Source organism: Anabrus simplex, chromosome 4 (assembly GCF_040414725.1).
Source record: "Anabrus simplex isolate iqAnaSimp1 chromosome 4, ASM4041472v1, whole genome shotgun sequence".
In the NCBI taxonomy this organism is placed as follows: domain Eukaryota; kingdom Metazoa; phylum Arthropoda; class Insecta; order Orthoptera; family Tettigoniidae; genus Anabrus; species Anabrus simplex.
In genome coordinates, this window is record NC_090268.1 from 465477 (window position 1) to 536448 (window position 70972).

Consider the following 70972-nt stretch of genomic DNA (forward strand, 5'->3'; position numbering starts at 1 on the left):
ATACTGCCGTGTAGTACAGAGTGGAGTACAGTACCTGTACTGCCGTGTAGTACTGAGTGGAGTACTGTGTGTATAGTGCCGTGTAGTACCGAGTGGAGTGCCGTGCCTGTACTGCCGTGTATTACTGAGTGGAGTACAGTGCCTGTACTGCCGTGTAGTTCTGAGTGGAGTACAGAGCCTGTACTGCCGTGTAGTCCCGACTGGAGTACAGTGCCTGTACTGCCGTGTAGTACAGAGTGGAGTACTGTGCCTGTACTGCCGTGTAGTACTGAGTGGAGTACTGTGTGTAAAGTGCCGTATAGTATCGAGTGGAGTACCGTGCCTGTACTGCCGTGTAGTCCCGAGTGGAGTACAGTGCCTGTACTGCCGTGTAGTACTGAGTGGAGTACTGTGTGTATAGTGCCGTGTAGTACCGAGTGGAGTATATTGCCTGTACTGCCGTGTAGTACTGAGTGGAGTACAGTTCCTGTACTGCCGTGTATTACTGAGTGGGGTACAGTGCCTGTAATGCCGTGTAGTCCCGAATGGAGTACTGTGTGTATAGTGCCGCGTAGTACGGGTGGAGTACAGTGCCTGTACTGCCGTGTAGTACTGAGTGGAGTACAGTGCCTGTACTAACGTGTAGTCCCGAGTGGAGTACTGTGTGTTTAGTGCAGTGTAGTACTGAGTGGAGTACAATGGCTGTACTGCCGTGTAGTACTGAGTGGAGTACAGTGCCTGTACTCCCGTGTACTCCCGAGTGGAGTACTGTGTGTATAATGCCGTGTAGTACTGAGTGGAGTACAGTGCCTGTACTGCCGTGTAGTCCGGAGTGGAATACAGTGCCTGTACTGCCGTGTAGTCCGGAGTGGAATACAGTGCCTGTACTGCCGTGTAGTCCTGAGTGGAGTACTGTGTGTATAGTGCCGTGTAGTACCGAGGGGAGTACAGTGCCTGTACTGCCGTGTAGTACAAAGTGGAGTACAGTGGCTGTACTGCCGTGTAGTACCGAATGGAGTACTGTGTGTATACTGCCGTGTAGTACTGAGTGGAGCCCAGTACCTGTACTGCCGTGTAGTACCGAGTGGGGGACAGTGTGTATACTGCCGTGTAGTACTGAGTGGAGTACAGTACCTGTACTGCCGTGTAGTACCGAGCGGAGTACTGTGTGCATACTGTCATGTAGTACTGAGTGGAGTACAGTGCCTGTACTGCCGTGTAGTACCGAGTGGAGTACTGTGTGTATAGGCCGTGTAGTACTGAGTGGAGTACATTGCCTGTACTGCCGTGCTGTCCCGAGTGGAGTACTGTGTGTATAGTGCCGTGTAGTACTGAGTGAAGTACAGTGCCTGTACTGCCGTGTAGTACTGAGTGGGTACAGTGCCTGTACTGCCGTGTAGTACCGAATGGAGTACTGTGTGTATACTGCCGTGTAGTACTGAGTGGAGCCCAGTACCTGTACTGCCGTGTAGTACCGAGTGGGGGACTGTGTGTATACTGCCGTGTAGTACTGAGTGGAGGACAGTGCCTGTACTGCCGAGTAGTCCCGAGTGGAGTACTGTGTGTATAGTGCAGTGTAGTGCTGAGTGGAGTACAGTACCTGTGCTGCCGTGTAGTACCGAGTGGGGAACTGTGTGTATACTGCCGTGTAGTACTGAGTTGAGTACAGAGCCTGTACTGCCGTGTAGTACCGAGTGGGGGACTGTGTGTATATTGCCGTGTAGTACTGAGTGGAGTACAGTGCCTGTACTGCCGTGTAGTACCGAGTGGATTACTGTGTGAATAGTGCCGTGTAGTACCGAGTGGAGTACAGTGCCTGTACTGCCGTGTAGTACTGAGTGGTGTACAGTGTGTATAGTGCCGAGTAGTACCGAGTGAAGTACAGTGTGTATAGTGCCGTGTAGTACTGAGTGGAGTACAGTGCATGTACTGCCGTGTAGTACTGAGTGGAGTACAGTGCAAGTACTGCCGTGTAGTACTGAGTGGAGTACAGTGCCTGTACTGCCGTGTAGTACTGAGTGGGTACAGTGCCTGTACTGCCTTGTAGTACCGAGTGGAGTACTGTGTGTATACTGCCGTGTAGTACTGAGTGGAGTACAGTACCTGTACTGCCGTGTAGTACCGAGTGGAGTACTGTGTGCATACTGTCATGTAGTACTGAGTGGAGTACAGTGCCTGTACTGCCGTGTAGTACCGAGTGGAGTACTGTGTGTATAGTGCCGTGTAGTACCGAGTGGAGTACAGTGCATGTACTGCCGTGTAGTACCGAGTGGAGTACTGTGTGTATAGTGCGGTGTAGTACCGAGTGGAGTACAGTGCATGTACTGCCGTGTAGTACCGAGTGGAGTACTGTGTGTATAGTGCGGTGTAGTACCGAGTGGAGTACAGTGCATGTACTGCCGTGTAGTCCCGAGTGGAGTACTGTGTGTATAGTGCCGTGTAGTACCGAGTGGAGTACAGTGCCTGTATTGCCGTGTAGTACCGAGTGGAGTACTGTGTGTATAGTGCCGTGTAGTACCGCGTGGAGTACTGTGTGCATACTGCCGTGTAGTACTGAGTGGAGTACAGTGCCTGAACTGCCGTGTAGTACCGAGTGGAGTACTGTGTGTATAGTGCCGTGTAGTACCGAGTGGAGTACAGTGCATGTACTGCCGTGTAGTACCGAGTGGAGTACTGTGTGTATAGTGCGGTGTAGTACCGAGTGGAGTACAGTGCATGTACTGCCGTGTAGTCCCGAGTGGAGTACTGTGTGTATAGTGCCGTGTAGTACCGAGTGGAGTACAGTGCCTGTATTGCCGTGTAGTACCGAGTGGAGTACTGTGTGTATAGTGCCGTGAAGTACCGAGTGGAGTGCTGTGTGAATACTGCCGTGTAGTACAGAGTGGAGTACAGTACCTGTACTGCCGAGTAGTACTGAGTGGAGTACTGTGTGTATAGTGCCGTGTAGTACCGAGTGGAGTACCGTGCCTGTACTGCCGTGTAGTACTGAGTGGAGTACAGTGCCTGTACTGCCGTGTAGTTCTGAGTGGAGTACAGAGCCTGTACTGCCGTGTAGTCCCGACTGGAGTACAGTGCCTGTACTGCCGGGTAGTACAGAGTGGAGTACTGTGTGTATAGTGCCGTGTAGTACCGAGTGGAGAAAAGTGCCTGTACTGCCGTGTAGTACTGAGTGGAGCACAGTGCCTGTACTGCCGTGTAGTACTGAGTGGAGTACAGTGCCTGTACTGCCGTGTAGTACTGAGTGGAGTACAGTGCCTGTACTGCCGTGTAGTACTGAGTGGAGTACTGTGTGTATAGTGCCGTATAGAACCGAGTGGAGTACCGTGCCTGTACTGCCGTGTAGTCCCGAGTGGAGTACAGTGCCTGTACTGCCGTGTAGTACTGAGTAGAGTACTGTGTGTATAGTGCCGTGTAGTACCGAGTGGAGTACATTGCCTGTACTGCCGTGTAGTACTGAGTGGAGTACAGTTCCTGTACTGCCGTGTATTACTGAGTGGAGTACAGTGCCTGTACTGCCGTGTAGTCCCGAATGGAGTACTGTGTGTATAGTGCCGCGTAGTACGGAGTGGAGTACAGTGCCTGTACTGCCGTGTAGTACTGAGTGGAGTACAGTGCCTGTACTAACGTGTAGTCCCGAGTGGAGTACTGTGTGTTTAGTGCAGTGTAGTACTGAGTGGTGTACAATGCCTGTACTGCCGTGTAGTACTGAGTGGAGTACAGTGCCTGTACTCCCGTGTAGTCCCGAGTGGAGTACTGTGTGTATAGTGCCGTGTAGTACTGAGTGGAGTACAGTGCCTGTACTGCCGTGTAGTCCGGAGTGGAGTACAGTGCCTGTACTGCCGTGTAGTCCTGAGTGGAGTACTGCGTGTATAGTGCCGTGTAGTACCGAGGGGAGTACAGTGCCTGTACTGCCGTGTAGTACTAAGTGGAGTACAGTGGCTGTACTGCCGTGTAGTACCGAGTGTAGTACTGTGTGTATAGTGCAGTGTAGTGCTGAGTGGTGTACAGTGCCTGTACTGCCGTGTAGTACTGGGTGGAGTACAGTGCCTGTACTGCCGTGTAGTACCGAGTGGGGGACTGTGTGTATACTGCTGTGTAGTACCGAGTGGAGTACAGTGCCTGTACTGCCGTGTAGTACCGAGTGGAGTACTGTGTGTATAGTGCCGTGTAGTACCGAGTGGAGTACAGTGCCTGTACTGTCGTGTAGTACCGAGTGGAGTACTGTGTGTATAGTGCCGTGTAGTACCGAGTGGAGTACATTGCCTGTACTGCCGTGTAGTACCGAGTGGAGTACTGTGTGCTTACTGCCGTGTAGTACTGTGTGGAGTATAGTGCCTGTACTGCCGTGTAGTACCGAGTGGAGTACTGTTTGTATAGTGCCGTGTAGTACCGAGTGGAGTACACTGCATGTACTTCCGTGTAGTACCGAGTGGAGGACTGTGTGTATCGTGCGGTGTAGTACCGAGTGAAGTACATTGCATGTACTGCGGTGTAGTACCGGGTGGAGTACTGTGGGTATAGTGCCGTGTAGTACCGAGTGGAGTGCAGTGCCTGTATTGCCATGTAGTACCGGGTGGAGTACTGTGTGTATAGTGCCGTGTAGTACTGAGTGGAGTACAGTGCATGTACTGCCGTGTAGTACCGAGTGGAGTACTGTATGTATAGTGCCGTGTAGTACCGAGTGGAGTAGAGTGCCTGTACTGCCGTGTAGTACTGAGTGGAGTACAGTGCCTGTACTGCCGTGTAGTCCCGAGTGGAGTACAGTGCCTGTACTGCCGTGTAGTAGTGAGTGGAGTACTGTGCCTGTACTGCCGTGTGGTACTGAGTGGAGTACTGTGTGTATAGTGCCGTGTAGTACCGCGTGGAGTACAGTGGGTGTAGTGCCGTGTAGTACTGAGTAGAGTAGAGTGCCTGTACTGCCGTGTAGTACTGAGTGGAGTACAGTGCCTGTACTGCCGTGTAGTCCCGAGTGGAGTACATTGCCTGTACTGACGTGTAGTACTGAGTGGAGTACTGTGTGTATAGTGCCGTGAGTACCGAGTGGAGTACAGTGCCTGTATTTCCGTGTAGTACTGAGTGGAGTACAGTGCCTGTACTGCCGTGTAGTACTGAGTGGAGTACAGTGCCTGTACTGCCGTGTAGTCCCGAGTGGAGTACAGTGCCTGTACTGCCGTGTAGTACTGAGTGGAGTATTGTGTGTATAGTGGCGTGTAGTACCGAGTGGAATACAGTGCCTGCAGTGCCGTGTAGTACTGAGTGGAGTACAGTGCCTGTACTGCCGTGTAGTACTGAGTGGGTTACAGTGCCTGTACTGCCGTGTAGTCCCGAATGCAGTACTGTGTGTATAGTGCCGTGTAGTACCGAGTGGAGTACACTGCCTGTACTGCCGTGTTGTACCGAGTGGAGTACAGTGTATAGTGCGTGTAGTACACAGTGGAGTACAGTGCCTGTACTGCCGTGTAGTACTGAGTGAAGTACAGTGCCTGTAATGCCGTGTAGTACTGAGTGAAGTACAGTGCCTGTACTGCCGTGTAGTACTGAGGGAAGTACAGTGCCTGTAATGCCGTGTAGTACCGAGTGGAGTACTGTGTGTATAGTGGAGTGTAGTACACAGTGGAGTACAGTGCCTGTACTGCCGTGTAGTACTGAGTGAAGTACAGTGCCTGTACTGCCGTGTAGTACTGAGGGAAGTACAGTGCCTGTAATGCCGTGTAGTACCGAGTGGAGTACTGTGTGTATAGTGCGTGTAGTACACAGTGGAGTACAGTGCCTGTACTGCCGTGTAGTACTGAGTGAAGTACAGTGCCTGTACTGCCGTGTAGTATCGAGTGGAGGACAGTGCCTGTACTGCCGTGTAGTACTGAGTGGAGTACAGTGCCTGTACTGCCGTGTCGTCCCGAGTGGAGTACAGTGCCTGTACTGCCGTGTAGTACTGATTGGAGTAATAGTGCCTGTACTGCCGTGTAGTACTGCGTGAAGTACAGTGCCTGTACTGCCGTGTAGTGCCGAGTGGAGTACTGTTTGTATAGTGCCGTGTAGTACCGAGTGGAGTACAGTGCATGTACTGCCGTGTAGTCCCGAGTGGAGTACTGTGTGTATAGTGCAGTGTAGTACTGAGTGGAGTACAGTGCATGTACTGCCGTGTAGTGCCGAGTGGAGTACTGTGTGTATAGTGCAGTGTAGTACTGAGCGGAGTACAGTGCCTGTACTGCCGTGTAGTACCGAGTGGAGTACAGTGCATTTACTGTCGTGTAGTCCCGAGTGGAGTACAGTGCTTGTACTGCCGTGTAGTACTGAGTGGAGTACAGTGCCTGTACTGCCGTGTAGTGCCCAGTGGAGTACTGTGTGTATAGTGCAGTGTAGTACTGAGTGGAGTACAGTACCTGTACTGCCGTGTAATACCGAGTGGAGTACTGTGTGCATACTGTCATGTAGTACTGAGTAGAGTACAGTGCCTGTACTGCCGTGCAGTACCGAGCGGAGTACAGTGCTTGTACTGCCGTGTAGTACTGCGTGAAGTACAGTGCCTGTACTGCCGTGTAGTGCCGAGTGGAGTACTGTGTGTATAGTGCAGTGTAGTACTGAGTGGAGTACAGTGCATGTACTGCCGTGTAGTGCCGAGTGGAGTACTGTGTGTATAGTGCAGTGTAGTACTGAGCGGAGTACAGTGCCTGTACTGCCGTGTAGTACCGAGTGGAGTACAGTGCATTTACTGTCGTGTAGTCCCGAGTGGAGTACTGTGTGCATAATGCCGTGTATTACTGAGTGGAGTACATTGCCTGAACTGTCGTGTAGTAGCGAGTGGGGGACTGTGTGTGTACTGCCGTGTAGTACTGAGTAGAGTACAGTGCCTGTTCTGCCGTGTAGTACCGAGTGGAGTACTGTGTGTATAGTGCCGTGTAGTACCGAGTGGAGTACAGTGCCTGTACTGCCGTGTAGTACTGAGTGGAGTACAGTGCCTGTAATGCCCTGTAGTACCGAGTGGAGTACTGTGTGTATAGTGCCGTGTAGTACCGAGTGGAGTACAGTGCCTGTACTGCCGTGTAGTACTGAGTGGAGTACAGTGCCTGTAATGCCGTGTAGTCCCGAGTGGAGTACAGTGCCTATACTGCCGTGTAGTACTGATTGGAGTACAGTGCCTGTACTGCCGTGTAGTACCGAGTGGAGTACAGTGCTTGTACTGCCGTGTAGTACTGAGTGGAGTACAGTGCCTGTACTGCCGTGTAGTGCCCAGTGGAGTACTGTGTGTATAGTGCAGTGTAGTACTGAGTGGAGTACAGTACCTGTACTGCCGTGTAATACCGAGTGGAGTACTGTGTGCATACTGTCATGTAGTACTGAGTAGAGTACAGTGCCTGTACTGCCGTGTAGTACCGAGTGGAGTACTGTGTGTATAGTGCCGTGTAGTACCGCGTGGAGTACTGTGTGCATACTGCCGTATAGTACTGAGTGGAGTACAGTGCCTGAACTTCCGTGTAGTACCGAGTGGACTACTGTGTGTATAGTGCCGTGTAGTACCGAGTGTAGTACAGTGCATGTACTGCCGTGTAGTACCGAGTGGAGTACTGTGTGTATAGTGCCGTGTAGTACCGAGTGGAGTACAGTGCATGTACTGCCGTGTAGTCCCGAGTGGAGTACTGTGTGTATAGTGCCGTGTAGTACCGACTGGAGTACAGTGCCTGTATTGCCGTGTAGTACCGAGTGGAGTACTGTGTGTATAGTGCCGTGTAGTACCGAGAGGAGTGCTGTGTGCATACTGCCGTGTAGTACAGAGTGGAGTACAGTACCTGTACTGCCGTGTAGTACTGAGTGGAGTACTGTGTGTATAGTGCCGTGTAGTACCGAGTGGAGTGCCGTGCCTGTACTGCCGTGTATTACTGAGTGGAGTACAGTGCCTGTACTGCCGTGTAGTTCTGAGTGGAGTACAGAGCCTGTACTGCCGTGTAGTCCCGACTGGAGTACAGTGCCTGTACTGCCGTGTAGTACAGAGTGGAGTACTGTGCCTGTACTGCCGTGTAGTACTGAGTGGAGTACTGTGTGTAAAGTGCCGTATAGTACCGAGTGGAGTACCGTGCCTGTACTGCCGTGTAGTCCCGAGTGGAGTACAGTGCCTGTACTGCCGTGTAGTACTGAGTGGAGTACTGTGTGTATAGTGCCGTGTAGTACCGAGTGGAGTATATTGCCTGTACTGCCGTGTAGTACTGAGTGGAGTACAGTTCCTGTACTGCCGTGTATTACTGAGTGGGGTACAGTGCCTGTAATGCCGTGTAGTCCCGAATGGAGTACTGTGTGTATAGTGCCGCGTAGTACGGGTGGAGTACAGTGCCTGTACTGCCGTGTAGTACTGAGTGGAGTACAGTGCCTGTACTAACGTGTAGTCCCGAGTGGAGTACTGTGTGTTTAGTGCAGTGTAGTACTGAGTGGAGTACAATGGCTGTACTGCCGTGTAGTACTGAGTGGAGTACAGTGCCTGTACTCCCGTGTACTCCCGAGTGGAGTACTGTGTGTATAGTGCCGTGTAGTACTGAGTGGAGTACAGTGCCTGTACTGCCGTGTAGTCCGGAGTGGAATACAGTGCCTGTACTGCCGTGTAGTCCGGAGTGGAATACAGTGCCTGTACTGCCGTGTAGTCCTGAGTGGAGTACTGTGTGTATAGTGCCGTGTAGTACCGAGGGGAGTACAGTGCCTGTACTGCCGTGTAGTACAAAGTGGAGTACAGTGGCTGTACTGCCGTGTAGTACCGAATGGAGTACTGTGTGTATACTGCCGTGTAGTAATGAGTGGAGCCCAGTACCTGTACTGCCGTGTAGTACCGAGTGGGGGACAGTGTGTATACTGCCGTGTAGTACTGAGTGGAGTACAGTACCTGTACTGCCGTGTAGTACCGAGCGGAGTACTGTGTGCATACTGTCATGTAGTACTGAGTGGAGTACAGTGCCTGTACTGCCGTGTAGTACCGAGTGGAGTACTGTGTGTATAGGCCGTGTAGTACTGAGTGGAGTACATTGCCTGTACTGCCGTGCTGTCCCGAGTGGAGTACTGTGTGTATAGTGCCGTGTAGTACTGAGTGAAGTACAGTGCCTGTACTGCCGTGTAGTACTGAGTGGGTACAGTGCCTGTACTGCCGTGTAGTACCGAATGGAGTACTGTGTGTATACTGCCGTGTAGTACTGAGTGGAGCCCAGTACCTGTACTGCCGTGTAGTACCGAGTGGGGGACTGTGTGTATACTGCCGTGTAGTACTGAGTGGAGGACAGTGCCTGTACTGCCGAGTAGTCCCGAGTGGAGTACTGTGTGTATAGTGCAGTGTAGTGCTGAGTGGAGTACAGTACCTGTGCTGCCGTGTAGTACCGAGTGGGGAACTGTGTGTATACTGCCGTGTAGTACTGAGTGGAGTACAGAGCCTGTACTGCCGTGTAGTACCGAGTGGGGGACTGTGTGTATATTGCCGTGTAGTACTGAGTGGAGTACAGTGCCTGTACTGCCGTGTAGTACCGAGTGGATTACTGTGTGTATAGTGCCGTGTAGTACCGAGTGGAGTACAGTGCCTGTACTGCCGTGTAGTACTGAGTGGTGTACAGTGTGTATAGTGCCGAGTAGTACCGAGTGGAGTACAGTGTGTATAGTGCCGTGTAGTACTGAGTGGAGTACAGTGCATGTACTGCCGTGTAGTACTGAGTGGAGTACAGTGCAAGTACTGCCGTGTAGTACTGAGTGGAGTACAGTGCCTGTACTGCCGTGTAGTACTGAGTGGGTACAGTGCCTGTACTGCCTTGTAGTACCGAGTGGAGTACTGTGTGTATACTGCCGTGTAGTACTGAGTGGAGTACAGTACCTGTACTGCCGTGTAGTACCGAGTGGAGTACTGTGTGCATACTGTCATGTAGTACTGAGTGGAGTACAGTGCCTGTACTGCCGTGTAGTACCGAGTGGAGTACTGTGTGTATAGTGCCGTGTAGTACCGAGTGGAGTACAGTGCATGTACTGCCGTGTAGTACCGAGTGGAGTACTGTGTGTATAGTGCGGTGTAGTACCGAGTGGAGTACAGTGCATGTACTGCCGTGTAGTACCGAGTGGAGTACTGTGTGTATAGTGCGGTGTAGTACCGAGTGGAGTACAGTGCATGTACTGCCGTGTAGTCCCGAGTGGAGTATTGTGTGTATAGTGCCGTGTAGTACCGAGTGGAGTACAGTGCCTGTATTGCCGTGTAGTACCGAGTGGAGTACTGTGTGTATAGTGCCGTGTAGTACCGCGTGGAGTACTGTGTGCATACTGCCGTGTAGTACTGAGTGGAGTACAGTGCCTGAACTGCCGTGTAGTACCGAGTGGAGTACTGTGTGTATAGTGCCGTGTAGTACCGAGTGGAGTACAGTGCATGTACTGCCGTGTAGTACCGAGTGGAGTACTGTGTGTATAGTGCGGTGTAGTACCGAGTGGAGTACAGTGCATGTAATGCCGTGTAGTACCGAGTGGAGTACTGTGTGTATAGTGGAGTGTAGTACACAGTGGAGTACAGTGCCTGTACTGCCGTGTAGTACTGAGTGAAGTACAGTGCCTGTACTGCCGTGTAGTACTGAGTGAAGTACAGTGCCTGTAATGCCGTGTAGTACCGAGTGGAGTACTGTGTGTATAGTGCGTGTAGTACTGAGTGGAGTACAGTGCCTGTACTGCCGTGTAGTACTGAGTGAAGTACAGTGCCTGTACTGCCGTGTAGTATCGAGTGGAGGACAGTGCCTGTACTGCCGTGTAGTACTGAGTGGAGTACAGTGCCTGTACTGCCGTGTCGTCCCGAGTGGAGTACAGTGCCTGTACTGCCGTGTAGTACTGATTGGAGTAATAGTGCCTGTACTGCCGTGTAGTACTGCGTGAAGTACAGTGCCTGTACTGCCCTGTAGTGCCGAGTGGAGTACTGTGTGTATAGTGCCGTGTAGTACCGAGTGGAGTACAGTGCATGTACTGCCGTGTAGTCCCGAGTGGAGTACTGTGTGTATAGTGCCGTGTAGTACCGACTGGAGTACAGTGCCTGTATTGCCGTGTAGTACCGAGTGGAGTACTGTGTGTATAGTGCCGTGTAGTACCGAGAGGAGTGCTGTGTGCATACTGCCGTGTAGTACAGAGTGGAGTACAGTACCTGTACTGCCGTGTAGTACTGAGTGGAGTACTGTGTGTATAGTGCCGTGTAGTACCGAGTGGAGTGCCGAGCCTGTACTGCCGTGTAGTACTGAGTGGAGTACAGTGCCTGTACTGCCGTGTAGTTCTGAGTTGAGTACAGAGCCTGTACTGCCGTGTAGTCCCGACTGGAGTACAGTGCCTGTACTGCCGTGTAGTACAGAGTGGAGTACTGTGAGTATAGTGCCGTGTAGTACCGAGTGGAGTAAAGTGCCTGTACTGCCGTGTAGTACTGAGTGGAGCACAGTGCCTGTACTGCCGTGTAGTACTGAGTGGAGTACAGTGCCTGTACTGCCGTGTAGTACTGAGTGGAGTACTGTGTGTATAGTGCCGTATAGTACCGAGTGGAGTACCGTGCCTGTACTGCCGTGTAGTCCCGAGTGGAGTACAGTGCCTGTACTGCCGTGTAGTACTGAGTGGAGTACTGTGTGTATAGTGCCGTGTAGTACCGAGTGGAGTATATTGCCTGTACTGCCGTGTAGTACTGAGTGGAGTAAAGTTCCTGTACTGCCGTGTATTACTGAGTGGGGTACAGTGCCTGTAATGCCGTGTAGTCCCGAATGGAGTACTGTGTGTATAGTGCCGCGTAGTACGGGTGGAGTACAGTGCCTGTACTGCCGTGTAGTACTGAGTGGAGTACAGTGCTTGTACTAACGTGTAGTCCCGAGTGGAGTACTGTGTGTTTAGTGCAGTGTAGTACTGAGTGGAGTACAATGGCTGTACTGCCGTGTAGTACTGAGTGGAGTACAGTGCCTGTACTCCCGTGTACTCCCGAGTGGAGTACTGTGTGTATAGTGCCGTGTAGTACTGAGTGGAGTACAGTGCCTGTACTGCCGTGTAGTCCGGAGTGGAATACAGTGCCTGTACTGCCGTGTAGTCCTGAGTGGAGTACTGTGTGTATAGTGCCGTGTAGTACCGAGGGGAGTACAGTGCCTGTACTGCCGTGTAGTACAAAGTGGAGTACAGTGGCTGTACTGCCGTGTAGTCCCGAGTGTAGTACTGTGTGTATAGTGCTGTGTAGTACCGAGTGGAGTACAGTGCCTGTAATGCCGTGTAGTACCGAGTGGAGTACTGTGTGTATAGTGTCGTGTAGTACCGTGTGGAGTACAGTGCATGTACTGTCGTGTAGTACCGAGTGGAGTACTGTGTGTATAGTGCAGTGTAGTACTGAGTGGGGTACTGTGTGTATAGTGCCGTGTAGTACTGAGTGGAGTACAGTGCCTGTACTGCCGTGTAGTACTCAGTGGAGTGCAGTGCCTGTACTGCCGTGTAGTGCTGAGTGGAGTACAGTGTGTTTAGTGCAGTGTAGTACTGAGTGGAGTACAATGGCTGTACTGCCGTGTAGTACCGAGTGGAGTACATTGCCTGTACTGCCGTGTAGTACCGAGTGGAGTACTCTGTGGATACTGCCGTGTAGTACTGTGTGGAGTATAGTGCCTGTACTGCCGTGCAGTACCGAGTGGAGTACTGTTTGTATAGTGCCGTGTAGTACCGAGTGGAGTACCCTGCATGTACTGCCGTGTAGTACCGAGTGGAGGACTGTGTGTATCGTGCGGTGTAGTACCGAGTGAAGTACATTGCATGTACTGCGGTGTAGTGCCGGGTGGAGTACTGTGTGTATAGTGCCGTGTAGTACCGAGTGGAGTGCAGTGCCTGTATTGCCGTGTAGTACCGAGTGGAGTACTGTGTGTATAGTGCCGTGTAGTACCGAGTGGAGTACTGTGTGCATACTGCCGTGTAGTAATGAGTGGAGTACAGTACCTGTACTGCCGTGTAGTACCGAGTGGAGTACTGTATGTATAGTGCCGTGTAGTACCGAGTGGAGTACAGTGCCTGTACTGCCGTGCAGTCCCGACTGGAGTACTGTGTGTATAGTGCGGTGTAGTACTGTATGGAGTACTGTGTGTATAGTGCCGTGTAGTACTGAGTGGAGTACAGTGCCTGTACTGTCGTGTAGTACCGAATGCAGTACTGTGTGCATACTGCCGTGTAGTACTGAGTGGAGTACAGTGCCTGTACTGCCGTGTAGTACTGGGTGGAGTACAGTGCCTGTACTGCCGTGTAGTCCCCAGTGGAATACAGTTTGTGTAGTGCAGTGTAGTACTGAGTGGAGTACAGTGCATGTACTGCCGTGTAGTACCGAGTGGAGTACTGTGTGTATAGTGCAGTGTAGTACTGAGTGGAGTACTGTGCGTATAGTGCCGTGTAGTACTATGTGGAGCACACTGCCTGTACTGCCGTGTAGTACTGAGTGGAGTACAGTGCCTGTAATGCCGTGTAGTACCGAGTGGAGTACTGTGTGTATAGGCCGTGTAGTACTGAGTGGAGTACATTGCCTGTACTGCCGTGCTGTCCCGAGTGGAGTACTGTGTGTATAGTGCCGTGTAGTACTGAGTGGAGTACAGTGCCTGTACTGCCGAGTAGTCCCGAGTGGAGTACTGTGTGTACAGTGCAGTGTAGTGCTGAGTGGAGTACAGTACCTGTGCTGCCGTGTAGTACCGAGTGGGGAACTGTGTGTATACTGCCGTGTAGTACTGAGTGGAGTACAGAGCCTGTACTGCCGTGTAGTACCGAGTGGGGGACTGTGTGTATATTGCCGTGTAGTACTGAGTGGAGTACAGTGCCTGTACTGCCGTGTAGTACCGAGTGGATTACTGTGTGTATAGTGCCGTGTAGTACCGAGTGGAGTATAGTGCCTGTACTGCCGTGTAGTACTGAGTGGTGTACAGTGTGTATAGTGCGAGTAGTACCGAGTGGAGTACAGTGTGTATAGTGCCGTGTAGTACTGAGTGGAGTACAGTGCATGTACTGCCGTGTAGTACTGAGTGGAGTACAGTGCAAGTACTGCCGTGTAGTACTGAGTGGAGTACAGTGCCTGTACTGCCGTGTAGTACTGAGTGGGTACAGTGCCTGTACTGCCTTGTAGTACCGAGTGGAGTACTGTGTGTATACTGCCGTGTAGTACTGAGTGGAGTACAGTACCTGTACTGCCGTGTAGTACCGAGTGGAGTACTGTGTGCATACTGTCATGTAGTACTGAGTGGAGTACAGTGCCTGTACTGCCGTGCAGCACCGAGTGGAGTACTGTGTGTATAGTGCCGTGTAGTACCGCGTGGAGTACTGTGTGCATACTGCCGTGTACTACTGAGTGGAGTACAGTGCCTGAACTGCCGTGTAGTACCGAGTGGAGTACTGTGTGTATAGTGCCGTGTAGTACTGAGTGGAGTACAGTGCCTGTAATGCCGTGTAGTACCGAGTGGAGTACTGTGTGTATAGGCCGTGTAGTACTGAGTGGAGTACATTGCCTGTACTGCCGTGCTGTCCCGAGTGGAGTACTGTGTGTATAGTGCCGTGTAGTACTGAGTGAAGTACAGTGCCTGTACTGCCGTGTAGTACTGAGTGGGTACAGTGCCTGTACTGCCGTGCAGTACCGAATGGAGTACTGTGTGTATACTGCCGTGTAGTACTGAGTGGCGCCCAGTACCTGTACTGCCGTGTAGTACCGAGTGGGGGACTGTGTGTATACTGCCGTGTAGTACTGAGTGGAGTACAGTGCCTGTACTGCCGAGTAGTACCGAGTGGGGGACTGTGTGTATATTGCCGTGTAGTACTGAGTGGAGTACAGTGCCTGTACTGCCGTGTAGTACCGAGTGGATTACTGTGTGTATAGTGCCGTGTAGTACCGAGTGGAGTACAGTGCCTGTACTGCCGTGTAGTACTGAGTGGTGTACAGTGTGTATAGTGCCGAGTAGTACCGAGTGGAGTACAGTGTGTATAGTGCCGTGTAGTACTGAGTGGAGTACAGTGCATGTACTGCCGTGTAGTACCGAGTGGATTACTGTGTGTATAGTGCCGTGTAGTACCGAGTGGAGTACAGTGCCTGTACTGCCGTGTAGTACTGAGTGGTGTACAGTGTGTATAGTGCCGAGTAGTACCGAGTGGAGTACAGTGTGTATAGTGCCGTGTAGTACTGAGTGGAGTACAGTGCATGTACTGCCGTGTAGTACCGAGTGGAGTACTGTGTGCATACTGTCATGTAGTACTGAGTGGAGTACAGTGCCTGTACTGCCGTGTAGCACCGAGTGGAGTACTGTGTGTATAGTGCCGAGTAGTACCGAGTGGAGTACAGTGTGTATAGTGCCGTGTAGTACTGAGTGGAGTACAGTGCATGTACTGCCGTGTAGTACTGAGTGGAGTACAGTGCAAGTACTGCCGTGTAGTACTGAGTGGAGTACAGTGCCTGTACTGCCGTGTAGTACTGAGTGGGTACAGTGCCTGTACTGCCTTGTAGTACCGAGTGGAGTACTGTGTGTACACTGCCGTGTAGTACTGAGTGGAGTACAGTACCTGTACTGCCGTGTAGTACCGAGTGGAGTACTGTGTGCATACTGTCATGTAGTACTGAGTGGAGTACAGTGCCTGTACTGCCGTGTAGCACCGAGTGGAGTACTGTGTGTATAGTGCCGTGTAGTACCGCGTGGAGTACTGTGTGCATACTGCCGTGTAGTACTGAGTGGAGTACAGTGCCTGAACTGCCGTGTAGTACCGAGTGGAGTACTGTGTGTATAGTGCCGTGTAGTACCGAGTGGAGTACAGTGCATGTACTGCCGTGTAGTACCGAGTGGAGTACTGTGTGTATAGTGCGGTGTAGTACCGAGTGGAGTACAGTGCATGTACTGCCGTGTAGTCCCGAGTGGAGTACTGTGTGTATAGTGCCGTGTAGTACCGAGTGGAGTACAGTGCCTGTATTGCCGTGTAGTACCGAGTGGAGTACAGTGCATGTACTGCCGTGAAGTACCGAGTGGATTGCTGTGTGAATACTGCCGTGTAGTCCCGACTGGAGTACAGTGCCTGTACTGCCGTGTAGTACAGAGTGGAGTACTGTGTGTATAGTGCCGTGTAGTACCGAGTGGAGAAAAGTGCCTGTACTGCCGTGTAGTACTGAGTGGAGCACAGTGCCTGTACTGCCGTGTAGTACTGAGTGGAGTACAGTGCCTGTACTGCCGTGTAGTACTGAGTGGAGTACAGTGCCTGTACTGCCGTGTAGTACTGAGTGGAGTACTGTGTGTATAGTGCCGTATAGAACCGAGTGGAGTACCGTGCCTGTACTGCCGTGTAGTCCCGAGTGGAGTACAGTGCCTGTACTGCCGTGTAGTACTGAGTGGAGTACTGTGTGTATAGTGCCGTGTAGTACCGAGTGGAGTACATTGCCTGTACTGCCGTGTAGTACTGAGTGGAGTACAGTTCCTGTACTGCCGTGTATTACTGAGTGGAGTACAGTGCCTGTACTGCCGTGTAGTCCCGAATGGAGTACTGTGTGTATAGTGCCGCGTAGTACGGAGTGGAGTACAGTGCCTGTACTGCCGTGTAGTACTGAGTGGAGTACAGTGCCTGTACTAACGTGTAGTCCCGAGTGGAGTACTGTGTGTTTAGTGCAGTGTAGTACTGAGTGGTGTACAATGGCTGTACTGCCGTGTAGTACTGAGTGGAGTACAGTGCCTGTACTCCCGTGTAGTCCCGAGTGGAGTACTGTGTGTATAGTGCCGTGTAGTACTGAGTGGAGTACAGTGCCTGTACTGCCGTGTAGTCCGGAGTGGAGTACAGTGCCTGTACTGCCGTGTAGTCCTGAGTGGAGTACTGCGTGTATAGTGCCGTGTAGTACCGAGGGGAGTACAGTGCCTGTACTGCCGTGTAGTACTAAGTGGAGTACAGTGGCTGTACTGCCGTGTAGTACCGAGTGTAGTACTGTGTGTATAGTGCAGTGTAGTGCTGAGTGGTGTACAGTGCTTGTACTGCCGTGTAGTACTGAGTGGAGTACAGTGCCTGTACTGCCGTGTAGTACTGAGTGGTGTACAGTGCCTGTACTGCGTTTAGTACCGAGTGGAGTACTGTGTGTATAGTGCCGTTTAGTACTGAGTGGAGTTCAGTGCCTGTACTGCCGTGTAGTACTGAGTGGAGCACAGTGCCTGTACTGCCGTGTAGTACTGAGTGGAGTACAGTGCCTGTACTGCCGTGTAGTACTGAGTGGAGTACAGTGCCTGTACTGCCGCGTAGTCCCGAGTGGAGTACTGTGTGTATAGTGCAGTGTAGTACTGAGTGGAGTACTGTGTGTATAGTGCAGTGTAGTACTGAGTGGAGTACTGTGTGTATAGTGCAGTGTAGAACTGAGTGGAGTACTGTGTGTATAGTGCCGTGTAGTACTGAGTGGAGTACAGTTCCTGTACTGCCGTGTAGTACCTAGTGGAGTACTGTGTGTATAGTGCCGTGTAGTACACAGTGGAGTACAGTGCCTGTACTGCCGTGTAGTACTGAGTGGAGTACAGTGCCTGTAATGCCGTGTAGTACCGAGTGGAGTGCTGTGTGTATAGTGCCGTGTAGTACCAAGTGGAGTACAGTGCCTGTACTGCCGTGTAGTACTCAGTGGAGTGCAGTGCCTGTACTGCCGTGTAGTACTGAGTGGTGTACAGTGCCTGTACTGCGTTTAGTACCGAGTGGAGTACTGTGTGTATAGTGCCGTTTAGTACTGAGTGGAGTACAGTGCCTGTACTGCCGTGTAGTACTCAGTGGAGTACAGTGCCTGTACTGCCGTGTAGTACCGAGTGGAGTACAAGTGCCTGTAATGCCGTGTAGTACCGAGTGGAGTACTGTGTGTATAGTGCCGTGTAGTACTGAGTGGAGTACTGTGTGTATAGTGCCGTGTAGTACTGAGTGGAGTACAGTGACTGTACTGCCGTGTAGTACTCAGTGGATTGCAGTGCCTGTACTGCCGTGTAGTACTGAGTGGAGTACAGTGCCTGTACTGCGTGTAGTACCGAGTGGAGTACTGTGTGTATAGTGCAGTGTAGTACTGAGTGGAGTACTGTGTGTATAGTGCAGTGTAGTACTAAGTGGAGTACTGTGTGTCTAGTGCAGTGTAGAACTGAGTGGAGTACTGTGTGTATAGTGCCGTGTAGTACTGAGTGGTGTACAGTGCCTGTACTGCGTTTAGTACCGAGTGGAGTACTGTGTGTATAGTGCCGTGTAGTACTGAGTGGAGTACAGTGCCTGTACTGCCGTGTAGTACTCAGTGGAGTGCAGTGCCTGTACTGCCGTGTAGTGCTGAGTGGAGTACAGTGCCTGTACTGCGTGTAGTACCGAGTGGAGTACTGTGTGTATAGTGCCGCGTAGTACACAGTGGAGTACAGTGCCTGTACTGCCGTGTAGTACCGAGTGGAGTACTGTGTGTATACTGCCGTGTAGTACTGAGTGGAGTACAGTACCTGTACTGCCGTGTAGTACCGAGCGGAGTACTGTGTGCATACTGTCATGTAGTACTGAGTGGAGTACAGTGCCTGTACTGCCGTGTAGTACCGAGTGGAGTACTGTCTGTATAGTGCCGTGTAGTACCGCGTGGAGTACTGTGTGCATACTGCCGTGTAGTACTGAGTGGAGTACAGTGCCTGAACTGCCGTGTAGTACCGAGTGGAGTACTGTGTGTATAGTGCCGTGTAGTACCGAGTGGAGTACAGTGCATGTACTGCCGTGTAGTACCGAGTGGAGTACTGTGTGTATAGTGCGGTGTAGTACCGAGTGGAGTACAGTGCATGTACTGCCGTGTAGTCCCGAGTGGAGTACTGTGTGTATAGTGCCGTGTAGTACCGAGTGGAGTACAGTGCCTGTATTGCCGTGTAGTACCGAGTGGAGTACTGTGTGTATAGTGCCGTGTAGTACCGAGTGGAGTGCTGTGTGCATACTGCCGTGTAGTACAGAGTGGAGTACAGTACCTGTACTGCCGTGTAGTACTGAGTGGAGTACTGTGTGTATAGTGCCGTGTAGTACCGAGTGGAGTACCGTGCCTGTACTGCCGTGTAGTACTGAGTGGAGTACAGTGCCTGTACTGCCGTGTAGTTCTGAGTGGAGTACAGAGCCTGTACTGCCGTGTAGTCCCGACTGGAGTACAGAGCCTGTACTGCCGTGTAGTCCCGACTGGAGTACAGTGCCTGTACTGCCGTGTAGTACAGAGTGGAGTACTGTGTGTATAGTGCCGTGTAGTACCGAGTGGAGTAAAGTGCCTGTACTGCCGTGTAGTACTGAGTGGAGCACAGTGCCTGTACTGCCGTGTAGTACTGACTGGAGTACAGTGCCTGTACTGCCGTGTAGTACTGAGTGGAGTACAGTGCCTGTACTGCCGTGTAGTTCTGAGTGGAGTACAGAGCCTGTACTGCCGTGTAGTCCCGACTGGAGTACAGTGCCTGTACTGCCGTGTAGTACAGAGTGGAGTACTGTGTGTATAGTGCCGTGTAGTACCGAGTGGAGTAAAGTGCCTGTACTGCCGTGTAGTACTGAGTGGAGCACAGTGCCTGTACTGCCGTGTAGTACTGAGTGGAGTAAAGTGCCTGTACTGCCGTGTAGTACTGAGTGGAGTACTGTGTGTATAGTGCCGTTTAGTACCGAGTGGAGTACCGTGCCTGTACTGCCGTGTAGACCCGAGTGGAGTACAGTGCCTGTACTGCCGTGTAGTACTGAGTGGAGTACTGTGTGTATAGTGCCGTGTAGTACCGAGTGGAGTACATTGCCTGTACTGCCGTGTAGTACTGAGTGGAGTACAGTTCCTGTACTGCCGTGTATTACTGAGTGGAGTACAGTGTCTGTACTGCCGTGTAGTCCCGAATGGAGTACTGTGTGTTTAGTGCAGTGTAGTACTGAGTGGTGTACAATGGCTGTACTGCCGTGTAGTACTGAGTGTAGTACTGTGTGTATAGTGCAGTGTAGTGCTGAGTGGTGTACAGTGCTTGTACTGCCGTGTAGTACTGAGTGGAGTACAGTGCCTGTACTGCCGTGTAGTCCGGAGTGGAGTACAGTGCCTGTACTGCCGTGTAGTCCTGAGTGGAGTACTGCGTGTATAGTGCCGTGTAGTACCGAGGGGAGTACAGTGCCTGTACTGCCGTGTAGTACTAAGTGGAGTACAGTGGCTGTACTGCCGTGTAGTCCCGAGTGTAGTACTGTGTGTATAGTGCAGTGTAGTGCTGAGTGGTGTACAGTGCTTGTACTGCCGTGTAGTACTGAGTGGAGTACAGTGCCTGTACTGCCGTGTAGTACTGGGTGGAGTACAGTGCCTGTACTGCCGTGTAGTACCGAGTGGGGGACTGTGTGTATACTGCTGTGTAGTACCGAGTGGAGTACAGTGCCTGTACTGCCGTGTAGTACCGAGTGGAGTACTCTGTGTATAGTGCCGTGTAGTACCGAGTGGAGTACAGTGCCTGTACTGTCGTGTAGTGCCGAGTGGAGTACTGTGTGTATAGTGCCGTGTAGTACCGAGTGGAGTACATTGCCTGTACTGCCGTGTAGTACCGAGTTCAGTACTGTGTGCATACTGCCGTGTAGTACTGTGTGGAGTATAGTGCCTGTACTGCCGTGTAGTACCGAGTGGAGTACTGTTTGTATAGTGCCGTGTAGTACCGAGTGGAGTACACTGCATGTACTGCCGTGTAGTACCGAGTGGAGGACTGTGTGTATCGTGCGGTGTAGTACCGAGTGAAGTACATTGCATGTACTGCGGTGTAGTACCGGGTGGAGTACTGTGTGTATAGTGCCGTGTAGTACCGAGTGGAGTGCAGTGCCTGTATTGCCGTGTAGTACGGAGTGGACTACTGTGTGTATAGTGCCGTGTAGTACCGAGTGGAGTACTGTGTGCATACTGCCGTGTAGTAATGAGTGGAGTACAGTGCCTGTACTGCCGTGTAGTAGTGAGTGGAGTACTGTGCCTGTACTGCCGTGTGGTACTGAGTGGAGTACTGTGTGTATAGTGCCGTGTAGTACCGCGTGGAGTACAGTGGGTGTAGTGCCGTGTAGTACTGAGTGGAGTAGAGTGCCTGTACTGCCGTGTAGTACTGAGTGGAGTACAGTGCCTGTACTGCCGTGTAGTCCCGAGTGGAGTTCATTGCCTGTACTGCCGTGTAGTACTGAGTGGAGTACTGTGTGTATAGTGCCGTGAGTACCGAGTGGAGAACAGTGCCTGTATTGCCGTGTAGTACTGAGTGGAGTACAGTGCCTGTACTGCCGTGTAGTACTGAGTGGAGTACAGTGCCTGTACTGCCGTGTAGTCCCGAGTGGAGTACAGTGCCTGTACTGCCGTGTAGTACTGAGTGGAGTACTGTGTGTATAGTGGCGTGTAGTACCGAGTGGAATACAGTGCCTGCAGTGCCGTGTAGTACTGAGTGGAGTAGAGTGCCTGTACTGCCGTGTAGTACTGAGTGGAGAACAGTGCCTGTACTGCCGTGTAGTCCCGAATGTAGTACTGTGTGTATAGTGCCGTGTAGTACCGAGTGGAGTACACTGCCTGTACTGCCGTGTTGTACCGAGTGGAGTACAGTGTATAGTGCGTGTAGTACACAGTGGAGTACAGTGCCTGTACTGCCGTGTAGTACTGAGTGAAGTACAGTGCCTGTAATGCCGTGTAGTACCGAGTGGAGTACTGTGTGTATAGCGCCGTGTAGTACCGAGTGGAGGACAGTGCCTGTACTGCCGTGTAGTACTGAGTGGAGTACAGTGCCTGTACTGCCGTGTAGTCCTGAGTGGAGTACTGCGTGTATAGTGCCGTGTAGTACCGAGGGGAGTACAGTGCCTGTACTGCCGTGTAGTCCGGAGTGGAGTACAGTGCCTGTACTGCCGTGTAGTCCTGAGTGGAGTACAGTGCCTGTACTGGCGTGTAGTACTGAGTGGTGTACAGTGCCTGTACTGCGTTTAGTACCGAGTGGAGTACTGTGTGTATAGTGCCGTTTAGTACTGAGTGGAGTTCAGTGCCTGTACTGCCGTGTAGTACTGAGTGGAGCACAGTGCCTGTACTGCCGTGTAGTACTGAGTGGAGTACAGTGCCTGTACTGCCGTGTAGTACTGAGTGGAGTACAGTGCCTGTACTGCCGCGTAGTCCCGAGTGGAGTACTGTGTGTATAGTGCAGTGTAGTACTGAGTGGAGTACTGTGTGTATAGTGCAGTGTAGTACTAAGTGGAGTACTGTGTGTCTAGTGCAGTGTAGAACTGAGTGGAGTACTGTGTGTATAGTGCCGTGTAGTACTGAGTGGAGTACAGTTCCTGTACTGCCGTGTAGTACCGAGTGCAGTACTGTGTGTATAGTGCCGTGTAGTACACAGTGGAGTACAATGCCTGTACTGCCGTGTAGTACTGAGTGGAGTACAGTGCCTGTAATGCCGTGTAGTACCGAGTGGAGTACTGTGTGTATAGTGCCGTGTAGTACCAAGTGGAGTACAGTGCCTGTACTGCCGTGTAGTACTCAGTGGAGTGCAGTGCCTGTACTGCCGTGTAGTACTGAGTGGTGTACAGTGCCTGTACTGCGTTTAGTACCGAGTGGAGTACTGTGTGTATAGTGCCGTTTAGTACTGAGTGGAGTACAGTGCCTGTACTGCCGTGTAGTACTCAGTGGAGTACAGTGCCTGTACTGCCGTGTAGTACCGAGTGGAGTACAAGTGCCTGTAATGCCGTGTAGTACCGAGTGGAGTACTGTGTGTATAGTGCCGTGTAGTACTGAGTGGAGTACTGTGTGTATAGTGCCGTGTAGTACTGAGTGGAGTACAGTGCCTGTACTGCCGTGTAGTACTCAGTGGATTGCAGTGCCTGTACTGCCGTGTAGTACTGAGTGGAGTACAGTGCCTGTACTGCGTGTAGTACCGAGTGGAGTACTGTGTGTATAGTGCAGTGTAGTACTGAGTGGGGTACTGTGTGTATAGTGCCGTGTAGTACTGAGTGGAGTACAGTGCCTGTACTGCCGTGTAGTACTCAGTGGAGTGCAGTGCCTGTACTGCCGTGTAGTGCTGAGTGGAGTACAGTGCCTGTACTGCGTGTAGTACCGAGTGGAGTACTGTGTGTATAGTGCCGCGTAGTACACAGTGGAGTACAGTGCCTGTACTGCCGTGTAGTACCGAGTGGAGTACTGTGTGTATACTGCCGTGTAGTACTGAGTGGAGTACAGTACCTGTACTGCCGTGTAGTACCGAGCGGAGTACTGTGTGCATACTGTCATGTAGTACTGAGTGGAGTACAGTGCCTGTACTGCCGTGTAGTACCGAGTGGAGTACTGTCTGTATAGTGCCGTGTAGTACCGCGTGGAGTACTGTGTGCATACTGCCGTGTAGTACTGAGTGGAGTACAGTGCCTGAACTGCCGTGTAGTACCGAGTGGAGTACTGTGTGTATAGTGCCGTGTAGTACCGAGTGGAGTACAGTGCATGTACTGCCGTGTAGTACCGAGTGGAGTACTGTGTGTATAGTGCGGTGTAGTACCGAGTGGAGTACAGTGCATGTACTGCCGTGTAGTCCCGAGTGGAGTACTGTGTGTATAGTGCCGTGTAGTACCGAGTGGAGTACAGTGCCTGTATTGCCGTGTAGTACCGAGTGGAGTACTGTGTGTATACTGCTGTGTAGTACCGAGTGGAGTACATTGCCTGTACTGCCGTGTAGTACCGAGTGGAGTACTGTGTGTTTAGTGCAGTGTAGTACAGAGTGGTGTACAATGGCTGTACTGCCGTGTAGTACTGAGTGGAGTACAGTGCCTGTACTCCCGTGTAGTCCCGAGTGGAGTACTGTGTGTATAGTGCAGTGTAGTGCTGAGTGGTGTACAGTGCTTGTATTGCCCTGTAGTACTGAGTGGAGTACAGTGCCTGTACTGCCGTGTAGTACTGGGTGGAGTACAGTGCCTGTACTGCCGAGTAGTCCCGAGTGGAGTACTGTGTGTATAGTGCAGTGTAGTGCTGAGTGGAGTACAGTACCTGTGCTGCCGTGTAGTACTGAGTGGAGTACAGTGCCTGTACTAACGTGTAGTCCCGAGTGGAGTACTGTGTGTATAGTGCCGTGTAGTACCGAGTGGAGTACTGTGTGCATACTGCCGTGTAGTAATGAGTGGAGTACAGTACCTGTACTGCCGTGTAGTACCGAGTGGAGTACTGTATGTATAGTGCCGTGTAGTACCGAGTGGAGTACAGTGCCTGTACTGCCGTGCAGTCCCGACTGGAGTACTGTGTGTATAGTGCGGTGTAGTACTGTATGGAGTACTGTGTGTATAGTGCCGTGTAGTACTGAGTGGAGTACAGTGCCTGTACTGTCGTGTAGTACCGAATGCAGTACTGTGTGCATACTGCCGTGTAGTACTGAGTGGAGTACAGTGCCTGTACTGCCGTGTAGTACTGGGTGGAGTACAGTGCCTGTACTGCCGTGTAGTCCCCAGTGGAATACAGTTTGTGTAGTGCAGTGTAGTACTGAGTGGAGTACAGTGCATGTACTGCCGTGTAGTACCGAGTGGAGTACTGTGTGTATAGTGCAGTGTAGTACTGAGTGGAGTACTGTGCGTATAGTGCCGTGTAGTACTATGTGGAGTACACTGCCTGTACTGCCGTGTAGTACCGAGTGGAGTACTGTGCGTATAGTGCCGTGTAGTACACAGTGGAGTACAGTGCCTGTACTGCCGTGTAGTACTGAGTAGAGTACAGTGCCTGTAATGCCGTGTAGTACCGAGTGGAGTACTGTGTGTATAGGCCGTGTAGTACTGAGTGGAGTACATTGCCTGTACTGCCGTGCTGTCCCGAGTGGAGTACTGTGTGTATAGTGCCGTGTAGTACTGAGTGAAGTACAGTGCCTGTACTGCCGTGTAGTACTGAGTGGGTACAGTGCCTGTACTGCCGTGTAGTACCGAATGGAGTACTGTGTGTATACTGCCGTGCAGTACTGAGTGGAGCCCAGTACCTGTACTGCCGTTTAGTACCGAGTGGGGGACTCTGTGTATACTGCCGTGTAGTACTGAGTGGAGTACAGTGCCTGTACTGCCGAGTAGTCCCGAGTGGAGTACTGTGTGTACAGTGCAGTGTAGTGCTGAGTGGAGTACATTACCTGTGCTGCCGTGTAGTACCGAGTGGGGAACTGTGTGTATACTGCCGTGTAGTACTGAGTGGAGTACAGAGCCTGTACTGCCGTGTAGTACCGAGTGGGGGACTGTGTGTATATTGCCGTGTAGTACTGAGTGGAGTACAGTGCCTGTACTGCCGTGTAGTACCGAGTGGATTACTGTGTGTATAGTGCCGTGTAGTACCGAGTGGAGTACAGTGCCTGTACTGCCGTGTAGTACTGTGTGGTGTACAGTGTGTATAGCGCCGAGTAGTACCGAGTGGAGTACAGTGTGTATAGTGCCGTGTAGTACTGAGTGGAGTACAGTGCATGTACTGCCGTGTAGTACTGAGTGGAGTACAGTGCATGTACTGCCGTGTAGTACTGAGTGGAGTACAGTGCCTGTACTGCCGTGTAGTACTGAGTGGGTACAGTGCCTGTACTGCCTTGTAGTACCGAGTGGAGTACTGTGTGTATACTGCCGTGTAGTACTGAGTGGAGTACAGTACCTGTACTGCCGTGTAGTACCGAGTGGAGTACTGTGTGCATACTGTCATGTAGTACTGAGTGGAGTATAGTGCCTGTACTGCCGTGTAGCACCGAGTGGAGTACTGTGTGTATAGTGCCGTGTAGTACCGCGTGGAGTACTGTGTGCATACTGCCGTGTAGTACTGAGTGGAGTACAGTGCCTGAACTGCCGTGTAGTACCGAGTGGAGTACTGTGTGTATAGTGCCGTGTAGTACCGAGTGGAGTACAGTGCATGTACTGCCGTGTAGTACCGAGTGGAGTACTGTGTGTATAGTGCGGTGTAGTACCGAGTGGAGTACAGTGCATGTACTGCCGTGTAGTCCCGAGTGGAGTACTGTGTGTATAGTGCCGTGTAGTACCGAGTGGAGTACAGTGCCTGTATTGCCGTGTAGTACCGAGTGGAGTACTGTGTGTATATTGCCGTGAAGTACCGAGTAGAGTGCTGTGTGAATACTGCCGTGTAGTACAGAGTGGAGTACAGTACCTGTACTGCCGAGTAGTACTGAGTGGAGTACTGTGTGTGTAGTGCCGTGTAGTACCGAGTGGAGTACCGTGCCTGTACTGCCGTGTAGTACTGAGTGGAGTACAGTGCCTGTACTGCCGTGTAGTTCTGAGTGGAGTACAGAGCCTGTACTGCCGTGTAGTCCCGACTGGAGTACAGTGCCTGTACTGCCGTGTACTACAGAGTGGAGTACTGTGTGTATAGTGCCGTGTAGTACCGAGTGGAGAAAAGTGCCTGTACTGCCGTGTAGTACTGAGTGGAGCACAGTGCCTGTACTGCCGTGTAGTACTGAGTGGAGTACAGTGCCTGTACTGCCGTGTAGTACTGAGTGGAGTACAGTGCCTGTACTGCCGTGTAGTACTGAGTGGAGTACTGTGTGTATAGTGCCGTATAGAACCGAGTGGAGTACCGTGCCTGTACTGCCGTGTAGTCCCGAGTGGAGTACAGTGCCCGTACTGCCGTGTAGTACTGAGTGGAGTACTGTGTGTATAGTGCCGTGTAGTACCGAGTGGAGTACATTGCCTGTACTGCCGTGTAGTACTGAGTGGAGTACAGTTCCTGTACTGCCGTGTATTACTGAGTGGAGTACAGTGCCTGTACTGCCGTGTAGTCCCGAATGGAGTACTGTGTGTATAGTGCCGCGTAGTACGGAGTGGAGTACAGTGCCTGTACTGCCGTGTAGTACTGAGTGGAGTACAGTGCCTGTACTAACGTGTAGTCCCGAGTGGAGTACTGTGTGTTTAGTGCAGTGTAGTACTGAGTGGTGTACAATGGCTGTACTGCCGTGTAGTACTGAGTGGAGTACAGTGCCTGTACTCCCGTGTAGTCCCGAGTGGAGTACTGTGTGTATAGTGCCGTGTAGTACTGAGTGGAGTACAGTGCCTGTACTGCCGTGTAGTCCGGAGTGGAGTACAGTGCCTGTACTGCCGTGTAGTCCTGAGTGGAGTACTGCGTGTATAGTGCCGTGTAGTACCGAGGGGAGTACAGTGACTGTACTGCCGTGTAGTACTAAGTGGAGTACAGTGGCTGTACTGCCGTGTAGTACCGAGTGTAGTACTGTGTGTATAGTGCAGTGTAGTGCTGAGTGGTGTACAGTGCTTGTACTGCCGTGTAGTACTGAGTGGAGTACAGTGCCTGTACTGCCGTGTAGTACTGAGTGGTGTACAGTGCCTGTACTGCGTTTAGTACCGAGTGGAGTACTGTGTGTATAGTGCCGTTTAGTACTGAGTGGAGTACAGTGCCTGTACTGCCGTGTAGTACTGAGTGGAGCACAGTGCCTGTACTGCCGTGTAGTACTGAGTGGAGTACAGTGCCTGTACTGCCGTGTAGTACTGAGTGGAGTACAGTGCCTGTACTGCCGTGTAGTCCCGAGTGGAGTACTGTGTGTATAGTGCAGTGTAGTACTGAGTGGAGTACTGTGTGTATAGTGCAGTGTAGTACTGAGTGGAGTACTGTGTGTATAGTGCAGTGTAGAACTGAGTGGAGTACTGTGTGTATAGTGCCGTGTAGTACTGAGTGGAGTACAGTTCCTGTACTGCCGTGTAGTACCGAGTGGAGTACTGTGTGTATAGTGCCGTGTAGTACACAGTGGAGTACAGTGCCTGTACTGCCGTGTAGTACTGAGTGGAGTACAGTGCCTGTAATGCCGTGTAGTACCGAGTGGAGTACTGTGTGTATAGTGCCGTGTAGTACCAAGTGGAGTACAGTGCCTGTACTGCCGTGTAGTACTCAGTGGAGTGCAGTGCCTGTACTGCCGTGTAGTACTGAGTGGTGTACAGTGCCTGTACTGCGTTTAGTAAAGAGTGGAGTACTGTGTGTATAGTGCCGTTTTGTACTGAGTGGAGTACAGTGCCTGTACTGCCGTGTAGTACTCAGTGGAGTACAGTGCCTGTACTGCCGTGTAGTACCGAGTGGAGTACAGTGCCTGTAATGCCGTGTAGTACCGAGTGGAGTACTGTGTGTATAGTGCAGTGTAGTACTGAGTGGGTTACTGTGTGTATAGTGCCGTGTAGTACCGAGTGGAGTATCGTGCCTGTACTGCCGTGTAGTACTGAGTGGAGTACAGTGCCTGTACTGCCGTGTAGTTCTGAGTGGAGTACAGAGCCTGTACTGCCGTGTAGTCCCGACTGGAGTACAGTGCCTGTACTGCCGTGTAGTACAGAGTGGAGTACTGTGTGTATAGTGCCGTGTAGTACCGAGTGGAGAAAAGTGCCTGTACTGCCGTGTAGTACTGAGTGGAGCACAGTGCCTGTACTGCCGTGTAGTACTGAGTGGAGTACAGTGCCTGTACTGCCGTGTAGTACTGAGTGGAGTACAGTGCCTGTACTGCCGTGTAGTACTGAGTGGAGTACTGTGTGTATAGTGCCGTATAGAACCGAGTGGAGTACCGTGCCTGTACTGCCGTGTAGTCCCGAGTGGAGTACAGTGCCTGTACTGCCGTGTAGTACTGAGTGGAGTACTGTGTGTATAGTGCCGTGTAGTACCGAGTGGAGTACATTGCCTGTACTGCCGTGTAGTACTGAGTGGAGTACAGTTCCTGTACTGCCGTGTATTACTGAGTGGAGTACAGTGCCTGTACTGCCGTGTAGTCCCGAATGGAGTACTGTTTGTATAGTGCCGCGTAGTACGGAGTGGAGTACAGTGCCTGTACTGCCGTGTAGTACTGAGTGGAGTACAGTGCCTGTACTAACGTGTAGTCCCGAGTGGAGTACTGTGTGTTTAGTGCAGTGTAGTACTGAGTGGTGTACAATGGCTGTACTGCCGTGTAGTACTGAGTGGAGTACAGTGCCTGTACTCCCGTGTAGTCCCGAGTGGAGTACTGTGTGTATAGTGCCGTGTAGTACTGAGTGGAGTACAGTGCCTGTACTGCCGTGTAGTCCGGAGTGGAGTACAGTGCCTGTACTGCCGTGTAGTCCTGAGTGGAGTACTGCGTGTATAGTGCCGTGTAGTACCGAGGGGAGTACAGTGCCTGTACTGCCGTGTAGTACTAAGTGGAGTACAGTGGCTGTACTGCCGTGTAGTACCGAGTGTAGTACTGTGTGTATAGTGCAGTGTAGTGCTGAGTGGTGTACAGTGCTTGTACTGCCGTGTAGTACTGAGTGGAGTACAGTGACTGTACTACCGTGCAGTACTGAGTGGTGTACAGTGCCTGTACTGCGTTTAGTACCGAGTGGGGAACTGTGTGTATACTGCCGTGTAGTACTGAGTGGAGTACAGAGCCTGTACTGCCGTGTAGTACCGAGTGGGGGACTGTGTGTATATTGCCGTGTAGTACTGAGTGGAGTACAGTGCCTGTACTGCCGTGTAGTACCGAGTGGATTACTGTGTGTATAGTGCCGTGTAGTACCGAGTGGAGTACAGTGCCTGTACTGCCGTGTAGTACTGTGTGGTGTACAGTGTGTATAGCGCCGATTAGTACCGAGTGGAGTACAGTGTGTATAGTGCCGTGTAGTACTGAGTGGAGTACAGTGCATGTACTGCCGTGTAGTACTGAGTGGAGTACAGTGCAAGTACTGCCGTGTAGTACTGAGTGGAGTACAGTGCCTGTACTGCCGTGTAGTACTGAGTGGGTACAGTGCCTGTACTGCCTTGTAGTACCGAGTGGAGTACTGTGTGTATACTGCCGTGTAGTACTGAGTGGAGTACAGTACCTGTACTGCCGTGTAGTACCGAGTGGAGTACTGTGTGCATACTGTCATGTAGTACTGAGTGGAGTACAGTGCCTGTACTGCCGTGTAGCACCGAGTGGAGTACTGTGTGTATAGTGCCGTGTAGTACCGCGTGGAGTACTGTGTGCATACTGCCGTGTAGTACTGAGTGGAGTACAGTGCCTGAACTGCCGTGTAGTACCGAGTGGAGTACTGTGTGTATAGTGCCGTGTAGTACCGAGTGGAGTACAGTGCATGTACTGCCGTGTAGTACCGAGTGGAGTACTGTGTGTATAGTGCGGTGTAGTACCGAGTGGAGTACAGTGCATGTACTGCCGTGTAGTCCCGAGTGGAGTACTGTGTGTATAGTGCCGTGTAGTACCGAGTGGAGTACCGTGCCTGTATTGCCGTGTAGTACCGAGTGGAGTACTGTGTGTATAGTGCCGTGTAGTACCGAGTGGAGTACAGTGCCTGTACTGCCGTGTAGTACTGAGTGGAGTACAGTGCCTGTACTGCCGTGTAGTACCGAGCGGAGTACAGTGCTTGTACTGCCGTGTAGTACTGCGTGAAGTACAGTGCCTGTACTGCCGTGTAGTGCCGAGTGGAGTACTGTGTGTATAGTGCAGTGTAGTACTGAGTGGAGTACAGTGCTTGTACTGCCGTGTAGTACTGCGTGAAGTACAGTGCCTGTACTGCCGTGTAGTGCCGAGTGGAGTACTGTGTGTATAGTGCAGTGTAGTACTGAGTGGAGTACAGTGCATGTACTGCCGTGTAGTGCCGAGTGGAGTACTGTGTGTATAGTGCAGTGTAGTACTGAGCGGAGTACAGTGCCTGTACTGCCGTGTAGTACCGAGTGGAGTACAGTGCATTTACTGTCGTGTAGTCCCGAGTGGAGTACTGTGTGCATACTGCCGTGTATTACTGAGTGGAGTACATTGCCTGAACTGCCGTGTAGTAGCGAGTGGGGGACTGTGTGTGTACTGCCGTGTAGTACTGAGTAGAGTACAGTGCCTGTTCTGCCGTGTAGTACCGAGTGGAGTACTGTGTGTATAGTGCCGTGTAGTACCGAGTGGAGTACAGTGCCTGTACTGCCGTGTAGTACTGAGTGGAGTACAGTGCCTGTAATGCCCTGTAGTACCGAGTGGAGTACTGTGTGTATAGTGCCGTGTAGTACCGAGTGGAGTACAGTGCCTGTACTGCCGTGTAGTACTGAGTGGAGTACAGTGCCTGTAATGCCGTGTAGTCCCGAGTGGAGTACAGTGCCTATACTGCCGTGTAGTACTGATTGGAGTACAGTGCCTGTACTGCCGTGTAGTACCGAGTGGAGTACAGTGCTTGTACTGCCGTGTAGTACTGAGTGGAGTACAGTGCCTGTACTGCCGTGTAGTGCCCAGTGGAGTACTGTGTGTATAGTGCAGTGTAGTACTGAGTGGAGTACAGTACCTGTACTGCCGTGTAATACCGAGTGGAGTACTGTGTGCATACTGTCATGTAGTACTGAGTAGAGTACAGTGCCTGTACTGCCGTGTAGTACCGAGTGGAGTACTGTGTGTATAGTGCCGTGTAGTACCGCGTGGAGTACTGTGTGCATACTGCCGTGTAGTACTGAGTGGAGTACAGTGCCTGAACTTCCGTGTAGTACCGAGTGGACTACTGTGTGTATAGTGCCGTGTAGTACGGAGTGTAGTACAGTGCATGTACTGCCGTGTAGTACCGAGTGGAGTACTGTGTGTATAGTGCCGTGTAGTACCGAGTGGAGTACAGTGCATGTACTGCCGTGTAGTCCCGAGTGGAGTACTGTGTGTATAGTGCCGTGTAGTACCGACTGGAGTACAGTGCCTGTATTGCCGTGTAGTACCGAGTGGAGTACTGTGTGTATAGTGCCGTGTAGTACCGAGAGGAGTGCTGTGTGCATACTGCCGTGTAGTACAGAGTGGAGTACAGTACCTGTACTGCCGTGTAGTACTGAGTGGAGTACTGTGTGTATAGTGCCGTGTAGTACCGAGTGGAGTGCCGTGCCTGTACTGCCGTGTATTACTGAGTGGAGTACAGTGCCTGTACTGCCGTGTAGTTCTGAGTGGAGTACAGAGCCTGTACTGCCGTGTAGTGCCGACTGGAGTACAGTGCCTGTACTGCCGTGTAGTACAGAGTGGAGTACTGTGCCTGTACTGCCGTGTAGTACTGAGTGGAGTACTGTGTGTAAAGTGCCGTATAGTACCGAGTGGAGTACCGTGCCTGTACTGCCGTGTAGTCCCGAGTGGAGTACAGTGCCTGTACTGCCGTGTAGTACTGAGTGGAGTACTGTGTGTATAGTGCCGTGTAGTACCGAGTGGAGTATATTGCCTGTACTGCCGTGTAGTACTGAGTGGAGTACAGTTCCTGTACTGCCGTGTATTACTGAGTGGGGTACAGTGCCTGTAATGCCGTGTAGTCCCGAATGGAGTACTGTGTGTATAGTGCCGCGTAGTACGGGTGGAGTACAGTGCCTGTACTGCCGTGTAGTACTGAGTGGAGTACAGTGCCTGTACTAACGTGTAGTCCCGAGTGGAGTACTGTGTGTTTAGTGCAGTGTAGTACTGAGTGGAGTACAATGGCTGTACTGCCGTGTAGTACTGAGTGGAGTACAGTGCCTGTACTCCCGTGTACTCCCGAGTGGAGTACTGTGTGTATAGTGCCGTGTAGTACTGAGTGGAGTACAGTGCCTGTACTGCCGTGTAGTCCGGAGTGGAATACAGTGCCTGTACTGCCGTGTAGTCCGGAGTGGAATACAGTGCCTGTACTGCCGTGTAGTCCTGAGTGGAGTACTGTGTGTATAGTGCCGTGTAGTACCGAGGGGAGTACAGTGCCTGTACTGCCGTGTAGTACAAAGTGGAGTACAGTGGCTGTACTGCCGTGTAGTACCGAATGGAGTACTGTGTGTATACTGCCGTGTAGTACTGAGTGGAGCCCAGTACCTGTACTGCCGTGTAGTACCGAGTGGGGGACAGTGTATATACTGCCGTGTAGTACTGAGTGGAGTACAGTACCTGTACTGCCGTGTAGTACCGAGCGGAGTACTGTGTGCATACTGTCATGTAGTACTGAGTGGAGTACAGTGCCTGTACTGCCGTGTAGTACCGAGTGGAGTACTGTGTGTATAGGCCGTGTAGTACTGAGTGGAGTACATTGCCTGTACTGCCGTGCTGTCCCGAGTGGAGTACTGTGTGTATAGTGCCGTGTAGTACTGAGTGAAGTACAGTGCCTGTACTGCCGTGTAGTACTGAGTGGGTACAGTGCCTGTACTGCCGTGTAGTACCGAATGGAGTACTGTGTGTATACTGCCGTGTAGTACTGAGTGGAGCCCAGTACCTGTACTGCCGTGTAGTACCGAGTGGGGGGACTGTGTGTATACTGCCGTGTAGTACTGAGTGGAGGACAGTGCCTGTACTGCCGAGTAGTCCCGAGTGGAGTACTGTGTGTATAGTGCAGTGTAGTGCTGAGTGGAGTACAGTACCTGTGCTGCCGTGTAGTACCGAGTGGGGAACTGTGTGTATACTGCCGTGTAGTACTGAGTGGAGTACAGAGCCTGTACTGCCGTGTAGTACCGAGTGGGGGACTGTGTGTATATTGCCGTGTAGTACTGAGTGGAGTACAGTGCCTGTACTGCCGTGTAGTACCGAGTGGATTACTGTGTGTATAGTGCCGTGTAGTACCGAGTGGAGTACAGTGCCTGTACTGCCGTGTAGTACTGAGTGGTGTACAGTGTGTATAGTGCCGAGTAGTACCGAGTGGAGTACAGTGTGTATAGTGCCGTGTAGTACTGAGTGGAGTACAGTGCATGTACTGCCGTGTAGTACTGAGTGGAGTACAGTGCAAGTACTGCCGTGTAGTACTGAGTGGAGTACAGTGCCTGTACTGCCGTGTAGTACTGAGTGGGTACAGTGCCTGTACTGCCTTGTAGTACCGAGTGGAGTACTGTGTGTATACTGCCGTGTAGTACTGAGTGGAGTACAGTACCTGTACTGCCGTGTAGTACCGAGTGGAGTACTGTGTGCATACTGTCATGTAGTACTGAGTGGAGTACAGTGCCTGTACTGCCGTGTAGTACCGAGTGGAGTACTGTGTGTATAGTGCCGTGTAGTACCGAGTGGAGTACAGTGCATGTACTGCCGTGTAGTACCGAGTGGAGTACTGTGTGTATAGTGCGGTGTAGTACCGAGTGGAGTACAGTGCATGTACTGCCGTGTAGTACCGAGTGGAGTACTGTGTGTATAGTGCGGTGTAGTACCGAGTGGAGTACAGTGCATGTACTGCCGTGTAGTCCCGAGTGGAGTACTGTGTGTATAGTGCCGTGTAGTACCGAGTGGAGTACAGTCCCTGTATTGCCGTGTAGTACCGAGTGGAGTACTGTGTGTATAGTGCCGTGTAGTACCGCGTGGAGTACTGTGTGCATACTGCCGTGTAGTACTGAGTGGAGTACAGTGCCTGAACTGCCGTGTAGTACCGAGTGGAGTACTGTGTGTATAGTGCCGTGTAGTACCGAGTGGAGTACAGTGCATGTACTGCCGTGTAGTACCGAGTGGAGTACTGTGTGTATAGTGCGGTGTAGTACGGAGTGGAGTACAGTGCATGTACTGCCGTGTAGTCCCGAGTGGAGTACTGTGTGTATAGTGCCGTGTAGTACCGAGTGGAGTACAGTGCCTGTATTGCCGTGTAGTACCGAGTGGAGTACTGTGTGTATAGTGCCGTGAAGTACCGAGTGGAGTGCTGTGTGAATACTGCCGTGTAGTACAGAGTGGAGTACAGTACCTGTACTGCCGAGTAGTACTGAGTGGAGTACTGTGTGTATAGTGCCGAGTAGTACCGAGTGGAGTACCGTGCCTGTACTGCCGTGTAGTACTGAGTGGAGTACACTGCCTGTACTGCCGTGTAGTTCTGAGTGGAGTACAGAGCCTGTACTGCCGTGTAGTCCCGACTGGAGTACAGTGCCTGTACTGCCGTGTAGTACAGAGTGGAGTACTGTGTGTATAGTGCCGTGTAGTACCGAGTGGAGAAAAGTGCCTGTACTGCCGTGTAGTACTGAGTGGAGCACAGTGCCTGTACTGCCGTGTAGTACTGAGTGGAGTACAGTGCCTGTACTGCCGTGTAGTACTGAGTGGAGTACAGTGCCTGTACTGCCGTGTAGTACTGAGTGGAGTACTGTGTGTATAGTGCCGTATAGAACCGAGTGGAGTACCGTGCCTGTACTGCCGTGTAGTCCCGAGTGGAGTACAGTGCCTGTACTGCCGTGTAGTACTGAGTAGAGTACTGTGTGTATAGTGCCGTGTAGTACCGAGTGGAGTACATTGCCTGTACTGCCGTGTAGTACTGAGTGGAGTACAGTTCCTGTACTGCCGTGTATTACTGAGTGGAGTACAGTGCCTGTAATGCCGTGTAGTCCCGAGTGGAGTACAGTGCCTATACTGCCGTGTAGTACTGATTGGAGTACAGTGCCTGTACTGCCGTGTAGTACCGAGTGGAGTACCGTGCTTGTACTGCCGTGTAGTACTGAGTGGAGTACAGTGACTGTACTGCCGTGTAGTGCCCAGGGGAGTATTGTGTGTATAGTGCAGTGTAGTACTGAGTGGAGTACAGTACCTGTACTGCCGTGTAATACCGAGTGGAGTACAGTGCCTGTACTGCCGTGTAGTACAGAGTGGAGTATTGTGAGTATAGTGCCGTGTAGTACCGAGTGGAGTAAAGTGCCTGTACTGCCGTGTAGTACTGAGTGGAGTACAGTGCCTGTAATGCCGTGTAGTCCCGAGTGGAGTACAGTGCCTATACTGCCGTGTAGTACTGATTGGAGTACAGTGCCTGTACTGCCGTGTAGTACCGAGTGGAGTACAGTGCTTGTACTGCCGTGTAGTACTGAGTGGAGTACAGTGACTGTACTGCCGTGTAGTGCCCAGTGGAGTACTGTGTGTATAGTGCAGTGTAGTACTGAGTGGAGTACAGTACCTGTACTGCCGTGTAATACCGAGTGGAGTACAGTGCCTGTACTGCCGTGTAGTACCGAGTGGAGTACTGTGTGTATAGTGCCGTGTAGTACCGCGTGGAGTACTGTGTGCATACTGCCGTGTAGTACTGAGTGGAGTACAGTGCCTGAACTTCCGTGTAGTACCGAGTGGACTACTGTGTGTATAGTGCCGTGTAGTACCGAGTGTAGTACAGTGCATGTACTGCCGTGTAGTACCGAGTGGAGTACTGTGTGTATAGTGCCGTGTAGTACCGAGTGGAGTACAGTGCATGTACTGCCGTGTAGTCCCGAGTGGAGTACTGTGTGTATAGTGCCGTGTAGTACCGACTGGAGTACAGTGCCTGTATTGCCGTGTAGTACCGAGTGGAGTACTGTGTGTATAGTGCCGTGTAGTACCGAGAGGAGTGCTGTGTGCATACTGCCGTGTAGTACAGAGTGGAGTACAGTACCTGTGCTGCCGTGTAGTACTGAGTGGAGTACTGTGTGTATAGTGCCGTGTAGTACCGAGTGGAGTGCCGTGCCTGTACTGCCGTGTAGTACTGAGTGGAGTACAGTGCCTGTACTGCCGTGTAGTTCTGAGTGGAGTACAGAGCCTGTACTGCCGTGTAGTCCCGACTGGAGTACAGTGCCTGTACTGCCGTGTAGTACAGAGTGGAGTACTGTGAGTATAGTGCCGTGTAGTACCGAGTGGAGTAAAGTGCCTGTACTGCCGTGTAGTACTGAGTGGAGCACAGTGCCTGTACTGCCGTGTAGTACTGAGTGGAGTACAGTGCCTGTACTGCCGTGTAGTACTGAGTGGAGTACTGTGTGTATAGTGCCGTATAGTACCGAGTGGAGTACCGTGCCTGTACTGCCGTGTAGTCCCGAGTGGAGTACAGTGCCTGTACTGCCGTGTAGTACTGAGTGGAGTACTGTGTGTATAGTGCCGTGTAGTACCGAGTGGAGTATATTGCCTGTACTGCCGTGTAGTACTGAGTGGAGTACAGTTCCTGTACTGCCGTGTATTACTGAGTGGAGTACAGTGCCTGTAATGCCGTGTAGTCCCGAATGGAGTACTGTGTGTATAGTGCCGCGTAGTACGGGTGGAGTACAGTGCCTGTACTGCCGTGTAGTACTGAGTGGAGTACAGTGCCTGTACTAACGTGTAGTCCCGAGTGGAGTACTGTGTGTTTAGTGCAGTGTAGTACTGAGTGGAGTACAATGGCTGTACTGCCGTGTAGTCCGGAGTGGAATACAGTGCCTGTACTGCTGTGTAGTCCGGAGTGGAATACAGTGCCTGTACTGCCGTGTTGTCCTGAGTGGAGTACTGTGTGTATAGTGCCGTGTAGTACCGAGGGGAGTACAGTGCCTGTACTGCCGTGTAGTACAAAGTGGAGTACAGTGGCTGTACTGCCGTGTAGTCCCGAGTGTAGTACTGTGTGTATAGTGCAGTGTAGTACCGAGTGGAGTACAGTGCCTGTACTGCCGTGTAGTACCGAGTGGAGTACTGTGTGTATAGTGTCGTGTAGTACCGAGTGGAGTACAGTGCATGTACTGTCGTGTAGTACCGAGTGGAGTACTGTGTGTATAGTGCCGTGTAGTACCGAGTGGAGTACATTGCCTGTACTGCCGTGTAGTACCGAGTGGAGTACTGTGTGGATACTGCCGTGTAGTACTGTGTGGAGTATAGTGCCTGTACTGCCGTGCAGTACCGAGTGGAGTACTGTTTGTATCGTGCCGTGTAGTACCGAGTGGAGTACACTGCATGTACTGCCGTGTAGTACCGAGTGGAGGACTGTGTGTATCGTGCGGTGTAGTACCGAGTGAAGTACATTGCATGTACTGCGGTGTAGTGCCGGGTGGAGTACTGTGTGTATAGTGCCGTGTAGTACCGAGTGGAGTACTGTGCGTATAGTGCCGTTTAGTACTAAGTGGAGTACGCTGCCTGTACTGCCGTGTAGTACCGAGTGGAGTACTGTGTGTATAGTGCCGTGTAGTACACAGTGGAGTACAGTGCCTGTACTGCCGTGTAGTACTGAGTGGAGTACAGTGCCTGTAATGCCGTGTAGTACCGAGTGGAGTACTGTGTGTATAGGCCGTGTAGTACTGAGTGGAGTACATTGCCTGTACTGCCGTGCTGTCCCGAGTGGAGTACTGTGTGTATAGTGCCGTGTAGTACTGAGTGAAGTACAGTGCCTGTACTGCCGTGTAGTACTGGGTGGAGTACAGTGCCTGTACTGCCGTGTAGTCCCCAGTGGAATACAGTTTGTGTAGTGCAGTGTAGTACTAAGTGGAGTACAGTGCATGTACTGCCGTGTAGATCCGAGTGGAGTACTGTGTGTATAGTGCAGTGTAGTACTGAGTGGAGTACTGTGCGTATAGTGCCGTTTAGTACTAAGTGGAGTACGCTGCCTGTACTGCCGTGTAGTACCGAGTGGAGTACTGTGTGTATAGTGCCGTGTAGTACACAGTGGAGTACAGTGCCTGTACTGCCGTGTAGTACTGAGTGGAGTACAGTGCCTGTAATGCCGTGTAGTACCGAGTGGAGTACTGTGTGTATAGGCCGTGTAATACTGAGTGGAGTACATTGCCTGTACTGCCGTGCTGTCCCGAGTGGAGTACTGTGTGTATAGTGCCGTGTAGTACTGAGTGAAGTACAGTGCCTGTACTGCCGTGTAGTACTGGGTGGAGTACAGTGCCTGTACTGCCGTGTAGTCCCCAGTGGAATACAGTTTGTGTAGTGCAGTGTAGTACTAAGTGGAGTACAGTGCCTGTACTGCCGTGTAGTACCGAGTGGATTACTGTGTGTATAGTGCCGTGTAGTACCGAGTGGAGTACAGTGCCTGTACTGCCGTGTAGTACTGTGTGGTGTACAGTGTGTATAGCGCCGAGTAGTACCGAGTGGAGTACAGTGTGTATAGTGCCGTGTAGTACTGAGTGGAGTACAGTGCATGTACTGCCGTGTAGTACTGAGTGGAGTACAGTGCAAGTACTGCCGTGTAGTACTGAGTGGAGTACAGTGCCTGTACTGCCGTGTAGTACTGAGTGGGTACAGTGCCTGTACTGCCTTGTAGTACCGAGTGGAGTACTGTGTGTATACTGCCGTGTAGTACTGAGTGGAGTACAGTACCTGTACTGCCGTGTAGTACCGAGTGGAGTACTGTGTGCATACTGTCATGTAGTACTGAGTGGAGTACAGTGCCTGTACTGCCGTGTAGCACCGAGTGGAGTACTGTGTGTATAGTGCCGTGTAGTACCGCGTGGAGTACTGTGTGCATACTGCCGTGTAGTACTGAGTGGAGTACAGTGCCTGAACTGCCGTGTAGTACCGAGTGGAGTACTGTGTGTATAGTGCCGTGTAGTACCGAGTGGAGTACAGTGCATGTACTGCCGTGTAGTACCGAGTGGAGTACTGTGTGTATAGTGCGGTGTAGTACCGAGTGGAGTACAGTGCATGTACTGCCGTGTAGTCCCGAGTGGAGTACTGTGTGTATAGTGCCGTGTAGTACCGAGTGGAGTACAGTGCCTGTATTGCCGTGTAGTACCGAGTGGAGTACTGTGTGTATAGTGCCGTGTAGTACCGAGTGGAGTACAGTGCCTGTACTGCCGTGTAGTACTGAGTGGAGTACAGTGCCTGTACTGCCGTGCAGTACCGAGCGGAGTACAGTGCTTGTACTGCCGTGTAGTACTGCGTGAAGTACAGTGCCTGTACTGCCGTGTAGTGCCGAGTGGAGTACTGTGTGTATAGTGCAGTGTAGTACTGAGTGGAGTACAGTGCTTGTACTGCCGTGTAGTACTGCGTGAAGTACAGTGCCTGTACTGCCGTGTAGTGCCGAGTGGAGTACTGTGTGTATAGTGCAGTGTAGTACTGAGTGGAGTACAGTGCATGTACTGCCGTGTAGTGCCGAGTGGAGTACTGTGTGTATAGTGCAGTGTAGTACTGAGCGGAGTACAGTGCCTGTACTGCCGTGTAGTACCGAGTGGAGTACAGTGCTTTTACTGTCGTGTAGTCCCGAGTGGAGTACTGTGTGCATACTGCCGTGTATTACTGAGTGGAGTACATTGCCTGAACTGCCGTGTAGTAGCGAGTGGGGGACTGTGTGTGTACTGCCGTGTAGTACTGAGTAGAGTACAGTGCCTGTTCTGCCGTGTAGTACCGAGTGGAGTACTGTGTGTATAGTGCCGTGTAGTACCGAGTGGAGTACAGTGCCTGTACTGCCGTGTAGTACTGAGTGGAGTACAGTGCCTGTAATGCCCTGTAGTACCGAGTGGAGTACTGTGTGTATAGTGCCGTGTAGTACCGAGTGGAGTACAGTGCCTGTACTGCCGTGTAGTACTGAGTGGAGTACAGTGCCTGTAATGCCGTGTAGTCCCGAGTGGAGTACAGTGCCTATACTGCCGTGTAGTACTGATTGGAGTACAGTGCCTGTACTGCCGTGTAGTACCGAGTGGAGTACAGTGCTTGTACTGCCGTGTAGTACTGAGTGGAGTACAGTGCCTGTACTGCCGTGTAGTGCCCAGTGGAGTACTGTGTGTATAGTGCAGTGTAGTACTGAGTGGAGTACAGTACCTGTACTGCCGTGTAATACCGAGTGGAGTACTGTGTGCATACTGTCATGTAGTACTGAGTAGAGTACAGTGCCTGTACTGCCGTGTAGTACCGAGTGGAGTACTGTGTGTATAGTGCCGTGTAGTACCGCGTGGAGTGCTGTGTGCATACTGCCGTGTAGTACTGAGTGGAGTACAGTGCCTGAACTTCCGTGTAGTACCGAGTGGACTACTGTGTGTATAGTGCCGTGTAGTACGGAGTGTAGTACAGTGCATGTACTGCCGTGTAGTACCGAGTGGAGTACTGTGTGTATAGTGCCGTGTAGTACCGAGTGGAGTACAGTGCATGTACTGCCGTGTAGTCCCGAGTGGAGTACTGTGTGTATAGTGCCGTGTAGTACCGACTGGAGTACAGTGCCTGTATTGCCGTGTAGTACCGAGTGGAGTACTGTGTGTATAGTGCCGTGTAGTACCGAGAGGAGTGCTGTGTGCATACTGCCGTGTAGTACAGAGTGGAGTACAGTACCTGTACTGCCGTGTAGTACTGAGTGGAGAACTGTGTGTATAGTGCCGTGTAGTACCGAGTGGAGTGCCGTGCCTGTACTGCCGTGTATTACTGAGTGGAGTACAGTGCCTGTACTGCCGTGTAGTTCTGAGTGGAGTACAGAGCCTGTACTGCCGTGTAGTGCCGACTGGAGTACAGTGCCTGTACTGCCGTGTAGTACAGAGTGGAGTACTGTGCCTGTACTGCCGTGTAGTACTGAGTGGAGTACTGTGTGTAAAGTGCCGTATAGTACCGAGTGGAGTACCGTGCCTGTACTGCCGTGTAGTCCCGAGTGGAGTACAGTGCCTGTACTGCCGTGTAGTACTGAGTGGAGTACTGTGTGTATAGTGCCGTGTAGTACCGAGTGGAGTATATTGCCTGTACTGCCGTGTAGTACTGAGTGGAGTACAGTTCCTGTACTGCCGTGTATTACTGAGTGGGGTACAGTGCCTGTAATGCCGTGTAGTCCCGAATGGAGTACTGTGTGTATAGTGCCGCGTAGTACGGGTGGAGTACAGTGCCTGTACTGCCGTGTAGTACTGAGTGGAGTACAGTGCCTGTACTAACGTGTAGTCCCGAGTGGAGTACTGTGTGTTTAGTGCAGTGTAGTACTGAGTGGAGTACAATGGCTGTACTGCCGTGTAGTACTGAGTGGAGTACAGTGCCTGTACTCCCGTGTACTCCCGAGTGGAGTACTGTGTGTATAGTGCCGTGTAGTACTGAGTGGAGTACAGTGCCTGTACTGCCGTGTAGTCCGGAGTGGAATACAGTGCCTGTACTGCCGTGTAGTCCGGAGTGGAATACAGTGCCTGTACTGCCGTGTAGTCCTGAGTGGAGTACTGTGTGTATAGTGCCGTGTAGTACCGAGGGGAGTACAGTGCCTGTACTGCCGTGTAGTACAAAGTGGAGTACAGTGGCTGTACTGCCGTGTAGTACCCAATGGAGTACTGTGTGTATACTGCCGTGTAGTACTGAGTGGAGCCCAGTACCTGTACTGCCGTGTAGTACCGAGTGGGGGACAGTGTATATACTGCCGTGTAGTACTGAGTGGAGTACAGTACCTGTACTGCCGTGTAGTACCGAGCGGAGTACTGTGTGCATACTGTCATGTAGTACTGAGTGGAGTACAGTGCCTGTACTGCCGTGTAGTACCGAGTGGAGTACTGTGTGTATAGGCCGTGTAGTACTGAGTGGAGTACATTGCCTGTACTGCCGTGCTGTCCCGAGTGGAGTACTGTGTGTATAGTGCCGTGTAGTACTGAGTGAAGTACAGTGCCTGTACTGCCGTGTAGTACTGAGTGGGTACAGTGCCTGTACTGCCGTGTAGTACCGAATGGAGTACTGTGTGTATACTGCCGTGTAGTACTGAGTGGAGCCCAGTACCTGTACTGCCGTGTAGTACCGAGTGGGGGACTGTGTGTATACTGCCGTGTAGTACTGAGTGGAGGACAGTGCCTGTACTGCCGAGTAGTCCCGAGTGGAGTACTGTGTGTATAGTGCAGTGTAGTGCTGAGTGGAGTACAGTACCTGTGCTGCCGTGTAGTACCGAGTGGGGAACTGTGTGTATACTGCCGTGTAGTACTGAGTGGAGTACAGAGCCTGTACTGCCGTGTAGTACCGAGTGGGGGACTGTGTGTATATTGCCGTGTAGTACTGAGTGGAGTACAGTGCCTGTACTGCCGTGTAGTACCGAGTGGATTACTGTGTGTATAGTGCCGTGTAGTACCGAGTGGAGTACAGTGCCTGTACTGCCGTGTAGTACTGAGTGGTGTACAGTGTGTATAGTGCCGAGTAGTACCGAGTGGAGTACAGTGTGTATAGTGCCGTGTAGTACTGAGTGGAGTACAGTGCATGTACTGCCGTGTAGTACTGAGTGGAGTACAGTGCAAGTACTGCCGTGTAGTACTGAGTGGAGTACAGTGCCTGTACTGCCGTGTAGTACTGAGTGGGTACAGTGCCTGTACTGCCTTGTAGTACCGAGTGGAGTACTGTGTGTATACTACCGTGTAGTACTGAGTGGAGTACAGTACCTGTACTGCCGTGTAGTACCGAGTGGAGTACTGTGTGCATACTGTCATGTAGTACTGAGTGGAGTACAGTGCCTGTACTGCCGTGTAGTACCGAGTGGAGTACTGTGTGTATAGTGCCGTGTAGTACCGAGTGGAGTACAGTGCATGTACTGCCGTGTAGTACCGAGTGGAGTACTGTGTGTATAGTGCGGTGTAGTACCGAGTGGAGTACAGTGCATGTACTGCCGTGTAGTACCGAGTGGAGTACTGTGTGTATAGTGCGGTGTAGTACCGAGTGGAGTACAGTGCATGTACTGCCGTGTAGTCCCGAGTGGAGTACTGTGTGTATAGTGCCGTGTAGTACCGAGTGGAGTACAGTCCCTGTATTGCCGTGTAGTACCGAGTGGAGTACTGTGTGTATAGTGCCGTGTAGTACCGCGTGGAGTACTGTGTGCATACTGCCGTGTAGTACTGAGTGGAGTACAGTGCCTGAACTGCCGTGTAGTACCGAGTGGAGTACTGTGTGTATAGTGCCGTGTAGTACCGAGTGGAGTACAGTGCATGTACTGCCGTGTAGTACCGAGTGGAGTACTGTGTGTATAGTGCGGTGTAGTACCGAGTGGAGTACAGTGCATGTACTGCCGTGTAGTCCCGAGTGGAGTACTGTGTGTATAGTGCCGTGTAGTACCGAGTGGAGTACAGTGCCTGTATTGCCGTGTAGTACCGAGTGGAGTACTGTGTGTATAGTGCCGTGAAGTACCGAGTGGAGTGCTGTGTGAATACTGCCGTGTAGTACAGAGTGGAGTACAGTACCTGTACTGCCGAGTAGTACTGAGTGGAGTACTGTGTGTATAGTCCCGTGTAGTACCGAGTGGAGTACCGTGCCTGTACTGCCGTGTAGTACTGAGTGGAGTACACTGCCTGTACTGCCGTGTAGTTCTGAGTGGAGTACAGAGCCTGTACTGCCGTGTAGTCCCGACTGGAGTACAGTGCCTGTACTGCCGTGTAGTACAGAGTGGAGTACTGTGTGTATAGTGCCGTGTAGTACCGAGTGGAGAAAAGTGCCTGTACTGCCGTGTAGTACTGAGTGGAGCACAGTGCCTGTACTGCCGTGTAGTACTGAGTGGAGTACAGTGCCTGTACTGCCGTGTAGTACTGAGTGGAGTACAGTGCCTGTACTGCCGTGTAGTACTGAGTGGAGTACTGTGTGTATAGTGCCGTATAGAACCGAGTGGAGTACCGTGCCTGTACTGCCGTGTAGTCCCGAGTGGAGTACAGTGCCTGTACTGCCGTGTAGTACTGAGTAGAGTACTGTGTGTATAGTGCCGTGTAGTACCGAGTGGAGTACATTGCCTGTACTGCCGTGTAGTACTGAGTGGAGTACAGTTCCTGTACTGCCGTGTATTACTGAGTGGAGTACAGTGCCTGTACTGCCGTGTAGTCCCGAATGGAGTACTGTGTGTATAGTGCCGCGTAGTACGGAGTGGAGTACAGTGCCTGTACTGCCGTGTAGTACTGAGTGGAGTACAGTGCCTGTACTAACGTGTAGTCCCGAGTGGAGTACTGTGTGTTTAGTGCAGTGTAGTACTGAGTGGTGTACAATGCCTGTACTGCCGTGTAGTACTGAGTGGAGTACAGTGCCTGTACTCCCGTGTAGTCCCGAGTGGAGTACTGTGTGTATAGTGCCGTGTAGTACTGAGTGGAGTACAGTGCCTGTACTGCCGTGTAGTCCGGAGTGGAGTACAGTGCCTGTACTGCCGTGTAGTCCTGAGTGGAGTACTGCGTGTATAGTGCCGTGTAGTACCGAGGGGAGTACAGTGCCTGTACTGCCGTGTAGTACTAAGTGGAGTACAGTGGCTGTACTGCCGTGTAGTACCGAGTGTAGTACTGTGTGTATAGTGCAGTGTAGTGCTGAGTGGTGTACAGTGCCTGTACTGCCGTGTAGTACTGGGTGGAGTACAGTGCCTGTACTGCCGTGTAGTACCGAGTGGGGGACTGTGTGTATACTGCTGTGTAGTACCGAGTGGAGTACAGTGCCTGTACTGCCGTGTAGTACCGAGTGGAGTACTGTGTGTATAGTGCCGTGTAGTACCGAGTGGAGTACAGTGCCTGTACTGTCGTGTAGTACCGAGTGGAGTACTGTGTGTATAGTGCCGTGTAGTACCGAGTGGAGTACATTGCCTGTACTGCCGTGTAGTACCGAGTGGAGTACTGTGTGCATACTGCCGTGTAGTACTGTGTGGAGTATAGTGCCTGTACTGCCGTGTAGTACCGAGTGGAGTACTGTTTGTATAGTGCCGTGTAGTACCGAGTGGAGTACACTGCATGTACTTCCGTGTAGTACCGAGTGGAGGACTGTGTGTATCGTGCGGTGTAGTACCGAGTGAAGTACATTGCATGTACTGCGGTGTAGTACCGGGTGGAGTACTGTGGGTATAGTGCCGTGTAGTACCGAGTGGAGTGCAGTGCCTGTATTGCCATGTAGTACCGGGTGGAGTACTGTGTGTATAGTGCCGTGTAGTACTGAGTGGAGTACAGTGCATGTACTGCCGTGTAGTACCGAGTGGAGTACTGTATGTATAGTGCCGTGTAGTACCGAGTGGAGTAGAGTGCCTGTACTGCCGTGTAGTACTGAGTGGAGTACAGTGCCTGTACTGCCGTGTAGTCCCGAGTGGAGTACAGTGCCTGTACTGCCGTGTAGTAGTGAGTGGAGTACTGTGCCTGTACTGCCGTGTGGTACTGAGTGGAGTACTGTGTGTATAGTGCCGTGTAGTACCGCGTGGAGTACAGTGGGTGTAGTGCCGTGTAGTACTGAGTAGAGTAGAGTGCCTGTACTGCCGTGTAGTACAGAGTGGAGTACAGTGCCTGTACTGCCGTGTAGTCCCGAGTGGAGTACATTGCCTGTACTGACGTGTAGTACTGAGTGGAGTACTGTGTGTATAGTGACGTGAGTACCGAGTGGAGTACAGTGCCTGTATTGCCGTGTAGTACTGAGTGGAGTACAGTGCCTGTACTGCCGTGTAGTACTGAGTGGAGTACAGTGCCTGTACTGCCGTGTAGTCCCGAGTGGAGTACAGTGCCTGTACTGCCGTGTAGTACTGAGTGGAGTATTGTGTGTATAGTGGCGTGTAGTACCGAGTGGAATACAGTGCCTGCAGTGCCGTGTAGTACTGAGTGGAGTACAGTGCCTGTACTGCCGTGTAGTACTGAGTGGGTTACAGTGCCTGTACTGCCGTGTAGTCCCGAATGCAGTACTGTGTGTATAGTGCCGTGTAGTACCGAGTGGAGTACACTGCCTGTACTGCCGTGTTGTACCGAGTGGAGTACAGTGTATAGTGCGTGTAGTACACAGTGGAGTACAGTGCCTGTACTGCCGTGTAGTACTGAGTGAAGTACAGTGCCTGTAATGCCGTGTAGTACTGAGTGAAGTACAGTGCCTGTACTGCCGTGTAGTACTGAGGGAAGTACAGTGCCTGTAATGCCGTGTAGTACCGAGTGGAGTACTGTGTGTATAGTGGAGTGTAGTACACAGTGGAGTACAGTGCCTGTACTGCCGTGTAGTACTGAGTGAAGTACAGTGCCTGTACTGCCGTGTAGTACTGAGGGAAGTACAGTGCCTGTAATGCCGTGTAGTACCGAGTGGAGTACTGTGTGTATAGTGCGTGTAGTACACAGTGGAGTACAGTGCCTGTACTGCCGTGTAGTACTGAGTGAAGTACAGTGCCTGTACTGCCGTGTAGTATCGAGTGGAGGACAGTGCCTGTACTGCCGTGTAGTACCGAGTGGAGTACAGTGCCTGTACTGTCGTGTAGTGCCGAGTGGAGTACTGTGTGTATAGTGCCGTGTAGTACCGAGTGGAGTACATTGCCTGTACTGCCGTGTAGTACCGAGTGGAGTACTGTGTGCATACTGCCGTGTAGTACTGTGTGGAGTATAGTGCCTGTACTGCCGTGTAGTACCGAGTGGAGTACTGTTTGTATAGTGCCGTGTAGTACCGAGTGGAGTACACTGCATGTACTGCCGTGTAGTACCGAGTGGAGGACTGTGTGTATCGTGCGGTGTAGTACCGAGTGAAGTACATTGCATGTACTGCGGTGTAGTACCGGGTGGAGTACTGTGTGTATAGTGCCGTGTAGTACCGAGTGGAGTGCAGTGCCTGTATTGCCGTGTAGTACGGAGTGGACTACTGTGTGTATAGTGCCGTGTAGTACCGAGTGGAGTACTGTGTGCATACTGCCGTGTAGTAATGAGTGGAGTACAGTGCCTGCACTGCCGTGTAGTAGTGAGTGGAGTACTGTGCCTGTACTGCCGTGTGGTACTGAGTGGAGTACTGTGTGTATAGTGCCGTGTAGTACCGCGTGGAGTACAGTGGGTGTAGTGCCGTGTAGTACTGAGTGGAGTAGAGTGCCTGTACTGCCGTGTAGTACTGAGTGGAGTACAGTGCCTGTACTGCCGTGTAGTCCCGAGTGGAGTACATTGCTTGTACTGCCGTGTAGTACTGAGTGGAGTACTGTGTGTATAGTGCCGTGAGTACCGAGTGGACTACAGTGCCTGTATTGCCGTGTAGTACTGAGTGGAGTACAGTGCCTGTACTGCCGTGTAGTACTGAGTGGAGTACAGTGCCTGTACTGCCGTGTAGTCCCGAGTGGAGTACAGTGCCTGTACTGCCGTGTAGTACTGAGTGGAGTACTGTGTGTATAGTGGCGTGTAGTACCGAGTGGAATACAGTGCCTGCAGTGCCGTGTAGTACTGAGTGGAGTACAGTGCCTGTACTGCCGTGTAGTACTGAGTGGAGAACAGTGCCTGTACTGCCGTGTAGTCCCGAATGTAGTACTGTGTGTATAGTGCCGTGTAGTACCGAGTGGAGTACACTGCCTGTACTGCCGTGTTGTACCGAGTGGAGTACAGTGTATAGTGCGTGTAGTACACAGTGGAGTACAGTGCCTGTACTGCCGTGTAGTACTGAGTGAAGTACAGTGCCTGTAATGCCGTGTAGTACCGAGTGGAGTACTGTGTGTATAGCGCCGTGTAGTACCGAGTGGAGGACAGTGCCTGTACTGCCGTGTAGTACTGAGTGGAGTACAGTGCCTGTACTGCCGTGTAGTCCCGAGTGGAGTACAGTGCCTGTACTGCCGTGTAGTACTGATTGGAGTAATAGTGCCTGTACAGCCGTGTAGTACCGAGCGGAGTACATTGCTTGTACTGCCGTGTAGTACTGCGTGAAGTACAGTGCCTGTACTGCCGTGTAGTGCCGAGTGGAGTACTGTGTGTATAGTGCAGTGTAGTACTGAGTGGAGTACAGTGCATGTACTGCCGTGTAGTGCCGAGTGGAGTACTGTGTGTATAGTGCAGTGTAGTACTGAGCGGAGTACAGTGCCTGTACTGCCGTGTAGTGCCGAGTGGAGTACAGTGCATTTACTGTCGTGTAGTCCCGAGTGGAGTACTGTGTGCATACTGCCGTGTATTACTAAGTGGAGTACATTGCCTGTACTGCCGTGTAGTAGCGAGTGGGGGACTGTGTGTGTACTGCCGTTTAGTACCGAGTGGAGTACACTGCCTGTACTGCCGTGTTGTACCGAGTGGAGTACAGTGTATAGTGCGTGTAGTACACAGTGGAGTACAGTGCCTGTACTGCCGTGTAGTACTGAGTGAAGTACAGTGCCTGTAATGCCGTGTAGTACCGAGTGGAGTACTGTGTGTATAGTGCCGTGTAGTACCGAGTGGAGTACAGTGCCTGTACTGCCGTGTAGTACTGAGTGGAGTACAGTGCCTGTAATGCCGTGTAGTACCGAGTGGAGTACTGTGTGTATAGTGCCGTGTAGTACCGAGTGGAGTACAGTGCCTGTACTGCCGTGTAGTACTGAGTGGAGTACAGTGCCTGTAATGCCGTGTAGTCCCGAGTGGAGTACAGTGCCTATACTGCCGTGTAGTACTGATTGGAGTACAGTGCCTGTACTGCCGTTTAGTACCGAGTGGAGTACAGTGCTTGTACTGCCGTGTAGTACTGAGTGGAGTACAGTGACTGTACTGCCGTGTAGTGCCCAGTGGAGTACTGTGTGTATAGTGCAGTGTAGTACTGAGTGGAGTACAGTACCTGTACTGCCGTGTAATACCGAGTGGAGTACAGTGCCTGTACTGCCGTGTAGTACAGAGTGAAGTACTGTGAGTATAGTGCCGTGTAGTACCGAGTGGAGTAAAGTGCCTGTACTGCCGTGTAGTACTGAGTGGAGTACAGTGCCTGTAATGCCGTGTAGTCCCGAGTGGAGTACAGTGCCTATACTGCCGTGTAGTACTGATTGGAGTACAGTGCCTGTACTGCCGTGTAGTACCGAGTGGAGTACAGTGCTTGTACTGCCGTGTAGTACTGAGTGGAGTACAGTGACTGTACTGCCGTGTAGTGCCCAGTGGAGTACTGTGTGTATAGTGCAGTGTAGTACTGAGTGGAGTACAGTACCTGTACTGCCGTGTAATACCGAGTGGAGTACAGTGCCTGTACTGCCGTGTAGTACCGAGTGGAGTACTGTGTGTATAGTGCCGTGTAGTACCGCGTGGAGTACTGTGTGCATACTGCCGTGTAGTACTGAGTGGAGTACAGTGCCTGAACTTCCGTGTAGTACCGAGTGGACTACTGTGTGTATAGTGCCGTGTAGTACCGAGTGTAGCACAGTGCATGTACTGCCGTGTAGTACCTAGTGGAGTACTGTGTGTATAGTGCCGTGTAGTACCGAGTGGAGTACAGTGCATGTACTGCCGTGTAGTCCCGAGTGGAGTACTGTGTGTATAGTGCCGTGTAGTACCGACTGGAGTACAGTGCCTGTATTGCCGTGTAGTACCGAGTGGAGTACTGTGTGTATAGTGCCGTGTAGTACCGAGAGGAGTGCTGTGTGCATACTGCCGTGTAGTACAGAGTGGAGTACAGTACCTGTGCTGCCGTGTAGTACTGAGTGGAGTACTGTGTGTATAGTGCCGTGTAGTACCGAGTGGATTGCCGTGCCTGTACTGCCGTGTAGTACTGAGTGGAGTACAGTGCCTGTACTGCCGTGTAGTTCTGAGTGGAGTACAGAGCCTGTACTGCCGTGTAGTCCCGACTGGAGTACAGTGCCTGTACTGCCGTGTAGTACAGAGTGGAGTACTGTGAGTATAGTGCCGTGTAGTACCGAGTGGAGTAAAGTGCCTGTACTGCCGTGTAGTACTGAGTGGAGCACAGTGCCTGTACTGCCGTGTAGTACTGAGTGGAGTACAGTGCCTGTACTGCCGTGTAGTACTGAGTGGAGTACAGTGCCTGTACTGCCGTGTAGTACTGAGTGGAGTACTGTGTGTATAGTGCCGTATAGTACCGAGTGGAGTACCGTGCCTGTACTGCCGTGTAGTCCCGAGTGGAGTACAGTGCCTGTACTGCCGTGTAGTACTGAGTGGAGTACTGTGTGTATAGTGCCGTGTAGTACCGAGTGGAGTATATTGCCTGTACTGCCGTGTAGTACTGAGTGGAGTACAGTTCCTGTACTGCCGTGTATTACTGAGTGGAGTACAGTGCCTGTAATGCCGTGTAGTCCCGAATGGAGTACTGTGTGTATAGTGCCGCGTAGTACGGGTGGAGTACAGTGCCTGTACTGCCGTGTAGTACTGAGTGGAGTACAGTGCCTGTACTAACGTGTAGTCCCGAGTGGAGTACTGTGTGTTTAGTGCAGTGTAGTACTGAGTGGAGTACAATGGCTGTACTGCCGTGTAGTACTGAGTGGAGTACAGTGCCTGTACTCCCGTGTACTCCCGAGTGGAGTACAGTGTGTATAGTGCCGTGTAGTACCGAGGGGAGTACAGTGCCTGTACTGCCGTGTAGTCCGGAGTGGAATACAGTGCCTGTACTGCTGTGTAGTCCGGAGTGGAATACAGTGCCTGTACTGCCGTGTTGTCCTGAGTGGAGTACTGTGTGTATAGTGCCGTGTAGTACCGAGGGGAGTACAGTGCCTGTACTGCCGTGTAGTACAAAGTGGAGTACAGTGGCTGTACTGCCGTGTAGTCCCGAGTGTAGTACTGTGTGTATAGTGCAGTGTAGTACCGAGTGGAGTACAGTGCCTGTACTGCCGTGTAGTACCGAGTGGAGTACTGTGTGTATAGTGTCGTGTAGTACCGAGTGGAGTACAGTGCATGTACTGTCGTGTAGTACCGAGTGGAGTACTGTGTGTATAGTGCCGTGTAGTACCGAGTGGAGTACATTGCCTGTACTGCCGTGTAGTACCGAGTGGAGTACTGTGTGGATACTGCCGTGTAGTACTGTGTGGAGTATAGTGCCTGTACTGCCGTGCAGTACCGAGTGGAGTACTGTTTGTATCGTGCCGTGTAGTACCGAGTGGAGTACACTGCATGTACTGCCGTGTAGTACCGAGTGGAGGACTGTGTGTATCGTGCGGTGTAGTACCGAGTGAAGTACATTGCATGTACTGCGGTGTAGTGCCGGGTGGAGTACTGTGTGTATAGTGCCGTGTAGTACCGAGTGGAGTACTGTGCGTATAGTGCCGTTTAGTACTAAGTGGAGTACGCTGCCTGTACTGCCGTGTAGTACCGAGTGGAGTACTGTGTGTATAGTGCCGTGTAGTACACAGTGGAGTACAGTGCCTGTACTGCCGTGTAGTACTGAGTGGAGTACAGTGCCTGTAATGCCGTGTAGTACCGAGTGGAGTACTGTGTGTATAGGCCGTGTAGTACTGAGTGGAGTACATTGCCTGTACTGCCGTGCTGTCCCGAGTGGAGTACTGTGTGTATAGTGCCGTGTAGTACTGAGTGAAGTACAGTGCCTGTACTGCCGTGTAGTACTGGGTGGAGTACAGTGCCTGTACTGCCGTGTAGTCCCCAGTGGAATACAGTTTGTGTAGTGCAGTGTAGTACTAAGTGGAGTACAGTGCATGTACTGCCGTGTAGATCCGAGTGGAGTACTGTGTGTATAGTGCAGTGTAGTACTGAGTGGAGTACTGTGCGTATAGTGCCGTTTAGTACTAAGTGGAGTACGCTGCCTGTACTGCCGTGTAGTACCGAGTGGAGTACTGTGTGTATAGTGCCGTGTAGTACACAGTGGAGTACAGTGCCTGTACTGCCGTGTAGTACTGAGTGGAGTACAGTGCCTGTAATGCCGTGTAGTACCGAGTGGAGTACTGTGTGTATAGGCCGTGTAATACTGAGTGGAGTACATTGCCTGTACTGCCGTGCTGTCCCGAGTGGAGTACTGTGTGTATAGTGCCGTGTAGTACTGAGTGAAGTACAGTGCCTGTACTGCCGTGTAGTACTGAGTGGGTACAGTGCCTGTACTGCCGTGTAGTACCGAATGGAGTACTGTGTGTATACTGCCGTGTAGTACTGAGTGGAGCCCAGTACCTGTACTGCCGTGTAGTACCGAGTGGGGGACTGTGTGTATACTGCCGTGTAGTACTGAGTGGAGTACAGTGCCTGTACTGCCGAGTAGTCCCGAGTGGAGTACTGTGTGTATAGTGCAGTGTAGTGCTGAGTGGAGTACAGTACCTGTGCTGCCGTGTAGTACCGAGTGGGGAACTGTGTGTATACTGCCGTGTAGTACTGAGTGGAGTACAGAGCCTGTACTGCCGTGTAGTACCGAGTGGGGGACTGTGTGTATATTGCCGTGTAGTACTGAGTGGAGTACAGTGCCTGTACTGCCGTGTAGTACCGAGTGGATTACTGTGTGTATAGTGCCGTGTAGTACCGAGTGGAGTACAGTGCCTGTACTGCCGTGTAGTACTGAGTGGTGTACAGTGTGTATAGTGCCGAGTAGTACCGAGTGGAGTACAGTGTGTATAGTGCCGTGTAGTACTGAGTGGAGTACAGTGCATGTACTGCCGTGTAGTACTGAGTGGAGTACAGTGCAAGTACTGCCGTGTAGTACTGAGTGGAGTACAGTGCCTGTACTGCCGTGTAGTACTGAGTGGGTACAGTGCCTGTACTGCCTTGTAGTACCGAGTGGAGTACTGTGTGTATACTGCCGTGTAGTACTGAGTGGAGTACAGTACCTGTACTGCCGTGTAGTACCGAGTGGAGTACTGTGTGCATACTGTCATGTAGTACTGAGTGGAGTACAGTGCCTGTACTGCCGTGTAGCACCGAGTGGAGTACTGTGTGTATAGTGCCGTGTAGTACCGCGTGGAGTACTGTGTGCATACTGCCGTGTAGTACTGAGTGGAGTACAGTGCCTGAACTGCCGTGTAGTACCGAGTGGAGTACTGTGTGTATAGTGCCGTGTAGTACCGAGTGGAGTACAGTGCATGTACTGTCGTGTAGTACCGAGTGGAGTACTGTGTGTATAGTGCGGTGTAGTACCGAGTGGAGTACAGTGCATGTACTGCCGTGTAGTCCCGAGTGGAGTACTGTGTGTATAGTGCCGTGTAGTACCGAGTGGAGTACAGTGCCTGTATTGCCGTGTAGTACCGAGTGGAGTACTGTGTGTATAGTGCCGTGAAGTACCGAGTGGAGTGCTGTGTGAATACTGCCGTGTAGTACAGAGTGGAGTACAGTACCTGTACTGCCGAGTAGTACTGAGTGGAGTACTGTGTGTATAGTGCCGTGTAGTACGGGTGGAGTACAGTGCCTGTACTGCCGTGTAGTACTGAGTGGAGTACAGTGCCTGTACTAACGTGTAGTCCCGAGTGGAGTACTGTGTGTTTAGTGCAGTGTAGTACTGAGTGGAGTACAATGGCTGTACTGCCGTGTAGTACTGAGTGGAGTACAGTGCCTGTACTTCCGTGTACTCCCGAGTGGAGTACAGTGTGTATAGTGCCGTGTAGTACTGAGTGGAGTACAGTGCCTGTACTGCCGTGTAGTCCGGAGTGGAATACAGTGCCTGTACTGCCGTGTAGTACTGAGTGGAGTACAGTGCCTGTACTCCCGTGTACTCCCGAGTGGAGTACTCTGTGTATATGCCGTGTAGTACTGAGTGGAGTACAGTGCCTGTAATGCCGTGTAGTACTGATTGGAGTACAGTGCCTGTACTGCCGTGTAGTACCGAGTGGAGTACAGTGCTTGTACTGCCGTGTAGTACTGAGTGGAGTACAGTGCCTGTACTGCCGTGTAGTGCCCAGTGGAGTACTGTGTGTATAGTGCAGTGTAGTACTGAGTGTAGTACAGTACCTGTACTGCCGTGTAATACCGAGTGGAGTACTGTGTGCATACTGTCATGTAGTATTATTATTATTATTATTATTATTATTTATTTATGAACAAACAGGCTTTCCGCCCCATTACATGTTCACAAAGCAATAAGACACAATATTAATAATTATAATAAAAAAAAATAATAATAATAAAAATAATGATAAAATAATGATAATAATAATATAATACATAAAAATAAAATAATGATAATAGAGATAATAGGAATAAATAATAACAAAAATGATAACAATTCTGTAACAGTCCTCGGCTCGAGGATCCAGCAAACTCATCACTTGTCCTTATGCCTACAGCAACTTTCGTCACATTCCTTTTCCCTGACCTACTCCCGATCAATACCAAAACATCGACAGTCAGCACTTACATTCTAACCAGCCATAACACAAACAAAAGTCCTCCACGTTCACAACAATAAATAACACAATCCTAACCCAGCAGAAAATCATAATAACTTACAATCAAATTTCAACACTGGTCTCCCTCCACACTTACCTTAAATACCACTTTTATTTCAATGCATTACTACCACCTCTTATCCACCGTTTCCATTCCAGATCCACCTCATATACCTTCCACAATACACCACTAAATCTAAATTTACAACATCTCCGATTTACAAAATAACACCGCTTAACACCGCTTCTCACCATATTTCAACCATAGTCCTCAATAACTGCGACCATTTTATACCACCACTTCTCCAACACCTCATTTCCGCAATAAGACACATCTTACCTTAATCGTAACTAGATACCAGGCCATCTTCACCTTAAAATACCAAACACTCATATACCATCTCTTCACCAACACCACATTCCAATCTCTACCATCCACAACTCTTGTCCCTCTTAACACTCACTTAGTTAGCATTAAATAAACCTCCTACCCAACCAATAGCTAATACAGCTACCCTTCAATACCAACACATCGCTTCATATACCACCTCTCAATCTCATACCACACTATCATGCTATCCTCTCTCTTATATACATCAACAATAAATATACCACTTCACCATTGCCACATTTCGGCCTTCACAAATAATTACCATCATAACCTAATAAATTTACAGTGAATAACAATTACTGACATATCGTAAGACTTACCAATCAGCGTCAACTCCAAATATCACAATAAATATATCACTTCACCCTTACCACGTCTCAGCCTTCACAAATTTTTTACCATATTTCAGTCTTCACAAATAGTTACCATCCTAGCCTAATAAAATTACAATGAATAACAATTACTGACATATCATAAAACAAACAGACCATGCCATCCTGTCCTCTTACCCAACTCCCCTAACTAAATACTCAGTCCCTATATACACTAAACCATTAAAATTTTAACCTACTATCTCCTTCCCTTATACAGATAACTATTCTACCCCCCTATTCCCCTGCCCACCCTCTAACTCACTCTCCTTCATTTTACTCTCGCAGGCCTTTTTTGTCGCACAAAAATACCTATTCAATTCACCCCCTTTTTCCCATTGTTTAAGAATCCATCTCAGTATTGCGTTCTCATCCCCTCTCCCCAGAACTTCCCGATTCTCGGCACTCAATAATCTGTGTCTTAACCCCCTCGTTCCCTCACAGTCTCTTAGCAAGTGAAACTCATCATTCACATCTCCACAAAGTACACACCTTGTCTTATCCCTGCCCTGTAACCAGCCCTTATTCCTTGGCAGACCTAAAAGCCACCACATCATCCCATATCGATTTGACCTATCAACGTATCTAATATTCAACCCTGCTATCTCCTCTATTTTCGTCAAAACAATCAGCGAATTTCTTAGTCTGCTTTCCCCCAATAATTTCTGCCTATGGATATCCCTAATTCTCCTTTCTAGTATTTTCATCCCTCTCACTTCTGTCTTTGACCAAACCTCCCCCCACAGGTGCCCTAATCCTATCCTCTCTAAATATCCTTTTATTTTTTCTAACCATCCCCCCTTATACATGCTCTTAAATTGCTGTACATATGCAGCCTGTAAAACTCTCCCACCTTCCTGTCTTTTTAAATTCATCCAATATCTAACTATTCTTTTCACACCCTCCGATTCCAAATCCTCCCCACACATTAATTCCGCCCCTACGTTTGCTGTACACCTCGGTAAGCCCATCACTAACTTAGCAAAACTACTAACAATCTTTCTTAGTTCCTCTCTTTTTTCATCCAGCCCCCAAACTTCTGCTCCGTATAATACCCTCCCCACTATTACCGACCTGAACACGAGTCTCAGTGTTTTATAACTGATCCCCGGGAACTTGAGTAGCAAATTTCTGACTGAGGCTAAGGCTGCCAAGCCTCTATATTTCATTCTTTTGATCTGGTCACTCCAAGTTCCTTTATTATTAAAAATAACTCCTAGATATTCCAGCTTCCTTACCTGTTCCAATCTTTCTCCCTGTATTACCCAATTCCCTTCCATCTTTCTTCTTTTGTTCACCTGTACTATCAATATTTTAGACTTATTTCCATTAATTTTCAATCCCCATTTCCTCGCAAATAGCATCACTGACTCTAAGGCCCTATTCATCGCCCCTGAAGTTAACGTCATCAATAACACATCATCCGCAAATATCAGTCCTGGCACTTCCAAACCATTAATTACCGGTACAGCCCAATTTCCTGCCCCAAACCCCTCTAAAATATCGTTTATAAATAAAATAAACAGTATGGGCGATAACTTGTAGTACTGAGTAGAGTACAGTGCCTGTAGTACCGCGTGGAGTACTGTGTGCATACTGCCGTGTAGTACTGAGTGGAGTACAGTGCCTGAACTTCCGTGTAGTACCGAGTGGACTACTGTGTGTATAGTGCCGTGTAGTACCGAGTGTAGTACAGTGCATGTACTGCCGTGTAGTCCCGAGTGGAGTACTGTGTGTATAGTGCCGTGTAGTACCGACTGGAGTACAGTGCCTGTATTGCCGTGTAGTACCGAGTGGAGTACTGTGTGTATAGTGCCGTGTAGTACCGAGAGGAGTGCTGTGTGCATACTGCCGTGTAGTACAGAGTGGAGTACAGTACCTGTACTGCCGTGTAGTACTGAGTGGAGTACTGTGTGTATAGTGCCGTGTAGTACCGAGTGGAGTGCCGTGCCTGTACTGCCGTGTAGTACTGAGTGGAGTACAGTGCCTGTACTGCCGTGTAGTTCTGAGTGGAGTACAGAGCCTGTACTGCCGTGTAGTCCCGACTGGAGTACAGTGCCTGTACTGCCGTGTAGTACAGAGTGGAGTACTGTGAGTATAGTGCCGTGTAGTACCGAGTGGAGTAAAGTGCCTGTACTGCCGTGTAGTACTGAGTGGAGCACAGTGCCTGTACTGCCGTGTAGTACTGAGTGGAGTACAGTGCCTGTACTGCCGTGTAGTACTGAGTGGAGTACAGTGCCTGTACTGCCGTGTAGTACTGAGTGGAGTACTGTGTGTAAAGTGCCGTATAGTACCGAGTGGAGTACCGTGCCTGTACTGCCGTGTAGTCCCGAGTGGAGTACAGTGCCTGTACTGCCGTGTAGTACTGAGTGGAGTACTGTGTGTATAGTGCCGTGTAGTACCGAGTGGAGTATATTGCCTGTACTGCCGTGTAGTACTGAGTGGAGTACAGTTCCTGTACTGCCGTGTATTACTGAGTGGGGTACAGTGCCTGTAATGCCGTGTAGTCCCGAATGGAGTACTGTGTGTATAGTGCCGCGTAGTACGGGTGGAGTACAGTGCCTGTATTGCCGTGTAGTACTGAGTGGAGTACAGTGCCTGTACTAACGTGTAGTCCCGAGTGGAGTACTGTGTGTTTAGTGCAGTGTAGTACTGAGTGGAGTACAATGGCTGTACTGCCGTGTAGTACTGAGTGGAGTACAGTGCCTGTACTCCCGCGTACTCCCGAGTGGAGTACTGTGTGTATAGTGCCGTGTAGTACTGAGTGGAGTACAGTGCCTGTACTGCCGTGTAGTCCGGAGTGGAATACAGTGCCTGTACTGCCGTGTAGTCCGGAGTGGAATACAGTGCCTGTACTGCCGTGTAGTCCTGAGTGGAGTACTGTGTGTATAGTGCCGTGTAGTACCGAGGGGAGTACAGTGCCTGTACTGCCGTGTAGTACAAAGTGGAGTACAGTGGCTGTACTGCCGTGTAGTACCGAATGGAGTACTGTGTGTATACTGCCGTGTAGTACTGAGTGGAGCCCAGTACCTGTACTGCCGTGTAGTACCGAGTGGGGGACTGTGTGTATACTGCCGTGTAGTACTGAGTGGAGTACAGTACCTGTACTGCCGTGTAGTACCGAGCGGAGTACTGTGTGCATACTGTCATGTAGTACTGAGTGGAGTACAGTGCCTGTACTGCCGTGTAGTACCGAGTGGAGTACTGTGTGTATAGGCCGTGTAGTACTGAGTGGAGTACAGTGCCTGTACTGCCGTGTAGTACTGAGTGGAGTACAGTGCCTGTACTGCCGTGTAGTACTGAGTGGAGTATAGTGCCTGTACTGCCGTGTAGTACTGAGTGGAGTACTGTGTGTATAGTGCCGTATAGAACCGAGTGGAGTACCGTGCCTGTACTGCCGTGTAGTCCCGAGTGGAGTACAGTGCCTGTACTGCCGTGTAGTACTGAGTAGAGTACTGTGTGTATAGTGCCGTGTAGTACCGAGTGGAGTACATTGCCTGTACTGCCGTGTAGTACTGAGTGGAGTACAGTTCCTGTACTGCCGTGTATTACTGAGTGGAGTACAGTGCCTGTACTGCCGTGTAGTCCCGAATGGAGTACTGTGTGTATAGTGCCGCGTAGTACGGAGTGGAGTACAGTGCCTGTACTGCCGTGTAGTACTGAGTGGAGTACAGTGCCTGTACTAACGTGTAGTCCCGAGTGGAGTATTGTGTGTTTAGTGCAGTGTAGTACTGAGTGGTGTACAATGCCTGTACTGCCGTGTAGTACTGAGTGGAGTACAGTGCCTGTACTCCCGTGTAGTCCCGAGTGGAGTACTGTGTGTATAGTGCCGTGTAGTACTGAGTGGAGTACAGTGCCTGTACTGCCGTGTAGTCCGGAGTGGAGTACAGTGCCTGTACTGCCGTGTAGTCCTGAGTGGAGTACTGCGTGTATAGTGCCGTGTAGTACCGAGGGGAGTACAGTGCCTGTACTGCCGTGTAGTACTAAGGGGAGTACAGTGGCTGTACTGCCGTGTAGTACCGAGTGTAGTACTGTGTGTATAGTGCAGTGTAGTGCTGAGTGGTGTACAGTGCCTGTACTGCCGTGTAGTACTGGGTGGAGTACAGTGCCTGTACTGCCGTGTAGTACCGAGTGGGTGACTGTGTGTATACTGCTGTGTAGTACCGAGTGGAGTACAGTGCCTGTACTGCCGTGTAGTACCGAGTGGAGTACTGTGTGTATAGTGCCGTGTAGTACCGAGTGGAGTACAGTGCCTGTACTGTCGTGTAGTACCGAGTGGAGTACTGTGTGTATAGTGCCGTGTAGTACCGAGTGGAGTACATTGCCTGTACTGCCGTGTAGTACCGAGTGGAGTACTGTGTGTATAGTGCCGTGTAGTACCGAGTGGAGTACAGTGCCTGTACTGTCGTGTAGTACCGAGTGGAGTACTGTGTGTATAGTGCCGTGTAGTACCGAGTGGAGTACATTGCCTGTACTGCCGTGTAGTACCGAGTGGAGTACTGTGTGCATACTGCCGTGTAGTACTGTGTGGAGTATAGTGGCTGTACTGCCGTGTAGTACCGAGTGTAGTACTGTGTGTATAGTGCAGTGTAGTGCTGAGTGGTGTACAGTGCCTGTACTGCCGTGTAGTACTGGGTGGAGTACAGTGCCTGTACTGCCGTGTAGTACCGAGTGGGTGACTGTGTGTATACTGCTGTGTAGTACCGAGTGGAGTACAGTGCCTGTACTGCCGTGTAGTACCGAGTGGAGTACTGTGTGTATAGTGCCGTGTAGTACCGAGTGGAGTACAGTGCCTGTACTGTCGTGTAGTACCGAGTGGAGTACTGTGTGTATAGTGCCGTGTAGTACCGAGTGGAGTACATTGCCTGTACTGCCGTGTAGTACCGAGTGGAGTACTGTGTGCATACTGCCGTGTAGTACTGTGTGGAGTATAGTGCCTGTACTGCCGTGTAGTACCGAGTGGAGTACTGTTTGTATAGTGCCGTGTAGTACCGAGTGGAGTACACTGCATGTACTTCCGTGTAGTACCGAGTGGAGGACTGTGTGTATCGTGCGGTGTAGTACCGAGTGAAGTACATTGCATGTACTGCGGTGTAGTACCGGGTGGAGTACTGTGGGTATAGTGCCGTGTAGTACCGAGTGGAGTGCAGTGCCTGTATTGCCATGTAGTACCGGGTGGAGTACTGTGTGTATAGTGCCGTGTAGTACTGAGTGGAGTACATTGCCTGTACTGCCGTGCTGTCCCGAGTGGAGTACTGTGTGTATAGTGCCGTGTAGTACTGAGTGAAGTACAGTGCCTGTACTGCCGTGTAGTACTGAGTGGGTACAGTGCCTGTACTGCCGTGTAGTACCGAATGGAGTACTGTGTGTATACTGCCGTGCAGTACTGAGTGGAGCCCAGTACCTGTACTGCCGTGTAGTACCGAGTGGGGGACTGTGTGTATACTGCCGTGTAGTACTGAGTGGAGTACAGTGCCTGTACTGCCGAGTAGTCCCGAGTGGAGTACTGTGTGTACAGTGCAGTGTAGTGCTGAGTGGAGTACAGTACCTGTGCTGCCGTGTAGTACCGAGTGGGGAACTGTGTGTATACTGCCGTGTAGTACTGAGTGGAGTACAGAGCCTGTACTGCCGTGTAGTACCGAGTGGGGGACTGTGTGTATATTGCCGTGTAGTACTGAGTGGAGTACAGTGCCTGTACTGCCGTGTAGTACCGAGTGGATTACTGTGTGTATAGTGCCGTGTAGTACCGAGTGGAGTACAGTGCCTGTACTGCCGTGTAGTACTGTGTGGTGTACAGTGTGTATAGCGCCGAGTAGTACCGAGTGGAGTACAGTGTGTATAGTGCCGTGTAGTACTGAGTGGAGTACAGTGCATGTACTGCCGTGTAGTACTGAGTGGAGTACAGTGCAAGTACTGCCGTGTAGTACTGAGTGGAGTACAGTGCCTGTACTGCCGTGTAGTACTGAGTGGGTACAGTGCCTGTACTGCCTTGTAGTACCGAGTGGAGTACTGTGTGTATACTGCCGTGTAGTACTGAGTGGAGTACAGTACCTGTACTGCCGTGTAGTACCGAGTGGAGTACTGTGTGCATACTGTCATGTAGTACTGAGTGGAGTACAGTGCCTGTACTGCCGTGTAGCACCGAGTGGAGTACTGTGTGTATAGTGCCGTGTAGTACCGCGTGGAGTACTGTGTGCATACTGCCGTGTAGTACTGAGTGGAGTACAGTGCCTGAACTGCCGTGTAGTACCGAGTGGAGTACTGTGTGTATAGTGCCGTGTAGTACCGAGTGGAGTACAGTGCATGTACTGCCGTGTAGTACCGAGTGGAGTACTGTGTGTATAGTGCGGTGTAGTACCGAGTGGAGTACAGTGCATGTACTGCCGTGTAGTCCCGAGTGGAGTACTGTGTGTATAGTGCCGTGTAGTACCGAGTGGAGTACAGTGCCTGTATTGCCGTGTAGTACCGAGTGGAGTACTGTGTGTATAGTGCCGTGAAGTACCGAGTAGAGTGCTGTGTGAATACTGCCGTGTAGTACAGAGTGGAGTACAGTACCTGTACTGCCGAGTAGTACTGAGTGGAGTACTGTGTGTGTAGTGCCGTGTAGTACCGAGTGGAGTACCGTGCCTGTACTGCCGTGTAGTACTGAGTGGAGTACAGTGCCTGTACTGCCGTGTAGTTCTGAGTGGAGTACAGAGCCTGTACTGCCGTGTAGTCCCGACTGGAGTACAGTGCCTGTACTGCCGTGTAGTACAGAGTGGAGTACTGTGTGTATAGTGCCGTGTAGTACCGAGTGGAGAAAAGTGCCTGTACTGCCGTGTAGTACTGAGTGGAGCACAGTGCCTGTACTGCCGTGTAGTACTGAGTGGAGTACAGTGCCTGTACTGCCGTGTAGTACTGAGTGGAGTACAGTGCCTGTACTGCCGTGTAGTACTGAGTGGAGTACTGTGTGTATAGTGCCGTATAGAACCGAGTGGAGTACCGTGCCTGTACTGCCGTGTAGTCCCGAGTGGAGTACAGTGCCTGTACTGCCGTGTAGTACTGAGTGGAGTACTGTGTGTATAGTGCCGTGTAGTACCGAGTGGAGTACATTGCCTGTACTGCCGTGTAGTACTGAGTGGAGTACAGTTCCTGTACTGCCGTGTATTACTGAGTGGAGTACAGTGCCTGTACTGCCGTGTAGTCCCGAATGGAGTACTGTGTGTATAGTGCCGCGTAGTACGGAGTGGAGTACAGTGCCTGTACTGCCGTGTAGTACTGAGTGGAGTACAGTGCCTGTACTAACGTGTAGTCCCGAGTGGAGTACTGTGTGTTTAGTGCAGTGTAGTACTGAGTGGTGTACAATGGCTGTACTGCCGTGTAGTACTGAGTGGAGTACAGTGCCTGTACTCCCGTGTAGTCCCGAGTGGAGTACTGTGTGTATAGTGCCGTGTAGTACTGAGTGGAGTACAGTGCCTGTACTGCCGTGTAGTCCGGAGTGGAGTACAGTGCCTGTACTGCCGTGTAGTCCTGAGTGGAGTACTGCGTGTATAGTGCCGTGTAGTACCGAGGGGAGTACAGTGACTGTACTGCCGTGTAGTACTAAGTGGAGTACAGTGGCTGTACTGCCGTGTAGTACCGAGTGTAGTACTGTGTGTATAGTGCAGTGTAGTGCTGAGTGGTGTACAGTGCTTGTACTGCCGTGTAGTACTGAGTGGAGTACAGTGCCTGTACTGCCGTGTAGTACTGAGTGGTGTACAGTGCCTGTACTGCGTTTAGTACCGAGTGGAGTACTGTGTGTATAGTGCCGTTTAGTACTGAGTGGAGTACAGTGCCTGTACTGCCGTGTAGTACTGAGTGGAGCACAGTGCCTGTACTGCCGTGTAGTACTGAGTGGAGTACAGTGCCTGTACTGCCGTGTAGTACTGAGTGGAGTACAGTGCCTGTACTGCCGTGTAGTCCCGAGTGGAGTACTGTGTGTATAGTGCAGTGTAGTACTGAGTGGAGTACTGTGTGTATAGTGCAGTGTAGTACTGAGTGGAGTACTGTGTGTATAGTGCAGTGTAGAACTGAGTGGAGTACTGTGTGTATAGTGCCGTGTAGTACTGAGTGGAGTACAGTTCCTGTACTGCCGTGTAGTACCGAGTGGAGTACTGTGTGTATAGTGCCGTGTAGTACACAGTGGAGTACAGTGCCTGTACTGCCGTGTAGTACTGAGTGGAGTACAGTGCCTGTAATGCCGTGTAGTACCGAGTGGAGTACTGTGTGTATAGTGCCGTGTAGTACCAAGTGGAGTACAGTGCCTGTACTGCCGTGTAGTACTCAGTGGAGTGCAGTGCCTGTACTGCCGTGTAGTACTGAGTGGTGTACAGTGCCTGTACTGCGTTTAGTAAAGAGTGGAGTACTGTGTGTATAGTGCCGTTTTGTACTGAGTGGAGTACAGTGCCTGTACTGCCGTGTAGTACTCAGTGGAGTACAGTGCCTGTACTGCCGTGTAGTACCGAGTGGAGTACAGTGCCTGTAATGCCGTGTAGTACCGAGTGGAGTACTGTGTGTATAGTGCAGTGTAGTACTGAGTGGGGTACTGTGTGTATAGTGCCGTGTAGTACCGAGTGGAGTATCGTGCCTGTACTGCCGTGTAGTACTGAGTGGAGTACAGTGCCTGTACTGCCGTGTAGTTCTGAGTGGAGTACAGAGCCTGTACTGCCGTGTAGTCCCGACTGGAGTACAGTGCCTGTACTGCCGTGTAGTACAGAGTGGAGTACTGTGTGTATAGTGCCGTGTAGTACCGAGTGGAGAAAAGTGCCTGTACTGCCGTGTAGTACTGAGTGGAGCACAGTGCCTGTACTGCCGTGTAGTACTGAGTGGAGTACAGTGCCTGTACTGCCGTGTAGTACTGAGTGGAGTACAGTGCCTGTACTGCCGTGTAGTACTGAGTGGAGTACTGTGTGTATAGTGCCGTATAGAACCGAGTGGAGTACCGTGCCTGTACTGCCGTGTAGTCCCGAGTGGAGTACAGTGCCTGTACTGCCGTGTAGTACTGAGTGGAGTACTGTGTGTATAGTGCCGTGTAGTACCGAGTGGAGTACATTGCCTGTACTGCCGTGTAGTACTGAGTGGAGTACAGTTCCTGTACTGCCGTGTATTACTGAGTGGAGTACAGTGCCTGTACTGCCGTGTAGTCCCGAATGGAGTACTGTGTGTATAGTGCCGCGTAGTACGGAGTGGAGTACTGTGCCTGTACTGCCGTGTAGTACTGAGTGGAGTACAGTGCCTGTACTAACGTGTAGTCCCGAGTGGAGTAATGTGTGTTTAGTGCAGTGTAGTACTGAGTGGTGTACAATGGCTGTACTGCCGTGTAGTACTGAGTGGAGTACAGTGCCTGTACTCCCGTGTAGTCCCGAGTGGAGTACTGTGTGTATAGTGCCGTGTAGTACTGAGTGGAGTACAGTGCCTGTACTGCCGTGTAGTCCGGAGTGGAGTACAGTGCCTGTACTGCCGTGTAGTCCTGAGTGGAGTACTGCGTGTATAGTGCCGTGTAGTACCGAGGGGAGTACAGTGCCTGTACTGCCGTGTAGTACTAAGTGGAGTACAGTGGCTGTACTGCCGTGTAGTACCGAGTGTAGTACTGTGTGTATAGTGCAGTGTAGTGCTGAGTGGTGTACAGTGCTTGTACTGCCGTGTAGTACTGAGTGGAGTACAGTGCCTGTACTGCCGTGTAGTACTGAGTGGTGTACAGTGCCTGTACTGCGTTTAGTACCGAGTGGGGAACTGTGTGTATACTGCCGTGTAGTACTGAGTGGAGTACAGAGCCTGTACTGCCGTGTAGTACCGAGTGGGGGACTGTGTGTATATTGCCGTGTAGTACTGAGTGGAGTACAGTGCCTGTACTGCCGTGTAGTACCGAGTGGATTACTGTGTGTATAGTGCCGTGTAGTACCGAGTGGAGTACAGTGCCTGTACTGCCGTGTAGTACTGTGTGGTGTACAGTGTGTATAGCGCCGAGTAGTACCGAGTGGAGTACAGTGTGTATAGTGCCGTGTAGTACTGAGTGGAGTACAGTGCATGTACTGCCGTGTAGTACTGAGTGGAGTACAGTGCAAGTACTGCCGTGTAGTACTGAGTGGAGTACAGTGCCTGTACTGCCGTGTAGTACTGAGTGGGTACAGTGCCTGTACTGCCTTGTAGTACCGAGTGGAGTACTGTGTGTATACTGCCGTGTAGTACTGAGTGGAGTACAGTACCTGTACTGCCGTGTAGTACCGAGTGGAGTACTGTGTGCATACTGTCATGTAGTACTGAGTGGAGTACAGTGCCTGTACTGCCGTGTAGCACCGAGTGGAGTACTGTGTGTATAGTGCCGTGTAGTACCGCGTGGAGTACTGTGTGCATACTGCCGTGTAGTACTGAGTGGAGTACAGTGCCTGAACTGCCGTGTAGTACCGAGTGGAGTACTGTGTGTATAGTGCCGTGTAGTACCGAGTGGAGTACAGTGCATGTACTGCCGTGTAGTACCGAGTGGAGTACTGTGTGTATAGTGCGGTGTAGTACCGAGTGGAGTACAGTGCATGTACTGCCGTGTAGTCCCGAGTGGAGTACTGTGTGTATAGTGCCGTGTAGTACCGAGTGGAGTACAGTGCCTGTATTGCCGTGTAGTACCGAGTGGAGTACTGTGTGTATAGTGCCGTGAAGTACCGAGTAGAGTGCTGTGTGAATACTGCCGTGTAGTACAGAGTGGAGTACAGTACCTGTACTGCCGTGTAGTCCCGACTGGAGTACAGTGCCTGTACTGCCGTGTAGTACAGAGTGGAGTACTGTGTGTATAGTGCCGTGTAGTACCGAGTGGAGAAAAGTGCCTGTACTGCCGTGTAGTACTGAGTGGAGCACAGTGCCTGTACTGCCGTGTAGTACTGAGTGGAGTACAGTGCCTGTACTGCCGTGTAGTACTGAGTGGAGTACAGTGCCTGTACTGCCGTGTAGTACTGAGTGGAGTACTGTGTGTATAGTGCCGTATAGAACCGAGTGGAGTACCGTGCCTGTACTGCCGTGTAGTCCCGAGTGGAGTACAGTGCCTGTACTGCCGTGTAGTACTGAGTGGAGTACTGTGTGTATAGTGCCGTGTAGTACCGAGTGGAGTACATTGCCTGTACTGCCGTGTAGTACTGAGTGGAGTACAGTTCCTGTACTGCCGTGTATTACTGAGTGGAGTACAGTGCCTGTACTGCCGTGTAGTCCCGAATGGAGTACTGTGTGTATAGTGCCGCGTAGTACGGAGTGGAGTACAGTGCCTGTACTGCCGTGTAGTACTGAGTGGAGTACAGTGCCTGTACTAACGTGTAGCCCCGAGTGGAGTACTGTGTGTTTAGTGCAGTGTAGTACTGAGTGGTGTACAATGGCTGTACTGCCGTGTAGTACTGAGTGGAGTACAGTGCCTGTACTCCCGTGTAGTCCCGAGTGGAGTACTGTGTGTATAGTGCCGTGTAGTACTGAGTGGAGTACAGTGCCTGTACTGCCGTGTAGTCCGGAGTGGAGTACAGTGCCTGTACTGCCGTGTAGTCCTGAGTGGAGTACTGCGTGTATAGTGCCGTGTAGTACCGAGGGGAGTACAGTGCCTGTACTGCCGTGTAGTACTAAGTGGAGTACAGTGGCTGTACTGCCGTGTAGTACCGAGTGTAGTACTGTGTGTATAGTGCAGTGTAGTGCTGAGTGGTGTACAGTGCTTGTACTGCCGTGTAGTACTGAGTGGAGTACAGTGCCTGTACTGCCGTGTAGTACTGACTGGTGTACAGTGCCTGTACTGCGTTTAGTACCGAGTGGAGTACTGTGTGTATAGTGCCGTTTAGTACTGAGTGGAGTACAGTGCCTGTACTGCCGTGTAGTACTGAGAGGAGCACAGTGCCTGTACTGCCGTGTAGTACTGAGTGGAGTACAGTGCCTGTACTGCCGTGTAGTACTGAGTGGAGTACAGTGCCTGTACTGCCGTGTAGTCCCGAGTGGAGTACTGTGTGTATAGTGCAGTGTAGTACTGAGTGAAGTACTGTGTGTATAGTGCAGTGTAGTACTGAGTGGAGTACTGTGTGTATAGTGCAGTGTAGAACTGAGTGGAGTACTGTGTGTATAGTGCCGTGTAGTACTGAGTGGAGTACAGTTCCTGTACTGCCGTGTAGTACCGAGTGGAGTACTGTGTGTATAGTGCCGTGTAGTACACAGTGGAGTACAGTGCCTGTACTGCCGTGTAGTACTGAGTGGAGTACAGTGCCTGTAATGCCGTGTAGTACCGAGTGGAGTACTGTGTGTATAGTGCCGTGTAGTACCAAGTGGAGTACAGTGCCTGTACTGCCGTGTAGTACTCAGTGGAGTGCAGTGCCTGTACTGCCGTGTAGTACTGAGTGGTGTACAGTGCCTGTACTGCGTTTAGTAAAGAGTGGAGTACTGTGTGTATAGTGCCGTTTTGTACTCAGTGGAGTACAGTGCCTGTACTGCCGTGTAGTACTCAGTGGAGTACAGCGCCTGTACTGCCGTGTAGTACCGAGTGGAGTACAGTGCCTGTAATGCCGTGTAGTACCGAGTGGAGTACTGTGTGTATAGTGCCGTGTAGTACTGAGTGGAGTACTGTGTGTATAGTGCCGTGTAGTACTGAGTGGAGTACAGTGCCTGTACTGCCGTGTAGTACTCAGTGGATTGCAGTGCCTGTACTGGCGTGTAGTACTGAGTGGAGTACAGTGCCTGTACTGCGTGTAGTACCGAGTGGAGTACTGTGTGTATAGTGCAGTGTAGTACTGAGTGGGGTACTGTGTGTATAGTGCCGTGTAGTACTGAGTGGAGTACAGTGCCTGTACTGCCGTGTAGTACTCAGTGGAGTGCAGTGCCTGTACTGCCGTGTAGTGCTGAGTGGAGTACAGTGCCTGTACTGCTTGTAGTACCGAGTGGAGTACTGTGTATATAGTGCCGCGTAGTACACAGTGGAGTACAGTGCCTGTACTGCCGTGTAGTACCGAGTGGAGTACTGTGTGTATACTGCCGTGTAGTACTGAGTGGATACAGTACCTGTACTGCCGTGTAGTACCGAGCGGAGTACTGTGTGCATACTGTCATGTAGTACTGAGTGGAGTACAGTGCCTGTACTGCCGTGTAGTACCGACTGGAGTACTGTCTGTATAGTGCCGTGTAGTACCGCGTGGAGTACTGTGTGCATACTGCCGTGTAGTACTGAGTGGAGTACAGTGCCTGAACTGCCGTGTAGTACCGAGTGGAGTACTGTGTGTATAGTGCCGTGTAGTACCGAGTGGAGTACAGTGCATGTACTGCCGTGTAGTACCGAGTGGAGTACTGTGTGTATAGTGCGGTGTAGTACCGAGTGGAGTACAGTGCATGTACTACCGTGTAGTCCCGAGTGGAGTACTGTGTGTATAGTGCCGTGTAGTACCGAGTGGAGTACAGTGCCTGTATTGCCGTGTAGTACCGAGTGGAGTACTGTGTGTATAGTGCCGTGTAGTACCGAGTGGAGTGCTGTGTGCATACTGCCGTGTAGTACAGAGTGGAGTACAGTACCTGTACTGCCGTGTAGTACTGAGTGGAGTACTGTGTGTATAGTGCAGTGTAGTACCGAGTGGAGTACCGTGCCTGTACTGCCGTGTAGTACTGAGTGGAGTACAGTGCCTGTACTGCCGTGTAGTTCTGAGTGGAGTACAGTGCCTGTACTGCCGTGTAGTCCCGACTGGAGTACAGTGCCTGTACTGCCGTGTAGTACAGAGTGGAGTACTGTGTGTATAGTGCCGTGTAGTACCGAGTGGAGTAAAGTGCCTGTACTGCCGTGTAGTACTGAGTGGAGCACAGTGCCTGTACTGCCGTGTAGTACTGAGTGGAGTACAGTGCCTGTACTGCCGTGTAGTACTGAGTGGAGTACAGTGCCTGTACTGCCGTGTAGTTCTGAGTGGAGTACAGAGCCTGTACTGCCGTGTAGTCCCGACTGGAGTACAGTGCCTGTACTGCCGTGTAGTACAGAGTGGAGTACTGTGTGTATAGTGCCGTGTAGTACCGAGTGGAGTAAAGTGCCTGTACTGCCGTGTAGTACTGAGTGGAGCACAGTGCCTGTACTGCCGTGTAGTACTGAGTGGAGTACAGTGCCTGTACTGCCGTGTAGTACTGAGTGGAGTACAGTGCCTGTACTGCCGTGTAGTACTGAGTGGAGTACTGTGTGTATAGTGCCGTTTAGTACCGAGTGGAGTACCGTGCCTGTACTGCCGTGTAGACCCGAGTGGAGTACAGTGCCTGTACTGCCGTGTAGTACTGAGTGGAGTACTGTGTGTATAGTGCCGTGTAGTACCGAGTGGAGTACATTGCCTGTACTGCCGTGTAGTACTGAGTGGAGTACAGTTCCTGTACTGCCGTGTATTACTGAGTGGAGTACAGTGTCTGTACTGCCGTGTAGTCCCGAATGGAGTACTGTGTGTTTAGTGCAGTGTAGTACTGAGTGGTGTAAAATGGCTGTACTGCCGTGTAGTACTGAGTGTAGTACTGTGTGTATAGTGCAGTGTAGTGCTGAGTGGTGTACAGTGCTTGTACTGCCGTGTAGTACTGAGTGGAGTACAGTGCCTGTACTGCCGTGTAGTCCGGAGTGGAGTACAGTGCCTGTACTGCCGTGTAGTCCTGAGTGGAGTACTGCGTGTATAGTGCCGTGTAGTACCGAGGGGAGTACAGTGCCTGTACTGCCGTGTAGTACTAAGTGGAGTACAGTGGCTGTACTGCCGTGTAGTCCGAGTGTAGTACTGTGTGTATAGTGCAGTGTAGTGCTGAGTGGTGTACAGTGCTTGTACTGCCGTGTAGTACTGAGTGGAGTACAGTGCCTGTACTGCCGTGTAGTACTGGGTGGAGTACAGTGCCTGTACTGCCGTGTAGTACCGAGTGGGGGACTGTGTGTATACTGCTGTGTAGTACCGAGTGGAGTACAGTGCCTGTACTGCCGTGTAGTACAGAGTGGAGTACTCTGTGTATAGTGCCGTGTAGTACCGAGTGGAGTACAGTGCCTGTACTGTCGTGTAGTGCCGAGTGGAGTACTGTGTGTATAGTGCCGTGTAGTACCGAGTGGAGTACATTGCCTGTACTGCCGTGTAGTACCGAGTGGAGTACTGTGTGCATACTGCCGTGTAGTACTGTGTGGAGTATAGTGCCTGTACTGCCGTGTAGTACCGAGTGGAGACCTGTTTGTATAGTGCCGTGTAGTACCGAGTGGAGTACACTGCATGTACTGCCGTGTAGTACCGAGTGGAGGACTGTGTGTATCGTGCGGTGTAGTACCGAGTGAAGTACATTGCATGTACTGCGGTGTAGTACCGGGTGGAGTACTGTGTGTATAGTGCCGTGTAGTACCGAGTGGAGTGCAGTGCCTGTATTGCCGTGTAGTACGGAGTGGACTACTGTGTGTATAGTGCCGTGTAGTACCGAGTGGAGTACTGTGTGCATACTGCCGTGTAGTAATGAGTGGAGTACAGTGCCTGTACTGCCGTGTAGTAGTGAGTGGAGTACTGTGCCTGTACTGCCGTGTGGTACTGAGTGGAGTACTGTGTGTATAGTGCCGTGTAGTACCGCGTGGAGTACAGTGGGTGTAGTGCCGTGTAGTACTGAGTGGAGTAGAGTGCCTGTACTGCCGTGTAGTACTGAGTGGAGTACAGTGCCTGTACTGCCGTGTAGTCCCGAGTGGAGTACATTGCCTGTACTGCCGTGTAGTACTGAGTGGAGTACTGTGTGTATAGTGCCGTGAGTACCGAGTGGACTACAGTGCCTGTATTGCCGTGTAGTACTGAGTGGAGTACAGTGCCTGTACTGCCGTGTAGTACTGAGTGGAGTACAGTGCCTGTACTGCCGTGTAGTCCCGAGTGGAGTACAGTGCCTGTACTGC